The sequence below is a fragment of the Crassostrea angulata genome, chromosome 2 (assembly GCF_025612915.1).
Source record: "Crassostrea angulata isolate pt1a10 chromosome 2, ASM2561291v2, whole genome shotgun sequence".
Classification (NCBI taxonomy): Eukaryota; Metazoa; Mollusca; class Bivalvia; order Ostreida; family Ostreidae; genus Magallana; species Magallana angulata.
Window position 1 is genome coordinate 60,962,898 of NC_069112.1, and position 59,037 is coordinate 61,021,934.

Below are 59,037 nucleotides of genomic sequence, written 5' to 3' on the forward strand. Positions count from 1 at the left end.
GGATTATGGATACAGTTCATATAAAAGAAAACCCGGTTTGCTGTCACATTGACAGCGTTTCACTTGTTTTTATTTATTTGTACAAAATTTAATGTACAAGGAAAGATAACTCTTTCTAAAGGGAAAGATAACTCTTCCTAAATCGGAAAGCGTAGTAATATTTCAAACTTGCACTACTTTTAGGGGAAATCCGCAATCTATTTTTGTTTCATTGCCATCGTAGGCAATACACATAAGAAATAAACACTTTTAAAACATGTAGACAGTTTATTTTATTGAATTAGTTAAATAAATAAACAAAATATTTCATGATTATCTTTGTTAAATATTAAATAGTCCTGTAAATATAGTACAATATCCGGGTCTCTGACTCTTTGATCGTCTGCTTTGATCGTGCCGCTATGGAATACACGAGCTGAGAGGGAATTTGGAAACTTTCAAATGAATCCTAACGAAGAGGTTCCAACTGAAATTTCTAACAGTGATGAGGAACTTTTAAATAGCGTTGACCCAACCATTCCTGAATTGAAGAAAATGGAAAAAGAAGTTAAAAAACCTGCATATCCTGAATTACCCATCCAGAAACCCCTGTGGAAGACATAAAGAACAAAAGATTCAAAAATGTAACAGAGGAGCAAGTAAAAAATTATCACGACTCTCATCAGTCATCCTCAACAAAGAAAAACACAGTGTGGGGAATGTAAATTTTTCAAGGTAATAATTTACATCTTTTGAAAAGCAGATTGGATAAATAAATAAATAAATATTGCGTGAGTGAATGAATGAAAATAAATAAATAAATAATGAGTGACTGAATGAATGGAAATAAATAAATAATGAGTGACTGAATGAATGGAAATAAATAAACGAATAGATTATACACCAAAAAAAATCAAATCTTACTTTGAAAAATTAGAAATAATAGAAATCATTAAGGTTAAGAAATTCTAAGGTTTTTTTCCTCACTTGTTAGATTGGAACATGGAAACATATGGGGAATACCTAGACACACATATAGTGTCAGCTTGGAGAAATCTTGATGAAATTTTATTGTGAAGCGGTTCCTCAAAAGAAAGCAGGTGGAAATGCCTCCACTGATGTATATCATAAAAATTCTCTAATTAATATAAGAGGAGCTATAAACCGCCATCTTCAAGATATCAATAGAAATATTGATATAGTGAGGGACAAAGAATTTAAAATGGCTAATCGAGCACTTGATGGTTTGTTGAAAGAAAGAATGAGGTCCGGAACTTCCCTCCCCACAAATCACAAAGAAATCATAGAACCAGCTGACCTTCAAAAATTTTTCACTTACTTGAAAAAGGGCTCCTCTTCTCCAGTCATTCTGAGACACGCTGTTTGGTTCCTAACATCAATTCATTTCTTGTAAAGGGGGCTGGAATTGCACCACCAACTCAACTTAAAGTTTTTTGAATTTAAAAATGATGAAAATGGCGAATACATAACTTTATCACACGACACACAGCAGAAAAATTTCCAAGGTGGAATCAGAAGTGCAGAAGCACCATCCGACAAGAGGATGTATGCTGATGATACAGAATGTTGTCCGGTTAAAATGTTAAAACTATTATTAGAAAAGACCCCTCTAATGCCACATCACTGTTCAACCAGTATGATAAAGCTGCCCTGGCCATTTCAGAAAGAGCTGTTTGGTTCACATCCAAGCCATTATCCAAACGCACCTTTCAGAATTTTTTACCCGAAATTTGCTAAAATGCTGGTGTTGAAAAGAGGTACACGCCACACTGCATCTGCGCCACAACTATTCAACATCTTAATGACTCGGGATGGGAAGCACGTCATATTATGTTTTTATCAGGCCACAGAAATCCACTGCAAAGATGTGCTTAATTTCTCAAATAACTGACATGCTGAACTAGCCCCCATAGGTAAACATTTGTCGAAGTAATACTGATTGTTCCACACAAAACCCAAGAAGTGATAATCTAAGGGGTGAATTGGAATGTTTCTGTACCCATCTTCAATATCTAGCTTGGCCATTAGTGCTCCTACCCCAAATTTCTTAATTAGCTGGATCACATTTTCAATAGATTCATACTGGACAACTGCCTTATCTCGAGGAATGTGTTCATTAACTGAGTTACCTTCTGGAAACGATAGATCATGGATTATTCTAAATTCTCGCTGTGACTTTTTTGAACAAGCCCCAATGGAGAGCAGATAAAGTTATCAAAGGGTTTAGAAGTATAAGGACCAGAAATGCGATGGAGACCTAATTCTTTGTCTAACTTTTTTCTGACCACCATCGGACTTTTTCTTACCGATGAATGATTTTTCTTAGCAGAATTAGACTGAAATTCAGAGCACCCAAGCCTAAATCCAAATTTGAAACCATCAACCAGAAATGTTACCAAACTTTTGTCATAACCTTGCAATTCCTGAAGCAAAACATCATGCTTTATTGTTGTTGGAACTGAAAATCTTGGAGTTTGCCTTGTTTCTATCTGACTTGTCCCGGTTGCAGTTGATTTTGGGGTGCTGGCCATTGCATAGCTGGCACATGTGCTTGAAATTGCATGGTGAGTTTTTGCACTTTTTACCATTGTTGTAGCTAAAGCAAAAAAGTCGTGGTGATCTTGCACTATACTGGGTGTATGACGAGGGACGAAAGGAATGAGTGAGAGTGGAAGCTTTGACCATGTACTCTGTGATGGGGACTTGCCAAGGTACCTTATGTGACTGACGCAGCTTACGGAAGTTCTCGTCGTAATATCTCCAGGCATTGTCACCATTGGAGCTCCCGATTTCCCTAACTGTGAAGCAGTATTTTAGCAGATTGGCAGATTCTTGGGGCAACTTTTCTGTGTATATGGACATGAATATTAGAAAGGCTGAAGTCCATTGATGTAAAGACATAATTGACTGTTTGAAGGGCTGAGAATTAAATTGAATTGAATTAGTCTCTATTTTGATCGATAAATCTTCTTGTTTGAAATTTGGTAGCAAACATTTAAGATCAATGAATTGATCATTCCAAATTTTGTTTTTGACACGAACCGGAACAGTTGACCCAAGAGGTATGCCATCTGCAACTGTGAATGGGACAAGATGAGGAGAGTAAGTGTTAGAACCTATATCTGCCACCGACTCACCTGAAAATAGCTGTTGAAGGTTGTTGAGTAGATTAGCATTATTCAAATCAATAGAACTATCTATTGCTACTCGATGAAGCCTGCAGTTGTGTATCAGCAATAGGGGGGTTGTTTGTAGACGGCATTGCTTGCTGTTGTTGCCTGAGGATGGCTGCTGCCAAATGGTCATAGTCGATGAGTGGGTTGCTGGCACTGCTTACTGGTTGTGTGGTTGGATTCAAATCTGTATTGATTTGGCTGACAGGTTGTATGGACATACTCGGATCTGCAATGGTCTGACTACTGGCAATTGTCGAAGCATGACGAGAGGATCTCTTTGATGTCTTTGCTGGTGGAGTGGGTTTAGGAGCTGAGGATTTTCTTTTCTTTGGTGGCATTATGTTCTACAATAAGTGAATAGATGGTGTATTGACAAGACAATAAGCAACCCAGAATTTTATTATACATAGAGTGCAAGGTGCAAGAAGCCCAACTCTATATCTCATAATTAATCTGTTCTTGCCAATTTTTAACCAGCCATTGTCAGTAATATTTAACACGAAAATTATAAGTCATACAAGAAAGACATGGCAGGCAATATTGGCTCAATAATTATATTTGTCATACTTCCTGACTCCCCAAAACAACCCGGAAGGCTAATTTATGTATAAACCTGTTGCCATACAAGGTAAGATCATAATTCCAGATCAAGCACATATGCAAGATCATAAAATTCTTCAGGCAACCATATTAAATAAATAAACAGACTTCCCGACTCCCAGCACAGAGACAAGGACTCAAGAAGTTTAAATAAATTAACTCGCTGCCGCACAAAATATGATCATAATTCAAGATCAAGCACAGATGCAAGATCATCAACATTCTATAGGCAACTATTTTAAATAAATAAACAGACTTCCCGACATGTTCTAAGGAGTCTTGCCTCACACTGTGCAACATGTAAAATTAATGATGCTCAGACAACATGACTTGATTGACCCATGTAAATAACATACATGGCATGACTTAATGTGCCATAATTATACACTAATTGTCAATGGGCCATTATAAATGCATTTCCATACTTAATAATTTGAAATAAACTAACCCAGTTGGCATCTAATATTGATACAATAATACTTATCTAGGAGAATGCACAATAACCGCATTCCTTATGCTTCTCCAATATTTTTTCATTGGCGAGGGGGGATCCCCGGGCTTCAGGCTTCTCAGCGGAGGGTTGGCGTAGTGCACGCCATCTCTGCTTAAGTGGGACATATCTAACCAAAATCCCCTGTGTCTCCAGTAGAAGATGTTGCTCAATGTCTGTGTTTTTTTGTGTTAGGAGATCATTAACTTCCGTCACACTCTCGTTGTATCCCGGGGGATTCGCAGAAGGATCCCTTCGCAGAAGCTGACCGATGATCACCACTCTTGTCCCGAGGCCGTATATCAGGTACTCGGCGAAGGAAACAATGTTGGTTACAATTTGCTTATTTGGTATAAAACCAATGTCATTGCCACCTATTTGTATAAAAAACATATGAGGAGTCTCTGTAACGTCCCTTATCATTCGATGCAGGTCGTATGTTCGTAAACCTCCTTTGGCACAAACCGAGATATTATACTGGTCATTGTCTAGATTTAGGTTTTGCAAATTCGGGTTAACGGTCATAAATTCTGCCAGCCTTCTGATGTATGAGTGTCCGAGGAGACAGACGTGTGTTGTTGTTGATTCGGGATCCACCCCTGCCATGTTAGTTGAAGATATCAGTAGACTTACTTTCTTATTTCACTGCATGCGTTAATTTTGCACCTCGTATTGAAAAAATTTAATTAGAGCGGCAAAGGTTTTAGATTTCGAGAGTTCGATCCCGATCAAAATGAACTTGAAGATAATACAAACAATACCCAGAAATCGGAAGATTTGAAAAATTAAATAGCTAATTAGCGAAGAAAGTTTGTATATAAAACATTTTATGGAACATAAAATTTTATTTCTAATAAGATAGCCTAACTGAAACATGCATGCTTCGATTGAATGATTTTGTTTAGTCAGGCAAGCTTTTTGGAAAGCTATTACTTGTTTAACTTTTACCACAAGAGGGCTTCGCAGATTTGTTAACCCGTGCATAGGGTCATGTTTTGCCATCGAATGAATTAAGTAAGAAATGATTTAGTGCTTTTATAAAAACTAAAAAAGGAGTTTTAGCGGTAAACTTTGTAATTTCCGATAAGATGTCGGACCTTAATTAGAATTTTATTAAAATATCAATAATCTAATATTAAAAAAATAATAATAATAAAAATAATATGAATAATCTATTAATTTTTGAAAGCATATATATAACTATCAATGCGTGCAATTGAATGTATTTCACCTTTAGTGAGCCTCCGTTGATGAATAATTACCAATGTCAATGACTGTCCTATGTTAATGAGGTTACCTGTTGTTTGTTCACTATTTTAAGCCACGTCGACAGGGAATGACAGACTAACAGAGAAAGAGAGCTATTTCCAACCATTACATGTCTTCAACAAGTTATATCTCATTTTATTTTTCCCTAGTGTATAAATTAATGTTTAAAAAACAAGATTGAAAAAATAAATACATAGGTTAATTTGTTTTTCAACATTGACCTTTAGACAATAACATTTATAGATATTAAATACAACTGTTGAAGAGTAACAGTATTGAACCTGAACGAATATGTTTGATCTAGTGTGTAAATGAATGTTTTAAACACAAGAATAGATAAATAAATACAAAGGTTAATGTGTTTTAACATGTACTTTAATATACCAATAACATTTATCGATAGTAAGTACACCTGCTGACGAGTAATAGTATTGTGTTTACCTGAACAAATATGTAAGGTATTGTGTCAAGTACAAAAACAAATGGAGAACACATCTTCTTGTAAACCAATTTTTCGAATTTTACAAACTCTTTACTTTTGAATATTCATAACAACGAAACGCTGCATTCCTAACTGTGTGTCAATGCTCAGGGGATTTCCAACGGAAAAATCCGGTTATTAAAATGGTGAAAATGGCGGGCGGGCGGCTGCCAAAAGGGTACCCTCATTGTACGGATAACTCCTCCTACAGTTTTCAAGATAGGAAGTTGTTCTTTTGCAGATCTATTGTACATATATCAGAGGTGTGCATATTGCTAGGATTTTAATTTCTGATAATTTATGAAAAGATACCAGCTTTTGAACTTAATCATTTTTTGGCAAAATATTGCATATAGGGTACCCTCATTGTACGGATAACTCCTCCTACAGTTTTCAAGATAGGAAGTTGTTGTTTCGCAGATCAATTGTACATATATCAGAGGTGTGCATATTGTTAGGATTTTGATTTCTGATAATTTATGAAAAAATACTAGCCTTTAAACTTAGTCATTTTTGGCAAAATGTTGCATATAGGGTACTCCATTTCACTGGATACGGGTTGAAATGGATTAAAGATACAGTTCACATAAAAGAAAACCCGGTTTGATGACACAATGACAGCTTTTCACTTGTTCTTTTGGTTAAAATGATGTTTTCTCTCTTGAAATATAATTTTCAAACTATGAGTCATTACTATGTTAAAAAAATTTAATCATCTCATACCTATTAACTTGTTTCACAAAAATTATCTTATTATTATGGCATTATTCCTTTTTCACAACACTTCTCAGCCTCAGCCGTTTTGGATTTTACCATTCCTTTTTTATGTAAAACAAGCTGTAGATAGTTATTTAAATATTGATTATTAGATTAAATGACAAAGTGGTTGTATTTTCAGCTGATAAACTTATTTTAAAAGAAACATGTTTTATGGAAACAATACCAAAAAAGGAGTGTAATAAAGTTTGGACTATTTATTTTTTTGTTTATTTTTTGCGTTATTTGATGAATAACTCCTTTATATTATTTTCAATTATTTAAGATTTTATCTTATGCCGAGAGTTTTTTTTTTGTATACTAGTATTTGGGTTTTTTTTTCTAAACTTGTTTAAGTATACTAATTATCTAAGGTCTTTTTTGTGCTAGGAACGAGGAGTCTACGTTAATCAGAGTAACAATATGGCCAGACTTCCGTAAATCCTCATGCAATGTTTGTTTCTGTACACTGTCCATCTAATTGGAATTGGAGTCTGGACTCGATACTCTTCCTGATTTAGAGCGTGTTTCACACGAATTGGAAGAACTTCATCACTTTTTTTTCCATTTACCGTTTACACCCCGCGAATGACGCTTTACAATACTGGGGATCTATTCACAAAAAATCATACGTCTACGATTACACCTTAAACTTACGACAAACGTACGTTTACGTTTATGGTGCTATTCACAAAAGCTGTCGTAAGATAACAACGTTGTCGTACGTCTGTCACAGTCGTAAGTGCGTCAAAGTTCTTAGTTACCGACAATGCTCATGCGCAGTGGGCATTGTGGTAAAAAAGACGTCAGGCTGTATTTTCGCTCATTTACATTCGCGGAACTTTTATAGCGCCTTTGAGCACAGACGTATATAACGAAGTCACTTCTTTTCTTCCCATACGCCTATTTTAATGTATGTATGTTTACAATTATCGACAGAAAGAAAATCTACATGTGCCTGACGTTAAAAATATTTCTTGTTTATTTTATTATAATAAAATATTTCCCTGTTTTATAATTATGTTATTATATTCCTGGGAATAATTTTGTTGTGAAAGGAAAAATTTTTAACGTCAGACGCATGTGAGAAAATCTTAGTTCTGTATGAAATTTAAGTCATGTTTTAACTTTCAAAAAATCTACTGCAGAAATTGTAATAAAACGTGGCATTTTTAAAATACTGTCAAAAACACTTTGAGTTTATCGCTACATGTACATTTTAAATATGCCAGTTTATTTTGTCTGTTTCGGCGATAATAAAGTTACTGAGTGTTATTACCCAGGTTGGCGTGTCCATTGATAATTTTCCTTTCGCTATTGTGAATTTTTTAAAGGTCGTCTGAAGAATAAATGTAATATTTCTTTCATATTTTTTCTGTAGAAAAGTGAATAAGAAGTTATTTAGTTCATGACTATCATTAGATTTGAATTAAAAATATGACCTAACATGATGCATTTTTGTGCATAATTTAATAACTCTTGAGATCACGCTTCATTGTATTAATATTTGGCGGTTGAATATTTGGATCTTGTCGTGAGCTGAAGCTCACAATAGGAAAACCAACTTGCAAAGGTATAAATATTTCGGTCTTTTTAATAAGTTTAAAAGTTGTTTAAAAAAAAAGGTTTGACACAAATTTCTTAAAGGCTGGGTCTACCTTAAATAATTAAATTTTTTAGGGGGACCAGAGGCCCCCCCCCTCCCCCCCCCCCCCCCCCCCCGATCCATGCATGATATGTAGTACGCTGATTGCATTACATACTGATATCTAATTAGTGTGTATGCATATGACTAGTGTTTAATTGATTTAATGCATTTGTAGGAATAAAAATAAGCCTATAGTATCAAATCATAATCGTAGTTTTAAGTAATACTGATTCGATATACCCGGTGCAACGACGAAAAGTGACCCTGTAGAATACTGACACGGGGGTCAAATTTCTACGGAGAAAACTGATCCAGGGTCAGTATTCTATGACAAGTAGCGTCCTTTTTCTACAGTAGAAAACCATTCCAGACCTGTAGATCTACAACCCCCGCATGTTGAAAACTGTCCCTATCAAATTCTGACCTCGCTTAAAAACATCATCAAAAAGTTTCTACTTGAGAAAAAAATAATTGTAGAGACCAGTTAGTGTATTCCAACAAACACGAAAGGTCGCACACTGGTTTGCTTTGTTCAAATTCTTATATCGAATTTTCCCCGATAGGAGAAAACTTGTTTCCTTAATATACAAACAACACGTGCAAGAAACTTAATTCTAGTCAAAAGGTAAAGATTAACGCATCGCTGAAACAAGTTATTGGAGGATGCAATTTTGCAGTGATTCACAAATGACATTATATTATGCTACTGTAAACGTATTATATTTGGCGTGTACGATATTTGGCGGAAATTAGTTTATGAACAAGTCGGTGTAGATTTTGAATTAGCGTATTCCTGAATGTGGCTATTATTTTACATATATTTATGAGATTTAGCGATGTACTTGATTTAGCGGAAGCCGCATTCCGCCAAAAACGCTAAATAGAATACACAGCCAAATGTAATACGTTTACAGTATTTACATGTACTATTTCACATAATAAAATATTGTTTAAATTATTAAACATTATACATGTATGTATTAGACCGAATGCTTTTTTACCTGACAGATCATACATTTTGCCTCAAATAAACTGTAAAGGACTTCCCTTCCGGACTTCCTGTATGCAACATGTTGACGATGACTTAATTTTTTACTTATCGGCAAACGTATCTCAATAGATGATATACTTTATTAACACTCAGTTAAGAGTTCACTTTTTCAAGAATATTAATAAAATAACCGCTGTTTCTTTTCTTCTAGATATTCTAGATTGAGTATAAATGCCTGGAACACTTACATGTTTGTGCTAAATCAAAGGAGAGTTTAATGTTAAGTCAGAATATGCCGATATTAATTGCTACATTCAGATGTCGTTTATACATGTAAGTACCGTGATTGTATTCATTAGGAGTCAATGTCAATGCTACATGTAAAGCCCTTTTTAGTGTCATTGTTACTTTGCGATTTGCTATCACTGTTATATACCGAAGTTTGCAAGTACATTTTTATTTTGATTACGATAGTGATCGATTTCAAACTCACACAGAATCATCTGTAAAGTATTTTGTTTCTTTTGTTCAATTCTAAATTCGAAGTTTTGGAATTGGTGACGTTTATATTGACTGATTATTATATTAAATCAAGAATTGTATTTGTCTAACATATATTCTTCTTAGTAAACCTGTTGTAACAAAAAAAATAATTGTTCTTAGAAAAATCAAAATGGGATGATGCATGCAATCGTGGATTTAAGGAGTGGAAGAATTCAAACTTTTTAAATTCACTCATCAAATTGACCGATAATAGGCCTAGAGCCCCCCCCCCCTTTGGCAAATATAATTATCCCTCGGATCCAGCCTCCTCAACCAATTTTTCCTTTCTGTCTTTTTTTTCTGCATACAATAAGGGCGTCTTTTTTATTCATTCAGATTGATATTATACCTTTTCAGTCATGGTTTGACAATGTAAACATATGTCATTCCTCCCCCCCCCCCCAACTTCCCTAACCTTTTAATTTTTTTCTCCTAGATTTGCGCCTGTTTTAACTATCTATTTTTCTAATGTACGTCTTTTTCTTCTGTTGCCTTGATTTAATGTGAGGGAAACATTTTTTAATCAATGTACTTTAATTAACCTAACGTGACTATATCTTTCATTTTTCATTTGAAAAATTAAATAACAGACTAAGATAACGATGCAGATAAGCAATAACAGGTGATCGGAAAAGCGTACTCAAGCTGGTTTTTCGAACAATTTAGTATCAAACAAGCAACCCCCCCCCCCCCCCCGGCCCAGCACCAGCACCACCCCTGCATCCACCCTAAAGACAATATAAATATAAAGTCGATATTCTACACGATCATTTTTCTACAACTCTTACGGAGAATAATGACCCACAGGCCATAATTCCTATGATGTAATCAAAGTATTCTACAACGAAGTGGGTCATTTTTCTACGTAGAAATATGACCCCCGGTCAATATTCTATGGGGGTCACTTTTCGTCGTTACACCGGCATTGCTGTCGCGTAACATATATCTTTTCCAATGTGTAAGGTTTTTAATGGTGATTTTGGATTATATACTTAAATGATTATAATTGAGCTTCAAATAAGATTAAGAAATATAAACTTCAACCACCATTAACATATTTTGCAATACGGGATACAAAAGGATCTCCGGCATTATTTTTTCATGGCAAACCACAGCGCGTTATCAAATAGGAGTTTCTTCTCTTAATTTTGCTTATGACAAAAAGAAGGTAGAACTGCCATAACTCAACTATAAACATATCAATTATAGACTTACGTCAACCCAATAGTAGACGTAAACTTACGACTGTTTTTTTTGACGTAACGTCACACGTACGACATTTTTTGAATAGCCCAAATCCTCCGAAAAAATCGTACGTCAAACTTACGTCTAAGATTAAACGTACGATTTTTTGTGAATAGATCCCCTGATCACTGTGATAGCCATTGGACGAGTCCTGAGCAATAGGGCTAACTACAAACTCCAGATTGATAACAAAGTCAATCATTTTTAAGATCTGATCATTTACCAACCCCTTACATGAATATTGCAGAATATGTCATCATATCAACGTTTAGTTTTTACCGATTCAATTATTTTATTACCTTACTTCATGATGATACCAAGATAGATATGTGCTGCGGTCGTTATCATTCATTGTGTCACCGTGGACGATAACTAAAATGAATTCGTGTTCAAATTTTTCCACAGGGACAATTTGATGACATCGAAAACGGGTCCGTTGCTTTACTGGTTTTAAACATCGGTGTGTCGTGCACATAATGAAAGGTTGTCGTTATATGTGTATTCTAAATCAAACAAACTTACTTAGGTACATATTTCTTTTTTTATTAGGGCCAGCTTTGTAAACATATTATTAAAATCAGTCTGTTCGTCCAAGAAGTATTTGCCTTTTGAATTGTATCTGAAATTACACAGATGAATTTGCAACAACTAAAAAATCCCCCATATTGTAAAAACCCTAAAAAACAATTAAAAAAGGAAGTTATAAAGTAAGTAATTACTTACCAGAAGCAGCCTTGCTCGAGGTGCTAAACTATTCAGGTGGTCCAAGCCGACCTCTATACCTTCTCTAATGATCTTAAAGGAATCAAAGACGTAAATTGACAAAGAAACCTGTCGCCCCTTATCATTGAATACCAATGAATCGAAATGGTAAATGTACTTGAAGATAAATTCGTCTCCTAAAAATTGCATATAATTAACTTCGCTCCCCCTTCTTGTTTTTGTTGCGTTTTCAGCAAACCATATTGATGGTTAACTGGTATCATTCCTTGCCGATCGTCATCTTCAAATTCTCTGAAGTAAGGAAGTTATTATTTACCTACCAATGTGGAGATGCCTAACCTTTCAGGTGCTTTATGTTTTCTCTAATGATCCAAAATGCATCAAAGACTTCAATTGGTAGGAAAACTTCCCTTATGATGGTTTCTTTGTAAAAAATAGAAAAATAAATGTTAGTTATTTGCAATGCGCGTTTAGGTAATAACACTGTGCCGGATAATTATGCCAGTGCCAAGGTGGCATTTTTGCACCCGCTTAAGATGCAGTTTCGGAAAAATCCATGTATACCAAATGATAGACTATTGTCTAGAGAGTATATAACCACTTTTGTTTTTAGTGTGTTTCACCTGACAGGTGAGATATTTACCTTTAAAAATTAATATCCCATCGGAAAATGATAATTCCCGTAGGAGAATTGACTCTCCTACAGGAAATATTGACAATCCTATAGGATTTTTTAAAAGTCCTGTAGGAATTATATTTCCTATAGGAGAATGGTAATTCCTGTAGGAATTTGATTCAAACATGTAGTTTTCCTATAGGATATTAAGTTTTCCTATCGGATTTTATCAAATCCTATCGGAATTGAAATTCCTATAGGAAGTTCTTGTATTCCGATAGGAAATTCCAAATTACCTATCGGAATATTGATTTTCCTATGGGAAAAATTATTTTCCTATAGGAATTTATTTTTGAAAGGTAAATATCTCACCTGACAGGTGAGATACACTAATAACAAAAGTGGTTGTTAACTCTTTAAGCAATGGTCTATCATATGGCATATTTGAATTTTTCGATATATGCAGCTTAAGCGGGTGCAAAAATGCCACCTTGGCACTGGCATAATTATCCGGCACAGTGTTTAATACTCGACGATGTATTGGTTGATATATATTTGGTATATATTTATTTTTGTCCGTGTCTTTGATTTCAATATTATCATTACATTCTATATTGCCATATATATATTATATATTTCTTTCTTCAGTGTTTTTGATATGTCATGTACTATAAAGAAGAAACCTTGCAGCTTTAAAATGACACTCCCTGTAGATGTTAATTAATGTTAATAATAAGCTTTATGATGCATTTAACCAAAATTTGGAAAAAACTGACTTTCATCAAAATACATGATTACGCCATTTTACTAATTTTAAAGGTGGCAGTAAACCTTTTCTCTAAAATATGACAGTTGCACTGAAAACTGCCTATCCTGGTAACTCCCATTATCTTTCAATACAAACTGTAGCACATCCTTATCTGCTTTAGAAAAAAAATTCTCAAACGATAGCTTTGAAGACGACATGACACCAATTCGTGGAAGTAGGTTGCATAATTCAGTTTACAATATTCTTTTGTACTATAGTGCCGTGCTAAAAAATAAAACAATTAAAATAAATGCAGCTTAACCAATAAAACTTTTAACTGCACAATCATTCAGAGTATCAATTAGGAATTCCTTTTCCATGAAAGTCTGGTATAAAACAAGCTTTATACGCTAATTCTATAGCATAATCTTGAAGGAAAAAAAAATCCTGCTTTGAGCTGGTTGACTATATTACGTATAACACTTGATCCGAAATTCAATCAACTTTCAGTAAATTGAAATCTTGACCTAATTTTAATATATTACGTATAAAAGTTTCACCGTGCTAAGAAAAATAAATCAAATAAAGATAAATTCAGCTTGTGTGATGAGTCGAGAAAATGAATGTATTTGTCAGTAATTAGTTACATAAATTATCCTTCACTGTATAAACGAAAAAAAAGACCAGATCTAGCAGGCAAGATTCATTGGATAAACGATTGAAAAGTAAGTCGCATTTCATTTTGTTATCTAACAAGATTGAACATACAGTTCTAAACATTTAACAAAGATGTCTCCTTTCAAGACTTGTAAATAGTTCGACAATATATATATTTCCTTATTCAGAGCATCCATTTGTTTTTTAGGTCCCTTATTTGTTTTTCTAAGGTTTCATTGGCATCTTGGTTTGATAGAAGCTATGTGGTCAGTCGCTTTTTTTCGTTTTTCATATGATATAAAATGATATTGGTAGGTCCGAGATCTACATTACAAAATTCATCATCGTTCCTCTGCGTAAAAGAATGACTGAAAAAAAGAAGTTCATAAAATCAAAATATGCGGTAAAAACAACAACGATTGTTTAAATAAAAGCGGGAAATATTATAAGATTAAAATATTTCTTAGGGGGAAATGTTAGATCGCGATGAGACGGTAGAAGGAGATCTGGGAATTTTTTAAAAATGATTTCATGCCGAAACAGAGAAAGTTTGTTCGTATCATCATGTATAAGAGAGACAAAAGATTGGAGTTTATAATTAATTCAAAACTTAAGAAAGCTATACTTAATTATTATCGAAAATGAAGTTGACAGTTGTCCTCTGGAAAGTTAACAATAATCTTTATTTGTGTGCAATCTTCTTCAATCCTCGTCATCAAGCTCCTTACAGTTTTGAACTGTTCTTTAAAGTCTGGGAGCGCTTTTTCTGGCGTACGCATTCTCTTTTTTAGTTGTTCAGTCTTCTCAGGGTTTTTCTCCTGTTTATGAAAACCATACAGGGTGTCAGATACCACATTAGAATTTAATATACATCTTACAAACTGATGATTAGCAGTTTTGTTTTAAGAACTTATGTTTACCCTTTTGTAAAAAAAAACATAAGCATATGAGCAAATAAAGTGATTATACATTAAATGTTAAATAATGAACATAGATTGTTATTATTACTTAAAAAAGTTTTGCAATTATTCATCACCTCAGATTAGTCAGAATGGAGTCTTCCACGTGACTAAATCTGCCTTCGTCAAAACTTGGTGATTTTACTGTTGGCCGGTTCGAATCGAGTGCCGGCGAGTAACTGGCAACTGGCGTAAAGGTACTCTGGCTCTTATGAAAATGTAATGACTAAAGATTATTTTTTTTGAAGTTATTAAATATACATATAACACATTCTGGTACATTACGTTACACAAGAATCCAATCTACCTTTTTAATGACTCATTTTCTTTGCCAATTGTACTTAATGTCGAATGGTAGTTTGGAGAGGGAAGGGGTGGAATATAACTTCAATAAAAGAGTGAGAGAAAATGTTTAAAAAAATACATAAAGCACTTACGTTTTTTTTCTTTCATATTTTTTAATTTTTTATTATTATTATTATTATCATGTTATTAATTTTAAGAACAGATGTCATCATACTTCGTTATTTATTAGGACTAAAATAATATTAAATCAAGCCAAAGAACGATAACGCTTACAAAATCTGTTAAACTCACATCTTTGGCAAGCCTTCCATTTCCAACTTCTCCCCCATCTTCAACGACATTTCTTCAAACTTCTTCGAACGAGTTTGCTGAGTTTGTGGCGTCACTGTCAGTATGAAAATTCAGAAATAGAGAAAATGAACAAAGGAATTACATCTAACCATGTTTTATATTACTTTCGTACAAAATGTTAGGCATTTAAATAATAATGCATAAAATAGTCTTTATATTTTTAATAATGAAATTAACGAATCCTTGCCTACTCAGTTTATAACTTGTGAAATACCCTTTACTTTGTTATGTTTCAGTCACTAATCACAACCAATTTAGGAGTTTTAAAATTGTGAAAAAAATTGTATTCTTAAACTCTTAAGCTTAACAATTAATGTACTTGTAAAAATGAAACAAGTTAAGAAAAAATTAAGTAATTATAAAAAAAAGGAATATTTTTACTTACAGAAAGTCAAGGAATTTTTCTGCCATGATCAGATTTCTTGTCAATGATAATTTCTGTTTGCAAACACCCCATTTATACATACTTTCGGGTGGACGTTGTTGGTGATGATTGGGTGTTTAGAGTTTCGTAACACTAATTGATGGACTGAGTAATGACCGAGAAGTGTCCACATTGATCAGATTCATCATCTGCACCCCTTTTAAGTCACGTTTGAAAATACCGCCCGGTTGTCCAATACCTGCGCAAAGGACCCGACCTGAACTATTTCCTGGTCGATATAGGTCAGGGTGTATGCACTTGTGGTGTGCCGCATGCTCAATTATTAAACACCGCTTTTATACACGTGACCAAATAATTAACTCGGTTGATGATGTCAGCCTTACTGAATAATTTTACACAGAAACATTAGATATATGCATTATAAATGTAGTTATAAAACAAAATCAGTCATTGTATTTCTGCTGTATATTATAAATTCCTACTTACAAGTAGTTTGTTAAGAAAATAAAATATGACACAAGTACTTTAAACCGGTATACAATACGTATATACACAAGTACAATATATGTTGTGTTAGCCCACATCATATGCTCATTATTGGTGGGGTTTTTCATGTCAAGGGAAATGAAAGTTAGTGCTGAATTAAAAGTGGTTTTTTTTAAATTTTAACATATGTACATAAATATTGCAATACCTACTACGGCCTTATAATAATTCTCGTGATTGCATGTTCATACTTCACTTGAAGTGTACAATGAAATATGCTTAATTCGATAAAAATCGTTATTTTAAACGAATCAACCATATACACTCTGTACCATCAATAAGGTATTCCGAATTAATTATTGCGGGTTCTGATAACGCATTCATCCTGATCAAAGGGGGTTTTAAAGACCGATCTACCGTGAAACCACACATTTATTAGAAGGTGTTCTAATTTGAACGTTTTGTATTACATCCTCTTATCTAATATACTAGCCTCTTTTTTAAGTAATGTAGAGAAAACTTTAACCTCAATTTGCCCTGTACGTGTTAAAGAAGGAAAAATTAACTATTTGGGCTGACCTTATTGTGTTGATTTTATTGTTGTGTCAGCTTTAGAATGGCCACTCTCTCTTGGGCGCTCCTAGCCAAAGTCTGACATTGATATAAACAATAGTGACTTTTGATATTTCCATTTAAACATTGAAAAAAGTTTACGAAAGATTAATGTAAATTAATTTGACTTTTGAGCATAAATCAGTCGACAGTATAGCAATAGAGGATGCTATAAATTTGTTTGTATTATCCGGGCCGAGTCGTCTACTTTGTTATTCCCTTCCCCCCCCCCCCACTTCTGCCCTCGATTTTGTTGAGCGACAGAGATAGTAGAGAGTTCAAAACTCTTTTACAAACTTCATACTTTTTAAGTGAAACACATAACTATTAACAGTTGGATTATTTTATTAAAAAACTTTAGAGAGGTGCACTACATTAAAGTTTAACACATCAAATGGTTTTATGATGTAAAAAGAATCATATTTATTATATTAACACTAGACATAATGAAGTCCTGGTATACTTATGTGTCTATTTTTTATAAGTATGGACAAGGATATGTATACTGTAAAATGTATTCGGCGCGAAATTGAAATAAAGGTTAAAAATGGGTAACCGACTCATCCGAAATAGTGGCATGATCATTATACCCCCGCAAACATAGTTTAGGGAGGTATATTGGTTTCACCCTGTCCGTCTGTCTGTAGACGCAACCTTGTCCCCCTATAGAATTTTTTATTACTGCATGGAACAGTTTAAAAATTTGTACATATGTTGAACACCATCTGAAGATGTGAACCTGCAATTTTTTTTTAAGATCGGACAAGATTTAATGATTTTAAGACAGTTTTCATTTTCCCTATTCTATATATTGTACACTAATGTTGAAAAGTAAGGGAGGTAATCCTTACAGATTTTATTAATTGATTAATAGTATAAAACACTCTAAAATATATTTATATAAATACATCCAGATGGAGTTTTTTTGTCTTTATGTCTTAATTAATGATTTTTAAAATTTTTTTTTAAGTATTCTATCAACTGACAATGCAAAATTTCTGTTTGTCAATGATAAATTCTTAGGAGCTAATAAGAACATCAAAGACAATTTAAGTGTGGCTGAATTCATTTGTCCCAAGGGAGCCATTATCTGAGCCATGGTTCAGATGGAGCGTGTGTTTAGGGGAAATTGATAATCTGTAAAATGGGTGATGGTTTTGGGGCTATTTAAAATCTGTTTTATGTAAACCAAAAGTTCTATCATTATAAGTAAATCATTATAAGGAAATAAATAATATCATTATTAATAAAGGATTATACTATTTTCAGAGGTTGTTTAAATTTATTTGTCAAGTTAATTGAAGAAATGATCCTATTGGGCATTAATTTAAATGAAATTCAAAATTACTGATATGATTGTAGTGTTTTGGCAACTTTAAAATTGTTTGTAATATTAAATTTTCTTTTTTACATATTTTTACATAGTATGGTAATTATGTAATGTTTTGGGAGTTTATTAAATTTAACAAGCTCATAAAAAAAAATCATAGTCCTATGGGATCAGTTTTCTGATATGGAGTTCCATTGTGCCATATGAGAAAGTGAGGAAATTTTGAAACAACTAATTGCATCTGTCAAGACTCTTATTAGAAAGATATTGAAAGTTTTATCAACAGAAGAACATTGCTTGGCTACCGGTATTTCCATTTACTGCAAAGGGAGGGGTTATTGTCGTTTTTCTTTAAATTAATTAAATTTAAAAAAAAATGTATCATCAGATAATGTATTACTATAATAGATATGTATTTATAGTAAAATTCTGACAATTTTGATTTTAATATTTTTCTTTGTTAACTAATTTTTTTTTTTTTTTACAATTCTAGAATTTTTTTTTTGTATGTGTTCCAAACCTTTATTATTCAATTCAATTATTTGTCCCATTTGAAATTAGCCTTGCGGGGGTATTAGTCCCATTAGGACAGTTCTAGTTAACTTTTAAAGCTGGTTCTATTATGCTGATTTAATTGTTGTTTCGCTCCCACCACAGTAGTAAGAGGTACAGAGAGCAGTCAGTCTACAGTCAGGAGGATGACGTCATGGGTTTTCCCCATAAAGGTCACGAGGTCAAGGGGGGAGTCTACAGTCAAGGGGTAGTCTACAGTCAGGGGGAGTCTACAGTCAGGGGGTAGTTCACAGTCAATGACGTCAAGGGGTAGTCTACAGTCAGGGGGTAGTTCACAGTCAATGACGTCAGGGGGTACAATAATGACGAAGAGCCACAGGGGTAGTTCAAAGTAGAGGTCATACGAGGTCAAGGTGGGACTCTACAGTCAGGGTAGTTCACAGTTAAGGACTCCAGGGTCACCTTAGTTCTCATAGCAACAGTTGAGCGATGATACCATAAATATCTATTGACAGGGTCACCTTAGTTCTCAGAGCAACAGTTGAAGGATGATACCATAAATATCAACTGTCAGGGTCACCTTAGTTCACATAGCAACAGTCAAGGGAGGGTTCTGAAAATTAATATCCTTTTTTTTTTTTTGCCTGCTATAAAAAGGTCAAATTTTGAGATTCTATGCACATACATCACTTGCAATCAAAAGATCCAATTCAACTGAGTAAGTAATATTTTATTATTTCTTTTACCACGAAATTATTAACACATTTGTGGATATTTTTAAGACATAAAAATTATCTCATTGTACAATAAAATATAAGATTCTGCATAATGAAAATACCTATAAAACATTCTGTTTTTTTGAACTCATAAAAAAGATGAAAAACAGCACGTATGAGAGATAGTTACATAAATAATAGTCACAGCAATGCATGGTCTTGACGATATTGTTAGGATCCATTCACAAATTGTTAGTGTACCACAAATCAAAAATAAAAACTAGAGCGTTGTAAACTTGACCCTTTTAGCCGAGGTACCGCAATCTACTTTAGACAACTTATCTTCATAAGTTTATGATAATTTTCATTTGCTCGCAATTTACTGTCACTCTGGCCAGGAGGGTTTTTAAGAGTTCGACTTGTTCTAGCAAAACATCCTGCTTGCTCTGTTCCTACATCCTCTTCTCCAATTTACACATCATGAATATAGCATCATAAATATAGATAAAGTTAAGACATTTTTAAGCAGACAAAAATACTTATCAAACTGAACATAAAAATGATCTACAACAAATTAAGAAAAAACAGTTGTTACACAAACTTTACTAAGTCAGTTATTATTTTGATCTTATCACAATCATCGCGAGCTCAGGATGGCATTGTTGGATTCACGGATACACACGGGCTTCAACTATAGCGTTGTAAACTTGACCCTTTTAGCCGAGGTACTGTTATCTACTTTGTCTTCTAAAAAGTTTATGATAATTTTCATTTGCTCGCAATCTACTGTCACTCTGGCCAGGAGGGTTTTTAAGACGTTGACTTGTTCTAGCAAGACATCCTGCTTGCTTTGTTCCTTCATCCTTTTTTCCAATTTGAGCATCTTGTCCGGATTTGTGCGCCTGTTAATGAAACAGAATCAACTTTAGTTACAGAATGTCAGATTACACATTAAATTTATTTATATCCCACATTTGGTGATAACTCTTTTGCGAGTTTTAATAACACACACCTTTTATAACATAGAATTTAGCAAAAGTAATTCAATCACATTTTTTCAGAACCGTTTTGTAAATGAATTTACATCGATGGCAATCAATAAGAATCAACTTCAGTTACAAAATGTCAGATTCTACATTAAATTTATTTATATCCCACATTTGGTGATAATTCTTTTGCGAGTTTAAATAACACACACCTTTTATAACATAGAATTTAGCAAAAGTAATTCAATCACATTTTTTCAGAACCGTTTTGTAAATGAATTTACATCGATGGCAATCAATAAGATGACAATTCAATATTGCTATGTAAATAATGTGTTTAAACATTCATCACCTTAAAGTAGTCAGGATAGAGTCTTCAGCCTGACTAATGGTACATGTCTCTGGCGCAAAGGCACTACAGTTTGAATCCAGGGCCGGCGAGTAGCTGGCAACTGGTGAAAAGGTGTCGCAGTTACCGTGACTCTCTGGTGTAGGACTTAGAGGTCTAAAGAGATCGAGAGAGAGCGTGAAAGACACTAACTTTTTATTATGGTTAAACTAAATTATCTAACTTATTTAAACATGCTTTTTTTAAGTTCAAATTTTTAAATTTTATTTCATAAAAAATAATTAGCTAATAGTTTAGAAATTAAACAATATGAAAATGTAATGACTAACGATCTTTTAAAAAATTTATTAAATACACATATAACACATTTTGGTACATTACGCGTTGCACAAGAATCCAATTTTTACCTTTTTAATGACTCATTTTTCGTGCCAATTGTACTCAATGTCGAATGGTAGTCTGGAGAGGGAGGGGGTGGAATACAACTTCAATTAAAGAGTGAGAACAAATGTGAAAATAAGATACATACACACTTACGGGTTTTTCTTTCATATTTTTAATTTTATTTTATTATCATTAAAAGGTGTAATGATACAAAATTGATTTGAAAATTTATAATGGTTTTAAAATCATTTCAATTCTAAAATAAATGTTTGTAAATTTTAAGTAGAATAGTTTCGGTTTGCATTCACTTGTTCTAAAAGCAGTTATTTTTACTTTTGGGGTATAACGTCAAAATGATTGGCTTAGGGAGTCAATAAAATTTACTATGGAATGTGTAGTAAAATAAAATGATCTGTTAATGTACGTTATAAATTTGTTTTTCACAGTTGTCAAATGACTAATTTTTTCTAAAAAAAATTGTAGGATTTTTAATGTGGGCGATTATGGCATCGGTTGCCGCATTCTTGGTATTACTCAAGAAATGGTTTCTCAAAAATGCTGCGGGGAAGAGCGATCAACAAATAACCAGCCAACACAGCAGCCCACTTAGAACCCGGCCTTCTCCCCAGGACAGCTGAGCGTGATACCACTGATGGTGATGCACACACCACCATCTTCCACCATCAGTGGTTCACCGTCTAGTACTAGTGTCGCCATTACGCCAGAGATTAACCGGGAGGAGGAGGAGGAAGAGGAAGAGCCAGTAGGGCACCGAACGAGACTGTCATGTGCCCGAAGACTAAACTGGTCTAAAACCAGTGTAGTTTAGTTTTAATTTTGATCAAGTGTTGTTAGATTAGATGAATTAGATATGCAAAGGAAAGTAACTATACAATATAAAGCAATATTCTTGGTCTAAATTTTAAACAATATTTTTTGTCAATAGTTACAAGTTGTTCTGTTGAACATTCTTCATTAATGGTAAACTGTCTTTGTTTTCAGAATTTTTTTTATGCTGCTACATTTTCATGTTTTCTGTTTTGCATTTAGAAGTTACTTCCCTTTGACTATCTTGTTAGCAAAATAAATATTAGTTTCTTTGGTAGTGTATTCATTGTGATATTGTAATATTTACATGCAAGTATATGGAGTTATCATTTATTAAAATTATGTGATTGTGCCAACCAGGATTATTTTGAGACAAATTTCGGTCAGTAACATTTTTTGTTGTATTTTTATTTTTATTTTTTTTCCACAAGAATCTGAATAACTGTTTATTTAAGAAGCTTTTGTTTTTAGTTTTGTTATCTATAAATGTCATAATGTGTAATACATAAAACTATGTATACAAAAATATTTAAAAAACTAATCTTGCTCGTTTACATATTTTTATTATTGTCTTACAGATTTTCATGTACTCATGGTGCTTCTCTTTTTTTAATATAATGGTGCTAACATTGAGATCATCAATGATGATGATGAAGGGAGTGAAGATGATTTTTTTTTATTTCCATTTTTGTATATGCTTGTATTTTTTTGTAAAACATAACATCTTTTTACCTGTTTATATGTTTTATACTTGTATATTTTTTTAAGAACTAAATATACTTTTCAATATCTGTCAGAGATTACTGTATATGATAGATGGACAAAATGTATGATGCATTCTTGTCCAGCAATAAATATATTGCTTCAAAAAAAGATTATTATATTATATAAAAAATACATGTATACAAGGACAATAAAACATGGTAAAATTTTATTATTTATGAATATATTATTTGTTTTATTGTTGTATGTTTCTAAAATTCGTTTAACGTGTATCATTAAGGAACCTTAATAACGATATTTTTATCATGATGACTTGAGTCTTAAAAAGCTATTACTATTAGACTACAACACATTAGGAATTTCAGTCGATAAAAATGGAAGAAAAATCGTGAAATTTGTGAAGGCAAACCAGTTCCAATGCCATTTTATAAATTAAATGCTGAATTAGTGGAAACTTAAGGCCATTTTTAAAACATTTCATAGACAGTTGGTCTGTTGAGCGCTCTATTCTATACCCTGTAACAACATGCAGATTTTGAATAAAAGTATTTAGTATATTGGTTGAAATATTTTCGGGGAGATGTCAATGGAAGGATTTGTACTGCACCTGTTTGTCAGTGAGGAAGAATTGATGGAACTAGACCGGGATATACGTCCCCTCTGGAAGGAGGGTGGAATGTAATGCGAAGTAGAAAGGTGTGAGGGATTGTTTTTCCAGAGTTATAAGGACTGCAGGAGTACCACCAAGAATGTGTCTCAGTATACAGATGTCCTGTTGAAGGGTGCCCGTATATCAGTGCTAGGACAGGTTATCCGTCATGGGAACATCAGACACAGGGGTACGGTGGAGCCTCTACCGGTTCTGGTGTCTAACACCAAGTACAGACCACCAGGAGACAGGTTAATGCCCCTCGCTCCGATGACACAGGCCAGAGACATCCACCGTAAAGAGGAAGCCAAGAAGAGAAGATTGCAGACAGACACTACTGCTGGGGAAATGCTAGAGGGGACCTCAGTAAGTAGTAAGGGGGACAGAGAGCAGTCACTCTGCAGTCAGGTGACGTCATGGGTTTTCCCCAGGGATGACGTCATGGTTTTCCCCAGAGGGTAGTCTACAGTCAGGGGGTAGTCTACAGTCAAGGACACTCTACAGTCAGGATGACGTCATGGGTTTTCCCCAGGGATGACGTCATGGGTTTTCCCCAGAAATGACGTCATGATACAGTCTCGGGGGAGTTTACAGGCAGAAATGTCACACAACGTCATGGGTTTTTTCCTTAAGGGTTACACGAGGTCAAGGTGGGATATATGAGATCACAGCCAAGGGTGAGTCTACAGTCAATAACGTCATGGGTTACATGTACCTTAGTTCAAAGAGTGAGTCTACAGTCACTGACCCCATGAGATAGTTGACACAGTCAAGGGTTTGGCGTTTACAGACACACCCAATATATTATGACGTTCTATATTTTAAATGATAATCACTACGTGACATTCTATATTATGGGTGTAACGGTTACACCCACAATATTAAATGATAACAACCACTGTAACTTCTATTATAGTATGGGCGTTAACGGTTACACCCCGAGCACGATTCAGTATAAAAGCCGCAAGCGTTTTTGAGAGAAATTATTAATTAACGAGTCCTAATGCTAGAAAACTTGACAAAAGGTATGTGAACATTTGTAGAATATTTATTATTGATACTGTAGGCAATACAAAAAGATACCCAATGAATATCAACAGACAACATAAGCTTCTTCGAATACATAAAAAGATTTTGTTTCATAATAAGTTGCAAGACTTTCTGTAGTATGGTATATAATGTACACATTTTCAATAAAATACAAAACAAACTTAGAGGGATAATTATTTTAAATTATACGTTTATTATTAACATTTTTATGCTATGTTGTATACAATGTACACAATGGTGCACAACACACACGATACGTAGTCCTTTTCAATAAAATACAAAAAAAACCCACCCAGAAGGATACTCAATTGAAAATCAAAATGTATAATTCTTTAAAAAATCTTTAACATAGTCAATGAGCATCGAAGTTTGTAATAAATCGACTCTCATAGAGTCAACCAACTCACTGAGAGCATTTAATTCCCCTTGAAGAGGAAAGGCACCGCCAGCTAAACGTTGTAAAAAACCCACATTAAATCCTCGAGACGTACTGCATTCTGGCGACTGAGGAGGGGGGTTCTTAATAGTTGTTGCAGCGGTTGTAAATCCCTGAGACGTACTGCATTCTGGCGACTGAGGAGGGGGGTTCTTAATAGTTGTTGCAGCGGTTGTAAATCCCTGAGACACACTGTATTCTGGCGACTGAGGCGAGTACGCAGGAATTGTCATGGTACATTCTGGCTCTTGAGGGGGATAGTCGGTAGTTGGCGCGACGGTCTTAACCGTAAATCCTTGAGACGTACTGCATTCGTGCGATTGAGACGAATACACAGGTATTGTCGTTGTGGTGGTCTTAAATCCCTGAGACGTGCAGTTTTCTGGCGACTGAGAGTGGTATCCAATAATTGTCGGGGTGGTCTTAAATCCCACCGAAGTTCCCAAACACCTGGAGGTTCCATCTCCCCGTATTCTCTTTTCTAATTTCTCATACTTTGATGGGTCCTCTTTTCTGAATAATTAAAAAATTAAACACTATTTTTCACGGTTTTTTTTTCTTAAAGTAATTATAAATAATTAAAAGAAATATTGTAAAACACACACTCACAAAAAGCCATACGTAACCTTAGATTAAAAAAAACTAACACTAATTTTTATGTTTTCTCCTTAAGATTTAATAAAGTAAAAAAAAGATGAAAGAAAAATTGTACAACAAACACACAAAAAAGCCATGCGCTACCGTAGATTGGTCAGTATGACATCTTCATCCTCCATTACACTTAGTTTTTGTAGCTTTGTTCTCCTACAGAATAACCAAATAGTTAAAAATTAACTCAAATGTTACATGAAGACCTTGCAAAAAAAAAAAAAGTAGGTTATTTGATAAAATACTATATATAGTAGTCAGTCTAAAACGAATTGTCTGACTATAGATTAATACTACATAAACAATTACATGGTAGTATAAATTTAACAATTAATGGTAAATTAAATAAAAAAATCATATACCTCTTGTTTAAAATGTAAGAGTCCTCCGCCTGACTTAGTTTTCTTTTAAGGGATGGGGACTCAATTTCTTCCACGTCGTCTTTGGGAGAATTCCTATAGAAATATGATTATATGTAAAGTAAAAATTTTTGCTTTCTTATACATGTTATCAAAATATTATTGTGACTCGTTTTCAAAAAAAAAGTATCACATTGTTTATCTCCAAAATGAAATGTTTGTAATTTTATTTTCGTAAACTTTACACTATCATTCAATGTATACATGACATTGTATATACCCTGGTTCAAAAGCAACTAGGCAAAGCTGTTTTCCTAGATCAACCCATTCCTCTTCAAAATCTCTAAATGGTCTAGCCTTTTCCTGTTCGCTTTTAATAAGAAATTAATGAAACCTTAATATTTTTTAAAACCCAAAAGTAATGTTTAAAAAGTCTGACAAAATACAATGAAGTATTTATGCAATATACATGTATTATCAAAGATGATCACAAAAGATCGAATTCTTTTTTTTTGAATTAAATTTAATTTAACGCTATATTTTTCATACTTGAGGTACATATCATTAGTTTTACAAATTTTTGAAATTGAAATAGAAAAATAATAAACTTACATCATGTCCAAATACTTCTGTGCCATTATGTTGGGTTGGTAGTTATTCTGCTGATGGTAGAGTGAAGGAAACAGCTAGTATTTAAAGGTATTCGCTTTTGGGTGTGATTATAATACGTGATTTTACGATATTTTTTATGCATATAATATACATAAAAAATATCTTTTTTAAAACTACCGCTGCTTCGCGACATATCTGCGCGACACACCTGCGTGATCTGTTTAATCACTGTGTCCTTAATCAGGTGAAATCGTGTTGAAGAAATTATGTAAATTTATAATACATGTAATTGTTCTAATTTTCTACACATGTACCTTATTAAATGTGACCTTTTTGATTCAATTCATCATATTTACTCGGCTGTGTAATTATAAAGTACTTAGGTCATTGTTTTCCATATCTATACATTGTACATGTGGTATAAAACAAATTAAATATTAAGTCATGTAATTCAGCAGTAAATTATTTTTATCTACCTACATAAAAAATATTTTATATTGTGTACAACATATATATATATACATATATATATATATATATATATATATATATATATATATATATATATATATATATATATATATATACACACCCATTTACTAAGGTAAAGTGAGCCGATTTATCAACATAATAAAATTATCATTTTACAAATAGTTATAAAACAAATAAAATTATTGTAATATTCCGCTGTGAATTATTCATACCTACCGATACAAAGTAAAAATGAAATTACAAGTAGTTTGTTTTGACCAAACAGGAATAAAGTATATCGACCTTTTTTTAAAAATATGTTTACTAAAAAAAACCTACAAGAAAACTTTTCAACACTGCAGCGCATATTATTTTAAGAATTTAGCCGAGATTTAACAATCGACTTTTGATAAATGCACGAAACGTGATTTATTCGAACAATATTATGGGGATAGGATCAGAAATATATGGTTGAGAAACTGGATACTCTATTTAAAGGCGATGTTGTATCAGCTTGACATGTACATGAGGGCTATCCTCAACCAGCGCCAGCACTGTGTAGTGAAAATAAACAATCAAAATAAGTTGATGAATTATAAAATACATTTATTATATATGATAAAGGGCCACCAACATGCGTACAAATGATGGGGGCTGAATGTGTGAAATTTGTGACACACACTTGTCTCATACAAAAATGTCCTATATGATTTTCGAAACCGTCTATCAAACCAGGGGCGGATCCGGAATTTGAAGTTAAAGCGGGCGCCAGTTTTAGGCAAGGGGTCTGAACAGCCCTGGTTGGGGCCCAGGGGGTGATTTTTAATTATTTTTGTAAACGTTTGTAAATATAAGACCTTCAAAATCACAGTAAATTAAACTCCTGCCATGCAGAAATATAAGAAACATATCTTTTTACTTTTTTTCTTACGAATTGCTGTTAATTTTTAAGCAGTTAGATCTACGCCAATTATGGCTTTAACTAAGAAAAAAAAATCAAATCACTTCCCAGTTAACATGGTTTGTTCCCGTTTTGCACACATTTGAAAATTAGGTATCGAAAAAATGTGTGCGAAACGGGAATTTGACCAGGTGAGATAATTGCTTAATTGCTATAGTCTATATCATAATTCCTGCGAGGGCAATTGACAATAAAATAAATAAAACATATCTACTCGCAATTGAAATTTACATGTATTTTATGTTACAATATAACTTGCATAAAAGCATATTTACATAATAATTGACATTCATATTCATAAATTTGATTTCAAACATCAATTTGGTCATGAACAATTTCATCATTATTTTAAACAAGAAAGATTATTGCAAAAGTGTTGAATATGTAGCGCCTTTGTTTAACTTACTGCCGATAGGAAGTACATGTACATGCTAAAAGTTTGAAGGGAATATCTTAATATTTAATTATTGCTTTTGCTGACATAAATGGAAGAAATGTGTCTAGTGAAAACGCTGCTAAATATTTTTCATTTATGTTGTGTTATATCTTGAATAATCGAAGAAAATAGACAAACTGTATGATGATAAATAGGCAATTTTATATGCATGCTTCAAAAACTGTAAATATTATTTCACAAAACCTATCAAATGTATTCATAATTCATGCATTTTCAACCTTTTTCAGTTTGAGGTATATCGCATCAATATTAAATTATTATTTTTGTCAGATTTTTTATGTATTTAACCTCCGATTTGAAACACTAGAAAGTGACCCGACATATACTAAAGCGGTGATGTCATAAGAACTACTGTCAAGGTCGCTGCTTCAAACATTGGAATATTTTCTGATAAAAATCTGTTTTCTTTCATAATATTCTTTCTGTTGATACCAAACAATCAATTATAAACATGCGTTTTACATAATTTGCAACTAAATTGTAAAAAGAGACACGGAGTATCCCATATATGACTGTCAATGTAGTTTTCCCCTTCATCATATAACTATCCATTGAATAAGCTTCCAATTGGCTTTGGACCAGCAATTTTTCCTAATTCATTTGGTTTTATATTTAAGGTAAATGGACAAATATGTAAAAGTCAATTCATCTAATCTAATCATTATTTTTTTATCAGACTTTTTAAATATATCATAAACATTATTTTATCAACCGAAAAAAAATGGTGATAGTTATTAGACCTAAAACACAACAAAATATCTGTATTCTTCTTGTTTTATCGTTAAGGCGCTGATAAAACACAGGTAAAAATCCAGGTAAAATCTTTGACAGAAAGCTGACTATAATTGCTATCACAACACAATTCACACCTATTGTTCTATACCCAATTTTCAAATGTGTGCAAAACGGGAACACACCGTTAACATATCACTTTTCAGTTAAAGTTCTGTTTGGCAAATTTAAAAACAACTTAATTTAATTAATAATCTGGGTCACTCATCAAGTGTAGAAAAAAAAGTGGCGCGCCACTCTCTAAATGCGTCCATTTTCCTAATAAGGTTACATTTTGATCACATGATGATGATCCGGGTACGAAGCTCGTGCAACTTTCGCGGCATTGGAAAGTTGGATAGCAATGGAGAAAGCCGTGAGAATCGTCGTCTGGTTATTATTTTCATTAGGCCAAGTTTTAACATGTCATCTGTGTCCTGGTATACATGGTATCTACTCTTGTACATCTGCGGGTACATCGGGATGCGTGCGATTAATAAAGAACGAACTGAAACCTGTGCATGTGAGGGAAATACGGGTGTTTAGCTGCGACGTAAGGATTGTCGGATGGGACGTCCGTCCCATCAGAATGCCTCGAATAAGAGACGGAAACGGCAAAACCTGCCCTTGTGAGTATTTTTTTAAATATATCATTTTCTTTAAGATGCTGCATGCTTTTACTTATGAATGATAAAAGTTGGAAGGCACCGTGGGAAAGAGACTTATCACGTGACGAATTTAGGTCAATAGAAATGAATGAAATTTTACTATGGAATGTGGGGGCTATCTCATAAGTCTATTTCCGGTAGTTGCCTTGTGTGTCGTAACGTAACAGTACCCATTATTGCCGATTTCATAATATTGCCGAAAAACTCGGTAACGATTTGGTGTCATTGAATTTTGATCATGAATATTATATATAAATTATGGAATTTTTTTTGATACATTAAAGCTGAACACCGCTCGTAAATAGGCACCGTCACACAGATACCTGGTATATAAACCCTTCGATTTCGTTACACCCGATTGCACACCTGAACCTCGTGGCCGACATGTAGTATTCCTTTTGTGGTCTTTAGATTTTATGCATTTTTTTCTTATCTTATGTTCATTTTCTGTTCGTAAATAATGCATTGACCAATTTATTTGATGTTAGTATTCTCCTGGCTTCAAAAAGTGTGTAAAATTTGATAATTTTATCGCGACCGGGTAACACGGCGAGGCAAAATGTACGTCCACACAGGTGAGACCTCTACAGCAATCATTTAAAATGCACAAATAAACCATTTTATACATCAAAAATAAAAATAATTTTTTTGATCTCAAATCGTGTCCAAGTCCCTTTAAGACACCGTAAATTACGAGTTAAAAGTCGGCCATGTTTTGCCATAGCACCACGGGTGAAAACAGAGAGCATTATGAGACGTAGACAAAAAATTTTGTTTGATGAACTGTAAGTTTAGCTCGTTCTTTTCCCCGCGCACACTTGTTCTTAGAGCTCGCTTCGCTCGCCGGCGAGCTGCGCTCGCTATCATAATAAATAGCTAGCATTATTTTAAATTCCTTCAAGCTCGGAAAACAACATCGGATATGTTTTCCGAGCTTGCCGGAAAAGCCCGAGAAGATACGATTTCTACAAAACAGTATCAATGGTTCTTGAAAATTTCATCTCCAAATTAAAATTACAGTAGATACATAATGATTAATGCACAGTCAGTGAGCTATGCCTTTGCCGATGTGAAGCCCACTCAAGATTCACAATTCTTGATTTAGACCCCACTCCAGCACAATTCCAATACACCACTGTGCCTTCCTATTGTTATTTAATTGATTCAGAAATTTAAACCAATGTTTTAAAATTCTGTTTCTGTGTTTTATAATGGCTACAGCGCTAGCTCACCAATCTTTTTAAAAGATAATCTTGTATCAATTAATGTAGTACTCAAAATGAACAATTTAATCTTAAAACCGAATATTCTTCGAGCGGGATAACTTACTTACCTGTGTTACGGTAAAATCAAATCGTACGCGGGATGGACACAATAACGTAAACAAACAGGTAATCGATTCGATTTTTGATTTTTTTATATTTATGCATTAAAACCGATAAATAACGTCGTTGCACTGATTGAGGAACTGTTTAGTCGCATTTTTTTTAAAATCAAATTATTATCTTATCACATATAACTGAGCGTAGTTATCATTATTCGAGCGATTCGTTCGGCGATAAATGTAAACACGATCTGGAAATAAATTATTAACCACTCGGAGTTATTTTTAAAGTATAAATTCTTAAGCATTTATAGCTAAATAACATTTATTAATTCGATATGTTCAGGTTAATATCGGACAGAAATCTGCGTCCCTGTTTTGGGCATCGAAGAAATTATATGAAACGTGAAGCAATGTCTGTTTCTTGTATACATGTTTATCTTTTAAAATGCCGAATTGGTCGTTTATAAATTCAAGCTTTTATTACTTTGCAGACTTTAAATGAACTAAATACAGAAATCTATTTCTGACGTCAAATGTTGCATCGAATTCTCGCAGTAACTCCGTACTTGCGTACGAAATGACAGAGATGTAGCGCCGACATTTTAGGTGGCAGGGGACAGTTTTTTTTATACAATTCATTGTAGCCAAGGGATGCATGTCTTCGGAACTCTGTAACTAGAATTTCCTCAGTTCCCATTCAGCACAAATACCTTTAATTCACTCTTTATAAGGCCAGTCACCAATTTCTGAAGAACATTACTAGTCAAAACCTGTAAAATTCTCTACATACGGGTTTTTATGAGATTTTGACCCTTTCATATTTTGCTAATTTTCATGATTTTTCAGCTTTTTAGACCTCCCCTAGCTAATTCCCTGCAGAGGGTTGACCTTCCGTATCGCGTGCATGTTGCACTATCACATGTCAGAAACTTACCGGTGTATAGTTTACAATGTCCCATCCACCTACTTTTTGTGTTATTTTACCTCCCGTCTGTAACTTGCAATTTCACTGTGTAAAGTCAGCAAAACCGCAGGTTTCGCATTTTACTTCTGATTCTCATGTACCTAACATAAGGGGCCTACATATTGCATATCAATTTCAACAAGAGACACCCCTCTAACTAATGATAATCATTAAAAATCATTTCATGAATTTTAGCAACATTCATAAGCCTTCAAGTACAGCAACTCTCAATTTTACAAAAATATTCGGATTTTGCATGGTACAATTGGCAACATTTTGTGTACACATTTTACAAGGTACAATTGGGGACATTTTGTGTACACATTTTACAAGGTACAATTGAGGACATGCATTGCATGAAGATGACAGATAGCACCCTGAGTTGACGTTCATCATCAATGTTATCGCACTCCTACGGAAGTAATCAAATCCATTTTATATGCACACTGTATTCCTACTGTCTAAACCTGCCACAGCATACTTAAGAAGCAATCATTCAACACAATTAAGATAAAACAGTATTGGGGACATTTTGTGTACACATTTTTAGATAATACAGCATTTGGGACATTTTGTGTACACATTTAACAAGGTACCATTGGGGACATTTTGTGTACACATTTCACATGGCACAATAGGGAACATGCATTACATGAAGATGACAGATAGCACCCTGAGTTGACGTTGATCATCATTGTTATCACACTCCTACGGAAATAATCAAATCCATTTCATATACACACTGTATTCCTACTGTATAAACCTGCCACAGCATACTTACCAATAGTATCACCTTCTTCTGTGCATTCTTTCTTGTCATCATCTTTTTCGCCCCACTCTGTGCTACATATGTCCATATTCGTTATACTGTTTGCTACAAGTCAAAAAATAAATTACATGTAGTTGAGTAATCAACTTCATCACTATGTTCTACAATACACTGCAAACCAATCCTAATCTAATTTCTATACACACCTTAATCAACAGGTGTCTGTTTGTCATCCCTCCTGCCTTCAGTAGTGGCCATCTCCTTTGAGGAGGAGGAGGAGAGATAGGAAGACGAGGAGTCATTCTTGCCAGATCTTCCCTGTTCTCGTCGTTGTTTCACTGAAATTTAATCATCAAGTTTAAAATCATTACACCTTATAAGCATATTGTGTATCAATTATGATATCAAATGACAAAACCTGTATTTATTTGTATCAATGAACAACGGGCATTTTTTGTACATATTTTGCATGGTACAATTGGCAACATTTTGTGTACACATTTTACAAGGTACAATTGGGGACATTTTGTGTACACATTTTACAAGGTACAATTGGGGACATGCATTACATGAAGTTGACAGATAGCACCCTGAGTTGACGTTGAACATCAATGTTATCGCACTCCTACGGTAGTAATCAAATCCATTTTATATGCACACTGTATTACTACTGTCTAAACCTGCCACAGCATACTTAAGAAGCAATAATTCAACAAGGAGCATTTTGTGTGTACACCTTTTACATGATACATTTTGGACTCTTTGTGTACACATTTAAGATAAAACAGTATTGGGGACATTTTGTTTACACATTTTACAGGGTACAATTGGGGACATTTTGTGTACACATTCCACATGGCACAATAGGGGACATGCATTACATGAAGATGAGAGATAGCACCCTGAGTTGACGTTGATCATTATTGTTATCACACTCCTACAGAAATAATCAAATCCATTTTATATACACACTGTATTCCTATATCCTATATCCGAAACTGTCCCTTGCTACCTTAGTGCGCATCAATGTCATGCACCGCGTTCTTGATATAATAATTATTCTTAAATGGTTTAACTTGCAAAACGTATTAAATTGACATTGAAAATACTTTGTTAAGCCAATTTTCGCTTTGCAAAAAAACTCTGAAATTTATACTCGAATCTGATTGGATGCAGGATAGGATAGGATAGAACTTAACTTTTATATTTTTATCATTTATCGTGCATCCTATCCTATCCTTGTCAACTTTCAGGATAGCAGCATTGTATTTACTGCAAAAAAAGTTCAAAACTGAATTAATATATCATTATATAAAAATACTGGCAATTTTCTTGTTAGGTATTTTACATTTATCAATGGCCGTTCATACATATTGTAAATAATCTATTATTTCCAATAGGTATTTCATAATTTTATTTTAAATTTAAAATATATAGCATATAGTACTAACCAAAAATCAAGAAACATTTGACGTTTTGTTGGGTTTTTTAGCCCGATTTGGGGTTATACCCAAGTATGTTTGAAGAGATTGAATGAGGCTCATCAAAGGAATTTTCGTCAACTTCTTGGATCCAGCTGTAAAAGGAAAATAAAAAGTGAATTCTGAAAAATATATTGAAGATAAAACCAAAATTAATAAACTTGCAATCAATTTTTCAGCTTCAATTTGAATTTCATATTCGAGGCCGTCTATTACTTTAAATAATTGTGTATGATTTTAACAGTTTGATATAAATATATCTCTCTGAGTATTATGAGGTGATCAAATAATGTTGGGAGGTGATCAAATCCAATAAAGTCCTAAGAGCTTTATGATAGATTTGATTATGCCCCGACCGAAATTATCACCTCATAATATTCAAAGAATGATTCCTTACATTTATATCATTATCAGAATATGTATGATTTTATATTGAAATAGTCATTAATTAAATTTTTTGGGTCCATACATTTAACAATAAACTGGTAGTTTTGATACATGGTGTACCTAAGACTAGATAAATTCATCAAATGATCAAATTACATGGTGCATGATTCACAGACTGGAATGGTAGCCCTGTTCTTGTCCACCAGTCTAGGCAATTCTGCCTGTCTGTGGTGCACCTCTATGTCTTTGCTCTACTTGTAATGCCTTATGCAGGTTTTACGTTCAAGTGAACACAAAAAATCTGAGAGATCAGTTATTTAGTCTTAAATGCCATGTTCATGTCATACTACTGGCAATAGACCGCAATAGCTTGAACAATTTGTAGCGATCAAATATGTTTCATATAATGCAGACTTATTATGATCTGGCAGTCCTGACTGAATAAAAATTATTAGCATCCACTATGGTTTTTGAGAGAACATTTGTCTTATGTTCCGGCAAAACTTAAAATAAAACCAATGCCATTATAATATATATTAGACATTTCTTTAAAAATGTTGTTGAACTTCTGGGTGCTGCCTCACTTATTTTGGGAGAAATATCAATAATTTAACAAGTTTAAAAGTTGCTTGTTTTCGTTTTCATATGACATGTCATTTACCCGGAACTGTTTATTTCTTATTTTATGCAAGTACTAATATTGGGAAAAGACTTATAGACATCAAATCTTCACATATGGAATGTTGATCATGAGTTTTCTTAATGCATTTCAGCAATATCAAAAAAAGGGGATAAATCTTATTCTGTGAATGGTGCTTCTTTCAAAGTTGGACAATAATTATTATTTCTCTCATAATCTTTAGTATGTTCTCTGCCAGTTGTCTTATAAAGATGTACAAAGAACATTCGCTTACTTGAAATTGCTTTCGGGGGAGATGCAGCTTGAGATATGATTGAGCGCATCAGGGATATGTCCATATCATATGCATGCTGGTGAAGAACTTCATTAACAGAGAGTTCTTCTGTTGAAGGATTACTAATGTTTCCTTTACAGATTGTTCTTCTGTTGAAGGATTACTAGTGCTTCCTTAACAGATTGTTCTTCTGTTGAAGGTTTACCAGTGCTTCATTAACAGATAGTTCTTTTCCTTAACAGATAGTTCTTCTGTTGAAGGATTACTAGTGCTTCCTTAACAGATAATTCTTCTGTTGAAGGATTACTAGTGCTTCCTTAACAGATAGTTCTTTTCCTTAACAGATAGTTCTTCTGTTGAAGGAGTACCAGTGCTTCCTCAACAGATAGTTCTTCTGTTGAAGGATTACATGTGTGTGTACCTCATACTTCTTGCCTTTCTTTGTCTATTATAAAACACATAAAGTAATGCTCTTTTGAAAGAATATATTAATAATGAAACAGTGAGAATGCTACATGAATGACCAATACCATATATATTTTTATTGTTATGGCCCATGGTCTCAGGTATGCAGTTAATGTAATGAGACCATGACACATACATAGTTTGTAATGGTCCATGGTCTCATGTATTCAGTTGACATAATGAGACCATGACACATATATATGCTGTAATGGTCCATGGTCTCATGTATACAGTTGATATAATGAGACCATGACATCTCTATAGGTTGTAATGGTCCATTGTCTTATTTATGCAGTTGGTGTACTAGGACCATGACATGTTATATAGGTTGTAATAGTCCGTGGTCTCCAATGTGCAGTTGATATAATTATACCATATCATGTATATAGGTCGTTATGGTCCATGGTCTCATGTATACAGTTGATATAATGAGACCATGACATCTCTATAGGTTGTAATGGCCCATTGTCTTATTTATGCACTTGGTGTACTAAGACCATGACATGTTACATATATAGGTTGTAATAGTCCGTGGTCTCCAATGTGCTGTTGATATAATTCTACCATATCATGTATATAGGTCGTTATGGTCCATGGTCTCTTTATAAAGTTGGTGTAATGAGATCATGATATGCATAAAGGTTGTTATGGTCCATGGTCTCATGTATACAGTTTATATAATGAGACCATGACATCTTAAGAGGTTTTTAATGGTCCATGGTCTTATGAAGATGTGGTTCTGATGATAATACCATAACATTTATAAAGATTGAAATGGTCCATGGTCTCATTTATTCAATTGATAAAAAGATACCATGACATCTTAAGAGGTTTTATGGTCTCATGTTTGCAGTTGTTATAATCCCCCGAACCCAGGATTTTGAAATGGCATTTGAACATATAAAATATCTTTATATATAAAACTGTGCATCCGTACATGTATAATATAGAACTGCATTCTCTGACAAATACATGATATACAATAATACAAGCACTTGCTACTTATTCGATGCATTCTAAGCATATGCATTACAGCATAATCTACTGTCTGTGCTAGCGCTATTTTTATCCGACATTACGTAATTGTTGTCATTATATAAATGGTGTAAGATATTTTTTTCATAATAATCAAAAATAAAAGCAAAACATGTTTTTTTTTTTAAAGCAAATGAATAAAAAAAAACCGCCGTCTATACGATTCGAACACCCTCTCCATGGAGAAGGATGGACTACGAGCCTCTGCTTATCACAGTGAGCTACGCTGACACATTAGAGTACGTGTAAATAAAAAACACTTAAGCTATTGATAATGGGCCCCTTTTCAGTGCCGTTTTTATGTAGAAAATATCAACAAATTGCTTTTGTCTCGTAGTAGTTAAGCACTGATGAATACTTCTGATTTATCTGCATGCTTAAATTTACTCAAATTAGCATACATTTAAAATATTTTAGGATTTTTAAATGTCTATAAAAATCTAAATCTACTTTCATTTCCTGATCAGGAGGGGGTGGGGTTTCCTGTTCCGTTGTTGCTGTCTGCGTTGTCGCGTCATTGAACTGCACAGGCGGGGCTCGAGTCTCGCTCATCATTCGATAATATTTATCCTCAGGAATCAGAACCATTTTTCGCGTATGCTTCATTTTAAAAGTTTCATAACAAAATCTCTCACAAAAATTCGAGAAAGCAAGCGGTAATGTTTTTTTGATGCGCGAAGTTTAGTTTTCACAGGCTTCTTTGAGTTAGTAAAGTTAATAAAGACTTTTTTGTGTCTATTTACAATGGATTGTATCTTCTGACTTAGAGGAATTGATCTGCTTAGGACACTGTGAATGATCTTAATTATTGCTAGCACTTGTCTAGCGCTAGCCGTGTAAATCAAGCCAAATATTTGTTCTATCGGGGTGTTCTTGTCAAAAATTAATTTCAAACAAGCATTCTGAGAGTATTGCATAAGCAATACACGTCCCCTACCGGTTTGTATTATTCTATGAAAGCTTCCAAGCACTCAACTATTTCAGAGCTATTGTAAACGAGATATCATGCTTTAATCAGAGAAAAAAGAACAGAGGAAATTAAAACTATATAGTTGATATAGAAATTGAATACAAAATAGGTAAAGTAATACTTTTTATTTTATTTCCTGTAATTTCGCCAAGTCTATTCTGTATTTGCTGGTAAAAATTTGTGAAAACAATGCACTGTTATGCACAATATCATTTTTTACCGTCTTTTGTACCCCGAATCAAACCAAACAGTTAAACAGCCCAACCCGACAACGAATCCGATTGTAATAATACAAAAAAAAACCCTGCCGATTAAATTTACAACACAATGTTTAACACTATTTTACAGAATTTATTTGTTTGTTAGAAATGATTAAAAGGAATGGTACAAGTAACGCACGATATTATTACTGACTACATACTGGCCTCGTTTATTCTATACACTCCGAACCCGATAACGAACCCGAACATTAAAAAATTGGAATATAAAAAATTAATTTTCTCGCAAATATGTCAATCAGACGCTACAAAAGTGTAAACTTGATCTGTAGTTTGACATTTTGAAGCTGTTCAGCAAGTTTCATATTATTCCTCAAGTGCATAAAGAAAAAAAGTGTGGAAAACTGAAGTGGGACAGACAGACGGACGGACGGCTAGACAGACGGACGGACGGACTGACGGACGCAGAGGAAAGCTATAGTCCCCTCCGGTAAAACCGGTAGGGGACTAATAAGATGAAACGTTTAGTAAAGTAATGCTCATTTTTTCCCGATTTCTACATTCTCTTTTGACAATTTCCCTACAAATGAACAAAATTTAAAGTCTACAAGGGTTTATATACAACACAGGTCTCGACCGGAAAGACGCCAGTCCGGATGCGATATTCCTCTTCACTATCGGGAGATAAATCTAACACAAGGTAACCATAAGGTTTTCTCGTGCAGTCATTGTATGCTTCAATCAAAGTTTGAGATTTCCCTGGAAAAGCCTGTGTGCATAAACACTGAATTTGCGAAACATCTCTTGGATTTTTTAACAAAACCAAGTAATGGGTTTTTAAGTTTATGGTCCTTGAATGTTTCCCTTGACAATACATGTTTTGATTTAAGTATAATACACTCAACATTTTATGATGCGCCCCCTGTGTAAACAGTTTTTCCATATCCTTGTTGTTATTTCATTCATTCATTAAATCGTCAATAAAAATCAAATTATGATCACCGCTAAGTTCCTCTATGTCAGAGTCGGATGGTAAACCTTATTGAAAAGTCACAAACGGAAATCGAATTATCATGACCTGAAATTCGTTCTGATAGACACCCTAACAGTATAATAATCTTCTAGGAGTTACGGGCTCAAACATTTCGGCCATATTTTGGATGAGTTTCCTCACAAAGGTTTTTTTTACCCGAACCCGTTGTGCCGGATTTGAAATTGCTGTACAACTATTAAACGGAAACATGTTGAAGATTCTCTTTCTGTTTTGATAATGACTGATAAGAGCTTCGTGTGACTGTATTTAAACACACATAAAACATGAACAAACTTACTATGACAATACATTTATTAGTCCCCTACCGGTTTTCACCGGAGGGGACTATAGCTTTCCTCTGCGTCCGTCCGTCCGTCCGTCCCTCTGTCCCACTTCAGTTTTCCACACTTTATTTCTTTATGCGTTTGAGGAATAATATGAAATTTGCTGAACAACTTTAAAATGTCAAACTACAGATCAAGTTTACACTTTTGTAGCGTCTGGTTGACATATTTTCGACAAAATTATTTTTTTATATTCTAATTTTTCAATGTTCGGGTTCGATATTCTGCATATCAGTGCATTGTTTTCACAATTTCCACAAACCGGTAAGGGACGTTTATTAGTCCCCTACCGGTTTCACCGGAGGGGACTATAGCTTTCCTCTGCGTCCGTCAGTCCGTCCGTCCGTCTGTCTGTCCGTCCGTCAGTCAGTCCGTCTGTCTGTCCCACTTCAGTTTTCCACACTTTTTTTCTTTATGCATTTGAGGAATAATATGAAACTTGCTGAACAGCTTCAACATGTCAAACTACAGATCAAGTTTACACTTTTGTAGCGTCTGATTGACATATTTTCGAGAAAATCAATTTTTTATATTCCAATTTTTTAATGTTCGGGTTCGTTATCGGGTTCGGTGTGTAACTGAATAAACGAGGTCAGTATGTAGTCAGTATACTGTGCGTTACTTGTACCATTCCTTTTCCTGTACCATTCCTTTTATCATTTCTAACAAACAAATAAATTCTATAAAATAGTGTCAAGCATTGTGTTGTAAATTTAATCGGCAGGTTTTTTTTGTATTATTATTACAATCGGGTTCGTTGTCGGGTTGGGCTGTTTAACTGTTTGGTTTGATTCGGGGTACAGAAGACGGTAAGAAATGATATTGTGCATAACAGTGCATTGTTTTCACAAATTTTTACCAGCGAATACAGAATAGACTTGGCGAAATTACAGGAGATGAAATAAAGAGTATTATTTTACCTATTTCCTATTTAATTTCTATATCAACTATATAGTTTTAATTTCCTCTGTTCTTTTATCTCTGATTTAAGCATGATATCTCGTTTACAATAGCTCTGAAATAGTTGTGTGCTTGGAAGCTTTCATAGAATAATACAAACCGGTAGGGGACGTGTATTGCTTATGCAATACTCTCAGAATGCTTGTTGCTTAAGCAATACTCTCGGAAAGCTTGTTAAATGTATCCAACTTTAATAAATTTAACAATTCATATATTGTCAATGTCCAGGCTTGGGTTGCACTCCGGGCACTCGAGCAAACCCATCTGCATAACATGGTACAACACTGCCCAAATCCACTGGTATCTGGAAATTGATTTCAAGAAGATTGTTCTTCAGTCGATTCCACTCCGGTATTCTGAGGGAAAGTCCTTGCTTGGTGGGGTACATTTTTTTCTTGGCAGAGTTCCGCGCAAACTCGAATTTTCGAATGTTCACACACTTGTATGGTGATGTGATTTACACATGTACATTGGCGCCGAGGTGCAGTCGGTAGTCCCTAAGTTCGTCCCTTTTTACTTCTTCCAGTTTTTGGTCGATTTGTTCGACGTTATCACATAAGATACGCCACCTGGATAAGGTCATGGCCTGTCGGCGAACAGTCCAACATCGATGATGGTTTCCTCTTCGCATGTTTTTGGATTCTTACACTCTCAACGTGCGTTCGCATCCTAATTCGAATTGAAAAGTTTCTGAAAAGTCTTGGCTCATCATGTTTACTTACAATTTACGATATGATATTCGTACCTCGTCGAATGAAGAGATGGTTTGCTTTCTTGTAAAAGCAGACCTTAAATGTCGTTTCTTGTTTACTTGTAAAATAATCTTGTTTAGGGTAACAGCACATACGCAACCCATATTAATAAAATCGCTGCTTGATATCAATTAACTGTCTATTCAAACGCAAGTACTGTCCAGTGTCCTCAATACAGTGTTTACAAGTTTTTTTAATAGAAGGAGAAACAATTGGAACAGCAGGCAACCTAATCTCGGCGAGGGGTCTGCGGGTCCAGGGCAGAGGCCTGGTGGGGTGACCAGGGGGGGGGGGGGGGGGGCGAAGCCCCCGGCCGAAAACGCAAATAATCATTTTTGAAGGTACTTTTGCTGCTTCTAAGGCCATCTAAAAGTATAAGTTTTATGAAATGTCTACTGCTAGCAACTGCTTAATATTACCTTAAATAGTGCCATTTTAAAGACTATTTTTTCTCTATTCACCAATATGTAAAACAAATTCTTGAACATTTTTTTTTATCCAAATTACAGCTAATAAAAATATTTATGTTCTAAACTTGTTTGATGAATATTCTGTATATTTACTCCATTTCGCATAAATCTACCTTTCAATAAAAACATCAATCAAAACTCTATTTTTTAATTTCATGTTGATGCATTACACAACTTAATTCTTAAAAGTCATCATCTGAATTCCAATCAGATTCACTTTCAAAATTGACAGTTTTGCTGTATTGCTGTGCTTCCCTGAGATTTTTTGCTATTTTTAATTGAAGTAGAGTATTTTCCAAAAGTCTGTCTTTTTCATGGTCATCATCACCACAGGTTGATCCAACATCATCAGCTTCATCTTCATCACTAAAATTCAGTGCCATATGATAAGAGGGATTCCGACTCAGTCTGGACTTTTGCCTCCATATATGTTTTTATGCTGTCCTCTCCTGTAACAATAACATTTAATGAGTTTATATCATAGTTAGGTCTCAGAATGTGACTAGATCTCAAGATTATCTTTAATCAATCCTACTGGAAAAAATTTACCTGAAGTCCTACTGGTAGGAAGTTTCCTCCTTTTCTTGTTTTCTTGTGCGCTAAGAGAGGTAGTAGACAGGTCAGTGACCTTTTGTTGTGGGTTTGCCGCTGCTAATGCAGTAAATGCATCACCCATTTTATTTATGCCAGTGGCAACAGATTCCATTGTGCTTTGAACTGTTTTCAATGCACTTAAGATTTTTTTTTTTGGAATCTGCTGATGTTTCATCATCAGAAGGCCCCAGTAGGGCATCCTCATCATGACCAGTAGCCATGATACTAATTTACAAAGTTTATCCTTTGTTTACTTAAAAACGCGGGAAAGTCGAGGATAACGATAATATACTTGTAAATATAACACATCCACGCTGAAGCAGAGCTGAAAGCGCACTGAGGTCTGATAAGCTAGCGCTATCATGTGGTTTCGGAATGACTTTGACAGTGATGAAGTAGAACTATAGATAAAGTCTCTGTAGGTCATGGAAATGTTGGCGTAAATGCTTAGGTAGCGGCGTTCGTGGGAAACAAAGTTGGGTTATCTTATAAAAAAACCATTTTTTTCAACAGTTGTTCATATAATAATAAGTTTTACGAACTTTACACTTGACTTGTCTATCGGCGTTCTTCCTGGGAATATTCTCTCACCGAATTCGGCATTATCAATGGCCTTTTTCTGCGATTGTGCTAAATGACGGGTGTCACGGAGGGCCTCCACTGTCTGTCCGTGTACACCCATGGCCTTCTGGACTCCTCGGGAGGCTGCACTGTCCCCATCGGTAGTGATATGCCTGAGGTATGTTGGCTCGGGGTCACTGAGGAATTCTTGACAAATTTCCTCAGTGGCCAGATCCTCTCTGCCGATGGGCTTATCTATCATTAGGGTGGTGGTGGATTTCCCAGGATGGTCTGGACATGTTCTTCCTATTACTCTGTTGTGACAAAGCTTGTTTTTTGAGTGCTCTGCATAGGCGTCGGAACCTTGGTGGGGGGGGGGGGGGCTAGGAGTGGCTTAGCCCCCCACTTTCTACCTGAATGGGTGTTTGGCGAGGGAATCCATGGCACTTGAGAACGTCTTTAAGGTGAGCTCTTTCTCTCTACAGGTCCTCCCTCACCATGTTCACAATCTGGGGTCCCACCTTGCTAGCAGTGTAATGCAAGCCTGTGTATGACAGGGCAGGACAGTTTAGGGCCATGAAGATTTCATGTGGTGTGGTCCCCATTATTGAGTTGTCCATAAGTGCAACCCACAGTCCGATGTTTGGTTTTGCTGTCTTAGCCCCACGGGTCTCTGACTCTGTCTCCTCGTATAGTTCGGTGCTCTCCGAGTGGAGGTTGCAATATATACATTTTAGGGTCTCTTTCCAGCAGACGCCCTTCTGTTTTTCCCTTTGGAAGTCAAATTGTAGGTTTGTTTGGCAGTTTGGGCCCAGCAGCTTGTGTATATGGTATGCTGCATAAAACATGTCGCATCTTTTTCCAGCATGAAGCAGTCTATATGTTTCTCTTTCCGCCTCGGTGGTAGGGTTAGTCTGAGGCATGTTGCACCGTGTCTTGGTGCGGAGTGGCATTATGTTCTCTTTAGATTCTGTATGCAGAATGTTGTCTCTTAAAATACATTCCCCTGTCTTTCTCTATATATTTATACTAAATGCTTATCGGAGATTCGCCCTCTCAGAAGGCTGCACACAATCATAAGGATATTCTATTTATTATACAAAATGTTTATAATAGTCCCACCCATCTGTCAATTTAACATTTAAAATAATGGAACCATTACTGTGACGACATGCGTAGATTAGCTCCTGGGACCATTCAATATAAATGGCAAGTGAACCTACTCCTCCGTAAAAACAAGATGATAAATGCTCTGTGTTGTTGGAATCTGATTGGTTTAACAAGAAATCTTACAAGTAGTTGTACAGTCAATACTATATAGAGTATAAATAAATCAGGTTACACAATGAATTTTTTTTCGATATAGAGTATTAAAACTTAAGAAACACAATATATGTAATGTCATACGATTTTAATCATAATGATGATGTCAGACTCAAAGTCTTGCAGGAGACAATTTGGCTGTTTCTTTAAGCTGAAATACTTATGACATCAACAGTTATTTAGAGAATTTATTAACTTTTCATTATCAATTTATTAATAAGTTAAAAGATGGTAATATAAACAATAAAATTCTTTTTTTGATGATTCATGCGGGTTATGAAGGTAGCAATCGTTGCAGGAAAAATTTACATAACCCGCTAACGCCGGTTATGTATTTTTTGTGCAATTTTGCCATCTTCATATCCCGTATGAATCACCAAACAAAGCATTTTATTGTTAAAATATTAAACCATCACATCGGGTTATCACTAGTAGATTTATTGTTCTTGTAAAGCTGATATTGTTTTCCATGTGAAGTCTTGTTTCAAAACATTGAATAAGAAATTGGAAAAGAATTAAAGTTATTTATCACTATATTTTAAAGTTAAACATTTAAAAGAAATAAGATTTTAGCTATGCTCTAATACATATACTTTCAATTGAATCTGTTTTCAGCTCGTATCCATACTGGTTGTTTGTTGTGGACAGCAGTTTATAGCTGGACCCCGGCACCAGTCTGTTCTTCAAATCCTCTTTAAAGGTGCTTATGATGTGGGGTTCTGTATCCTCATCGACCAGGCCTGAGAACAGAAACGTTGTCGTCTTTCCTGTTGCGGAGTACCTTGAAGTTGTTGCCCTCGTCTCTGGTCCTTCTAGGATGAAGCACTTCACATTCTGGTATAAGAAATATTTGAAGAAATTGTGAAATTGTTTTCTTCGTATCAATTATTTAAAAAAAAATAAACAAATTAAATCTCAGTCTTATTATTTTATTTTCCATTTTTTTTAAATAAAAATTTAATGTATGATCATGATGTTAATGAAGCCCTCTACCAAAATTTTGAAATTTTGGGTTACTGGATAGATTATTTGACATTCCTCCAACTGTAGGTCACCCCTTGCCAACATCAAAAAATTGATATGAGAGTTAACGATTAGAAGAGTCTTAGATTAGGGTTTGGACCAAAAAAAAAGAAGCTTAAATAAATTGCAAACTTCAAGTCCCCTGACAGGTGTATTTAAGGGCTATGGTACTCGGGTGTTTGTCAAGGCTTGTTGGCGTCTTATTTTGCTTTCTTTAGTAATTATAAAGAAACTGGCTTAATCTTTCACTCGTTAAGCCATTTGCCATTTAGAGGAGAAATATTGTGGCGTCTAAAGAAGCTATTACATAAAATAGGAGCTCAAATGCCAGAAGGATATGCGAATTGAAACCTTTTTTACCATAAATTAAAGTAAAAGGTTTTTGAGTAAAATTTATTCTAAAGAAAATGTAATTTTTACTGAAAGATGGCAAAGGGGAATAACTCAAGTTTTAAACTTCTGATAATCAAAGGTTCAATAAAATTAAAAGCAATAAACTATTTGTCAATTTAGAGAAATCAAAAAGATTTAAGCTTTAATTTTTTTAATTTCATACATCTTATAGTGTTGTATATCTAAAGGAGATAAATATAGACTTAATATAATTACTAATATCCAGCCCTCTTAATATTAACAAAACAAAATAGTGAAAACTTAGAGTGACACAGCTGATAGATATATTTAAATGCATATTATAAAAAAAATGGTTTATTCCAGTATTTAATATGGAAATAGATTTAACAATGCCCGAGAAAAAACTTATTTAATGATATTTTTTGGCCATGATTCCTCTCCACTTTATTATGAGCGACGGAAGACGCAACGCGCGCACAAAACAAACAATTTCTTCTCACCAAAGATTAGATTGTGTATGAAAAAACCCCACCAATATCATAAATGTAAATATAAAATAATTAATATATGTTAGATATGTTTAAAAATACCTTAAAAACGTATATTATATACAAATATCATATCTACATGGTAATACTACCCCTTTTTGTTTTCTCTGTTTATTATCTACTTTTAGAGTTTTTAGTTTTGTTACTATTTTGTTACTTTGATTCAATTTTCTTTAAACCACTTGTTTCGATTTATGTACAGTAAAACACATAAAACATTTGGACTATTTGGGGGAAGAAATATTAATATTATTCTTTAGTTAAAAGTCTGTTTTACTGTACCTTATGTAGTTCAGCTTTGGCCATCATTAAAAAAAATGGTTTTACCGATTGGGAAAAAGTACATGTACCAAAATCAAGATTTCTTTTGTTTACAATTGATGAGCATGTTATTTATATTTTCAAAGGCAGCATTAAAACCCTATTAATTTTTTTTTTAATATTTGTAAAAAATCAAATTTTCTATCAAAAAAAGTTATAAAAACATAGTATATTTAATTATATTTAATTATATTTAAAGAGTAACGTTTCAAATACATGTAGTAATGTCCAACTTGATTTGTTTATTTCAGCTTGTGAATAAACAATTCTACAAGCCAAGTTCTGCTGGTGAAGTAGGAACTTTAAGCCAGTTACGAAATTTTGTTCACAGAATTGATGTCCATGGTGGAGATAAAGTTATTCAGAAGTTCAGGCTAGGAGGTTATAAACGCTAGCTCGGGCTCCAGCTCCAACTCTAGCTCGAAAAGCAAGTTTGGAGTATGGCTCCAAATAATTTTAGGTTATAAAATCTGGCTCGAGCTCTGTCTCCAAAATTGGCTCCAAAGCTGTCTCGAAAATTTCGAGCTGGAGTACATACTCGAATTGTGGTTATAAAACTTTCGAGTACGGAAAATATACTCCAAATGGAGTATGTAAAGCTTAAATCGAGAGTAAGCTAAAGAGCTTACTCGAACTTTCAAGTTTGTACTCAGGGTGTCGTCTGCTTTCATAGAAATGGCTGCACATCAACGCATAGCCAACAGAGAACGCGTTCTGCGTAATTTTAGGGATAGGTCAAACCCACTGGAGGACTTGTCAGCTTCTGACATATTTGCAAGATATAGGTTTCACCCAGATACCATTATGGATCTCCTGAGGCAGCTCCCTGACTAATCTACTCATACAAAGAGGAACCTCCCAATTCCACCCCTCCTTCAGCTGCTTGTGACATTAAGATTTCTTGGTACAGGTGCCACCCACATCCTTGTTGGTGATGATGTGAAGATCTCAAGATCAACAGCAGGGCGATGTATAAGGCAGGTATCGGCCCTTATTGCAAATTTGGCACCAAACTACATCAGCTTTCCAAGGGGAGATCAGGCGCGCCAAGTGATGCTGGAGTTTGCACATATTGCAGGTTTTTACTAAGATAACTATAACGAAAACATTTACTCTGATCAGTACTTTTACTTGGAACATAACTTGTTTAGGAAATTATTACTTTACCCTGTTTATATACATCGACCCTTTAAATGTATGGGGGTTTGGGAGGAGTGAAAGTTCAGTGAATTTTTACCAGTTCAGAAAATTTGTTCTATAATTTCATTTACCTAAAAAATGTGCTTCACAGGTTTTCCAAAAGTGTTGGGTTGTGTAGATGGTACACATGTTCGAATAAACAAACCATCAGGGCCTCAAGAGGCAGATTTCGTAAACAGAAAACAGTACCATTTATTAAACGTGCAGGTACCAATAAATTAGCTTGAAAGCATTCATGCACAAGGCATTCAATATATTTTTTACATAACTAAGACTTTTGTTGTCCAAATTCAATAACTGACTTAAATCTTGATATTAATTAAGAAATATATATATATATAAGTCGTGTACCAGGTTAATTTCATCACCCCTTCCCTTTTCTCATGCAGATGGTATGTGACCCAGCTTTCAAAATTACAAGCATATGTTGCAATTGGCCAGGTGCAACTCATGACAACCGGATTTTCAAAATGTCTTCATTGTGACATCAATTTGAACGAGGTAAAAGAAGTTTTTCGTTTATTATTGAGACCTTGACCTTTCAAACATGACCCTATTTAACAAGAGACCTATTGACCACATTGTTCAACTGATTTCTGAGAAAAAGACATTTTTTAAAGATTTTTCTTTCTATATTCCTATGTAAAAATTCAACCCCCTGTGGTGGGGCCCACCTTACCCCCGGGGATCATGATTTGAACAAACTTCAGTTGAATCTATACAACTGAATGCTTCTACACAAATAAATGCTTCTCTGGCCCATTGGTTTTTTGAGAAGAAGGTTTTTTAAAGATACTAACAAATTTTTAATATTTCTCAATTATCTCCCTTTGAAAAAAGGCTTGTCCCTTCATTCTCACAAACTTAAATCCCCTCCACCTAAGGATGCTTTGTGACAAATTTGGTTGAAATCGATCAAGTGGTTCTCTTTCCTTTCATCTATCTTCCTCTTCTCACTTACTTTACCTGAATATAAAGTATAAATAAAAGAACATACATTGAAACATTTTTTCCATTGTTGAATTCATTTTTATTTACAAATAAATTTTAATATACATTTTTTTACATATAGCTAATGTAAAAGACAATTTAAATGATTTCATTAATTCAAATTTATTTGTATTTTCTGCTCTGATAAAACGCATTAATGAAGGATTTGTTTCAAATCAATTTGATCTTTCAAGGCTATAAGGAACATTTTTTTATCGACATTATGTATAATACTGTATTATCCTTAATAATTGCCCCAGGCACTAAGAAAATATTATTATTTTAGAGTTCAATAATCCTGTTGTCTAATGCATACAAAAAATATCAATAATATATCACTCTGTAAACTAGTAATACATATACTATACTACTTGAGTATATAGCTTATTTTATAACATCACTACTTGACTATAATTTGGGGAGGGATTACATGGGCTTTGCCTGTTACCCAATCCATTTGAATTCTCAATAAAATATGTTTATATTAAATTAACAGGTTGAAAGATTATGACCCAGACATAGAATACAAGTCAATCTTACCTCTGCTTTCCTTTTCTTTTGAATTGACTGTCTTCTGTGACACAGATGATGGAGCTGGTGCTGAAATAAAAGAAAGAATTGTTTTGATAGAAACAAATGATGCATAAGAAATATATAAAATTCAAATAGGTGAAAATATATGCAATTTATATTAGGATGAAAATAATTATTTTTAAAAATTCAACTGAATAATTATGAACTAGCCCTGGGCCGATTCAAACTTGTGATCTGCAGTTCACAGATTGATACTTTATTACCACTGAAATGCAATGACATTCAAACCATTCGATTGATACAAAAAAATCAACAAAACAATTAAATCACCATCTAATGAGGTAGGGTCTTAAAAAGCATATTAATGTAGTGAGGTACGGTATTTTAAATTATCTAGAGTTGATTAAAAATATATAAAATTTGTTAATTTTTTTAAAGAGCAATACATGTAATATAAGTTTGGTTTTATCTTGTTATTTGATTGGCTATACACAAATTCATCTTTAATTATATGTTCATAACTTGCCAACTTCACGTCAAAGGATGTGCTTGCATACTGCATTAATCTGCTTGACATCAAGCTTGATTTTTGTACAGATTAACATCATTTTTAAAATTAGACGTCTTATTAACTGCAAATGATAGTGAATAAATTTGCGGTTTAAAGCATGAACTGCCTAAATTTATATGTTATACCAATATAACATAGGAAATATTTATAAATTCATTGTAACAATACTCACCAACTGTATCAGCTTGACTTCTATTTGTCTCTGTCTCTCTGTTAGTACAAGTGAATCTTACATCTAAAATTAAAACAAGGTTATCCATGTTAATCCATGTTAATCATTGGTCATTCAGCAGATAATTTACATCACAATACCCTTATAGATATTTCTCTAGAATGTAGTATTTTAAGAGAACTTGATGGCAGTGGCCATTATCAAACTGCATTTATATCCTGTCGTATAATTTAAGAGCTTGTAATAAAGAATTTGAAAATATCCAAATTTAAATAATGGTAAATCATATGAATTTTCCTTTACTTAGTACCGGTAATAATTTATCGCAAAACAAATCATCAAACACTTTTAGGTAGATCATTGATCATCCTCCTGACAGACTCACAATTTCTGTTTTGGCTGGTCTGCCCACCAAACATAAATATGTAACGTCACTATATACCAGCAAATGATCAAAATGTTTTCATGCATCCATTCTGGTGGAATGGAATTCAATAACCTGTGATGAATGACTGAATGCTACCGGTACACATGTACTTAAAATTATACTTGCATCTAGCTGTATTGGAGGGTATAACAAAACAGTTATTGAATGGTATTAAAGGTCAAATGACCGTTTTTATCTACAATGAAGAGTAGAAAAATTAAATTATAAGCAATGAATTGGGACAGTTTACACTATATAAACCGCTTCAAAAAGCATAAACTGTTTCAAACCATTTTATATCGTATAAAACTAATAAATATTGAATTCATTGCTTATAATTTAATTTTCCTACTCTTCATTGTAGATAACAACGGTCATTTGACCTTTAAAATTACTTAAAATTGTACAAAATTCAAACAATACGTCAGGCGTATTGATACATTTTTGACGTTAGTCTTACTATGACGTAGGCAACATTCTTAATACGATATAAAATAATTTTTTAGTCAATCAGAAAGCGCGTTACAACCAGAATTAAATAATATTGGTGTATGACTGTTTAATATTTTCTGTGAATTCTTATAAATTTAAATATAAGATTTTGCTTTCTCACCATCACTGTCAAACCCTTCTTCTAGACCAAAAAGACTTGGCCTTCCTTCTTGTCGCTCAAGAAGCACTTCTTCTGCCTCTGTTAATTCAAGTTCCACTTGTCCCCCACCTGTCTTCCTGACTTCTCTCTTCAGGTAATCGATTTTCTCTTTGGCTGTTAAAAATGAAATGAAATATTTTAAGGTAAATTATGGGATGACGTTTAAATGTTTTGTTTAAATCTTCTAAATATTTTACAGCCAGCCGTAGTAATTACACATGTTAATTAAAATAAATATGATATTCATGCCTTTAATTGAGTCTATACATGTACTAAATACATGTACATATATATGGTATTAATAAACATACTCCTTTGTTTAGCATTGTTGTACTTTTTTCTGCACTCTTCTGGGGACCTCTTGCTGCTGGTAAATTGTCTACAAGAGTTAATATGTGTTAATTTAAGCTTATTTTTTCAAGTCATGACCTTAATGATTCATAATCAATTGATGAAGATCTCATTCTGAGTCTGTGTAAGAAACTTGTCCTTATTTGTCACATTTTCTTATTTTCTTAACCTTGCCCAAAATATATCAATTTACTCGAATTAAATCCATAGCAAAATGGGTTCTAGCTACATGTGTACATGTATTCTTATTGGTTAATTATTTTCTGTTTTCTGTCAGGAAAATGTTAATTTTTGATCGAACTTATGATTTAATCAAAACTTTTATAACTTATTGAGTGAAAGAGGTATTGTTTAGTAGTTCTTCATTTTTTTTTTAGGGAATCAAAATTTCAACAAATAACATCAAATATACATTAGTACTAGATTCACTAGATCATTGTAACATAACACGGTAAACATAATAACATTGATTAAAATTAAATATAATGTAGTAAAATTAATTTGCATATTTTGCTTATTTTATTTAGGCCTAATGATGTTTGCAACAAATTATTTTAATATTTTCACCTGCTTTATAATTACCTCCAATGCAATCTTCATTATTATGATCAACTAGCTACTAATATAGGCATATGCTTCTAAAATAAAATCAGTGACCTTTTTTTAGAACTTTCTTACGCATTTATAGCATCTGCGACCTCCTCCCAACCCTGCCTCCTCTTAGCCACGCCAGACTTCCCCCCCCCAGGACCCTTGAACTCCCCAAACAGTACATCCTCCCTGTCCAACACGGCAGATATAAGACACGTTTCCTCATCTGCAGACCACTTTGTTCTTGTTTTTTTATCGCTATGGTCTACCCTTTCCTTTAAGCAAAGTTTCTCGATGTCTTTTTCTGCCATATTGCGATGAGTACAAATAATCCTATCGTCTGCAGGACACTGAGCAGCCGATGGCACAATTTCCCGGTGCGTTTTGTTGTCAAAAAGTACCTCTTAATGAATAAATATTTCGTGGAAAAGGATATTATAAACAGTTTTATCAAAAGTATTGTAATAACTCACCGTTATATTGATTCAAGACCTGTCGTCAATATAAACAGCAGGGCGCCGCCATTACAGAAGAGTTCCAAAAAAGCCGCTTGTGCACATAAAAAAAAGTTAGAGTACGAGCTCAAAAATTGGAGTACAAACTCCCGGGAGTACGTACTCGAAATCTTTTATAACCTCAAAATTTGATCGCGTACTCCTAGGAGTACAATTTTGATTTCGAGCTAGAGTTGGAGCTGGAGCCCGAGCCAGCGTTTATAACCTCCTAGCCAGGTATGGATAAATGTATTTGCATAACATGATCAAATTTTGGGTGAAAAAAAGTTTGTAATACACCAGACTTTACGGTACGTGTAAAGAAAAAAATTCAATGCAAGTACATGTAGTAAAGGAGTTCTAATATACGCACACACATGTGTTTTGTGGGTTCTAACCATGAATGATATTAATTTTTCTTAACGTTACTTTACGTTTATTTGATTATCATAATTAAATAAAGATCACTTCACTTTGATCACAAATATGATTGAATGATATAATAAATTTTCCTTTTAACCCTCTGTGCTTGAAACCTTTATTTGTCTGAAACTCTACGTTCCAGCAAGTGTGCTGAACTAAAGCCTCCCAGACCGCAGTCTGAAACCTAGTGCCTAAAATCACCCTCCCGGCTTTGTATTATTTACTAGTACAGTACCGAAGAATATATAAATCTCAAATGGTCCGTCTGCATTAATTTGAGACACCGCAAATGAGACCTATAATTCTTACCCGTAGAGTTCCTTTCGCTTCTGCAGCTATCCGCCAACTGAACTCCGTTCAATAGCGCGGCGGCCTTTTATAGCCTCTAAAAAATCGTTTTCCGTCACGTGACTCGGGATCATCGTAACGTTTTATCTAATAACCAAACACAGAGGAAATTATCTGATTCAATGATGCTTTAATTAGAATATTTACTACAATACAATGAAAATAGGAAAAGGTAGAATTGTGGAGGACAGACTATTATATAGTACTATATTATGCAACCCTACATTTTTTAATCAGCATGAAAGCAGAAACAAACCATTAATTTAAAAAAAAAATATATTGAGGTCTTATATCATATCCATCTTTTTCAGCTTGTCTAGAAAATGGAAGTACTAACTGAAGAGTGATATACAAACTGAAATCAGTCATGCTGTTACCTTGAATGCTGTGCTTGGAGTAGAATTGTACGACCGTTGGCCGTTGAAGTCTTTGGTTGGTCGTACTGCGTATATTTCATAAAGTCCTAGGATAATGTCGTCCGCAGACTTTTGCCCCCACAGTGTGAGTAGAGCAGTCCTACCCTCACACTGTAGGGTGCACTGACGCCTCTTGGAGAAATTGGAAATTAATTGTTTTCCAACCTACAAAAAGAATGAAGAGTTGTGAAGAAAGTTAGAAATGTCAAAAATATATTTCGTAAATTTAATAGATAGATCATATTAAAATTTAATATGAAGATTTTTATTAAAATTGACCCAGCCGAGTCACTGATGTGACATTTTGCAACTGTTTTTTTTTCATTTTTATTGGACATTTGGTGACAGTTTTATATGCCCTTCAAGATGAATTACTGCATTGAATATTCTTACTTGGGTTTATTGTATATCTGATTAGTTGACATGGACAGCATAGCGTTGATGCAAATTTCAAATCCGATTTATATCTGTGTATCATCAATGAATTGATTGACAGTCTTATTTCAAAAAACATTTAGATTTATTGATTCAGCACATGGGAACATCTTTACTTGAAACACATGAGTACCCCAATGCAAAAACATTAACCTTTATATGTTTAGTCTTAGGGTAATGCTACTCATGTGACCATCAAGGCGATCAGGCCTCTTGTTTTGAATAAGTCAGAAAATGACTGCACAATGTGAAGATAATTTATCTTTTGAATGAAGATAAAAAAAAATTACACAATTTTATATGTATAATGTTAATGTTGATTTTTTAGGATGAATTTGTTCAAGAAATTATTCCTTGATTTAGACGGCCATTACTAATTTCAAAATAAATGCTGAATATTTCGAAGGTAAGTGTCAGTAAAAGTTAAAATAATTATACCCCTGCAAACGAAGTTTAGGGTAATATTGGTAAGATGGCTGAGTATTATTATTTCTACACTAGATATCTTAATGAAATCATATCTTTTTCCCCACGGATGAAGACAGGAAAGAAAACATAGCTGCCTAAGCTGGATGGGTAATTCCTTTCCCTCTTCATTCCCTCGTTCCTGTTAATGAGCTCTCCGTTGTACTCAAGAATTAATTCTCCTTTACGATAATTTCGTGTGGCAAACACGCTATTTGCTATAAATCATGAAAAGAATTACTTATAAAATATTTACAGAAAAGCACAAAAGGAAAACTGTAAACTTAAAAATCAATATAAAGAACGGTTAGTTAAATGGATGTAACGAAGAACAAGAGGCCCACAGACCTTGTCGGTCACATGAGTACGATAGGATGTAGATTTTGTATGGTCTTAAACGGTAGCATTTCTGAGCATTGTGTTTTGTGAACATGGATTTTAAGCAAAAGTTGATTTTGATTTAAGACAGTGTGGAAAAATTGATTGGGTAAATTTGTTGAAACCAAGGAATTCTAAAAGTGCAGTTATAACGCATGAAGTACATACATGGAACTTGGCAAGCGGTTACGAGCACTTGCTCTGCTGAACATGTTTAAAAGGTCTAAAACGCCCATATTAAGCTATCGTGTCAGCCATTGAAAAAATTGTGTATGTATTGCGCATAAAAATGTGCGGTTGTTTTGGTCTGATCAACTTTCTTTTACGTAAATTATGTGGGGAAAATAGTATTTCTAAATTGTTCATGCAAATTGTACTAATGGTATTGTCTCTTGACTTGGATGCGATTGTATTTCAACACCGTCACCACCCCTGTAAAGTCAAGCGGTTTGTTTACATGTAAAATTTGTGACTCTTGATGTCGATGTGAATTTCACATACTTCTTTTTTCTGAGGTCGGTCGGGAAATGATGGGCGATATCCTTTATATATACATTTCAATTTCTTCAATATTTTTCTACCTAATAATAATCCAATATTGGTTTTTGATAATTACATTAATACTTTTAGAACAATCACATTTACTAAAATGCTTACACACTATCAATCCGAGTGTAATTACCGGTATATAGTTTATCCATTCTAATAAGAACAACACTAAGTAATGATTTTCTTGTTTTTAATACTGGGACAGTCTGCATACATTTTGTATGGCATGAGTACAACATAATTTAAAATGCAGGTGCAGTGAGTACAGCAGTAACGTGTTGCTGTTTAATGTAAAAGCAAAATTATAACAGATACTTTACATTGAATGATAATCACAGGTCAATGTGGAGTTAACACATTAAATGAGGAAGATATTTAAAGTTGTATGTTAAATGCATGTTGCATGCATATAATCAAGATATTTCTATTTAAAAATATGATTAATAAATCATGAAACTGAAATACTATTCTTTGTTGATTTATAAAAACTGTGGAATTCTGATAAAAATTATGCAAGGTTTACTGCTGTATGGTTCAAAAGTAACAAAATTTTCTACAAATTGCTATTTGTACTTGCATATTAGTACTTAAAAAGACAGTACAGCTGACAACACATGTGTAGATAACTTCAGATTTACCAATTGTATAGTTAGGGAAAAAGAAATAACGTTAATTGTAATAGTTGAAATACATGAAACCCCTTTCACATACTTAATTAACGTAATTATGAGCTTTCGGAAATTCAAGGGTCGTACAACCCGGAATAATCTTAAATCGTTTATTTGTACCACGTGGACTTGGATTGACAGTAATTGGCACGTGCTGAAAACTACAAGATCTTCGCCCCACTTCGGTCATCATGCATATGGAAAACGAGGTTACAGCGATTCTCTAAATGAAACACATCCTTACTTACTCGATAATTTATAAATGTAAATATATATATATATATGTCAAATAACCCCTCAAGGGGCCTCATTTAAAAAAAAATTAATGTGTAGCAACTCCTATGATAAACACGAAAAATACATGCTTACAAAATAATAATTGTGGTTGTTTTAAAAACTTTGAACAAGTATTACCTATGAGAAGTAGAAAAGACATATATTTTTCAACAAACCTGTCCAGGAGATTCTCTGCGAGCCCTGCATGTGTTTTGTTTACAGTAAATACGCATGCGTAATAGTATAGAAGGCTGAACCCCGAACAGTTGCAATGCAGTTATGTGATAGCTTATACGTAATTATTTATTTTAATGAAATAATTAGATTTATTGCATGGAGAACTTTGTAATTTTCTAAAAGTTTATACATTCATGAGTAGTACAAAAATACCGAACCCGGTCGGAAAATTTTTTTCAAGTCGGTTTTTTGATAAGATGCGCCGTACAGTCTCTTTAAAAACAAACGAGCAGCTACAACTGCATAATACTAAATTTTATTCATTCACCGATACAAATTATTTATTTGTACTTGCTTATTTGTACTAGAAAAACAAACAAGCAGCTACAACTGCATAGTACCAATTTTTTTTTTAAGTCGCCGATACAAATTGCTAATTTGTACTTGTATATTTGTATTTTTAAAAAAAACGAACAGCTACAACTGCATAGAACCAATTTTGTGAGTCACTGATACAAATTGCTGATTTGTTCCTAAAAATAAGTATACAGTTTCATTGATCAATCCCTCAATTTTGGATGTGTGTAATGTCCAACACATGTGTGCAGCCAATGTTGAGTTTCACAGTTAGAGATAAGGAATTTAGGAGTTGTGTTTCTAACTGATTTGGATCAAGGACAAGGTCTGGACGGCCTCTAAACACCAAATCTGGTATGATTAACTTGGTGTTGTTGATGTCAACTTCAGCAACTACCTCACATATGTATATTTTTGTGATGTCAAGGGTTCTTTGCCTAATGCTGCAGGATTGGTATTTTATGGTATCGAGCTCAGAGTTGAAGTTCCCCATGTCTATGCTGCAGACTGAGCATTTGTTGGCCGCGGTGCATGCAATTAACATTTTATCACTATCTGGTTTTTATACCAAAATCATTTTACATGTACTGTTTATCAGTAATTTGGGTTAGCCAATTATTACTTTACTATAATTCTATTTGTTTATTCAAAAGTTCAAAAACTGTTATTGTTTAACATGATAAAAACACTTGCATAACTTTTCTGATCACACAACTTTTTAAATACATGATTAACTCCAATATGATGAAGCAAGGAAAGATAACTCCATTATGAAGACACCATGGAAGATAACTCCATAAACTTTCGCAATATCTAAACTTTGATAGACAGCCTCATTATTCTTTCTCTTTTCTATATATGTTATTAATTCATTTCTTTTATTGAAATTCCTAAGCAGAAGATATTAATAAGAGAAATATATTACCTCCCCCCTCCCAGCCATAAACCTTGCATTTCATGTAAGGTAACATGCAATATTATTATAAATGACAGCTTAATTTTTTTTTCTTAATATGCAGTCAGTTTTTATTCTGTGTCAGTAGACTTTTTTAATACATTTTAGTATATACATTAAAGGCCGGGGACCGGGTATAAATAGCAGCCAATCACAAAATGAATGGGAAATTCAATTTTTTCTGCAGCTTTCATATCAGAGAGGTTAATTTGAAAATATATGCATTATATGGGAGAAATGAATTCTACTTTTTGGTGTGGAAACTGTCACCATGACACTCTACAATGGCTGTTAAAATTGTGTCTAACTAAAATTTATTAAAAAAGTATTAAGCTCATAAAGTTCTGAAGCAGCTCAAAATTTTGAAATCCAGAATAGTGATTGACATTGTAGGTGGAGTTAGCTTGTGTTTGTTTACACAGGAAGTGGCTAAATCCATGTGCTCTGTAAGAGCTAAACAGAATGACTCATCTCATTGTTAATCTAATATATATTATTAATTTTACATACCCTTTGATTGAAAATCTTTCACAAAACACTACTAGAGTTCATGAAATTTATTAAAACATCAAAACTGTTATCACTCCCACATATGTCCCAGATATGGCTGATCATTTAAATTTGGTAACCAAGTTCTCACTAAGTCTACAACACATTTTGGCATTATATCCCGTCTGTGGTAGATGTAATGTCTATGACGCGGGTCCCTCTGCAGAGCTCTCCTTTTCCGATCTCTCCATACATTCCTGTGCAACAACGTTGTCCAAAAACGTTTGTATTTGTCTTTTCGGCAGTGTGAATTGCTCCTGTTTGGCTGTTCACATTCAACTAACCACCAAAGG

General features: G+C 33.9%; 2 protein-coding genes across 2 annotated transcripts; both read right to left on the bottom strand.

Moving 5' to 3' along the window:
• Positions 1 to 24,653: 24,653 nt before the first annotated feature.
• LOC128173304 (uncharacterized) lies at positions 24,654 to 27,038 on the bottom strand. The gene is made up of 5 exons (XM_052839014.1): positions 26,626 to 27,038; positions 26,294 to 26,383; positions 26,017 to 26,109; positions 25,748 to 25,810; positions 24,654 to 25,519 (listed from the first exon to the last, which is right to left on the bottom strand). Exons 1-5 carry the CDS (start codon positions 26,649 to 26,651, stop codon positions 24,886 to 24,888), a joined length of 906 nt encoding a protein of 301 aa, XP_052694974.1. The 5' UTR covers positions 26,652 to 27,038; the 3' UTR covers positions 24,654 to 24,885.
• Positions 27,039 to 48,822: 21,784 nt separating this feature from the next.
• On the bottom strand, positions 48,823 to 53,048 carry LOC128174612 (myb/SANT-like DNA-binding domain-containing protein 4). The gene is made up of 6 exons (XM_052840123.1): positions 52,342 to 53,048; positions 51,624 to 51,691; positions 51,274 to 51,426; positions 50,234 to 50,296; positions 49,497 to 49,556; positions 48,823 to 48,932 (listed from the first exon to the last, which is right to left on the bottom strand). The coding sequence occupies exons 1-6, from the start codon at positions 52,563 to 52,565 to the stop codon at positions 48,823 to 48,825; spliced, it is 678 nt and encodes a 225-aa protein (XP_052696083.1). The 5' UTR covers positions 52,566 to 53,048.
• Between the last annotated feature and the right edge of the window lie 5,989 nt (positions 53,049 to 59,037).

Excerpts from the sequence above, each read along its gene's own strand:
- LOC128174612 (XM_052840123.1), bottom strand. The coding sequence starts at position 52,565 with ATGGCAGAAAAAGACATCGAGAAACTTTGCTTAAAGGAAAGGGTAGAC. Across the intron at positions 51,427-51,623 it reads CAACAATGCTAAACAAAGGA|CCAAAGAGAAAATCGATTAC; the intron begins GTATGTTTATTA and ends CATTTTTAACAG. Across the intron at positions 48,933-49,496 it reads AAAAGAAAAGGAAAGCAGAG|GTAAAGTAAGTGAGAAGAGG; the intron begins GTAAGATTGACT and ends CTTTATATTCAG.
- LOC128173304 (XM_052839014.1), bottom strand. The coding sequence starts at position 26,651 with ATGGCACAGAAGTATTTGGACATGAT. Across the intron at positions 26,384-26,625 it reads CAGAAGTATTTGGACATGAT|CGAACAGGAAAAGGCTAGAC; the intron begins GTAAGTTTATTA and ends TCTTATTAAAAG. Across the intron at positions 26,110-26,293 it reads CTAGTTGCTTTTGAACCAGG|GAATTCTCCCAAAGACGACG; the intron begins GTATATACAATG and ends ATATTTCTATAG.